Raw genomic sequence first — 71,023 nt, 5'->3', positions numbered from 1 at the left:
CCTCCCGCTCGACGGCGCTGCCGTCATAACAGGGGCGTGGTTTCGGGTATAGACCGTTAATGGCAGGTGGAACTGAGCAACATGAGAGCCAAAGAGAACGACATGATGTCTTCTCAAAGTACACTTGTGTCGTCAAATGCAAGTGCTCGTCTGATCAAGGCGTTTCAACGTATTTTCAAGAGGAGGCGTCGACCGTTGTACCTGCAAGCGAGTGAAGCCAAAGAGTTTCTGAACTGACCGTTCCAGGGATTTCCAAAGGACAACGAGGTCTTTTTCTTTCACACGTTTAGCGAGACCATCGCGTCCTTTGTAGAACGGTTTAACCGTATCTTGAAAGCACGCATGGACAAGTATTTCTCCGCTCACAACACTTGGTGGTACCTGGACTCCATATCGTCGCTGGTCTGCGGCTACAATCGAGCGTATCACAGGGGTATACGGCATGTCCACCGCGCAGAACCAGAATGAAGTGTGTCAAGCCTTGTATGGGCCGCCCACGTTTAAACGATCGGTGTACCGTTCTGTATCGGTGGCGATCTGAGGCGTATAAGTGAAGTGAAAGAGAAATGCTATCTCCCGAACTGAAGCACGGAAATGTTGCGCATCGCCCACACCCACCGTCGTCAGCCCGTCTTTTACACGCTGGAGGAATTGAACGGGGAACGCTTGCAGGGGACGTTGTGCCAAACTGCAACCGGTGACGGCCGGTCACCGAGGAAAACTATACTGTTGAAGTGAGTTGGCTTTACATCTAGCTTCAATTCTTGGGTGTCTTGGGCGTCTGTCACCCCCTCCCCCCTCCCCCCATCGGCCTACATAATGAGATGCATCAGTGCGTACAAGGCTTGCGCGAGAATAAGGCACCGTGGCAGCCGTGCTCGGAGTTCTCCTGTACATCGGAGTCTTAGTAGGTGGCTTGGCCGCGGAACTCAGCGTGTAACTCCTCCTAGACTTGTCGGCCATTCTTTATCCGTTGGCCCTCGGAGCCTTCTCCCCACCATCACCGCCGCCGTGGCCGAGTGCCATCGCAAGTCGACTTGACAGCACTGTCCCGGGCGATGACCTGACATCCCCGCTACCCACGGCGTTTACCGACGAGTGGGACGCGTTCACGGGCCTACCCGCCACTTCCCGTTCGAATTTTGCGGGAACTCACTCCAAACCAACCCGTCCACCAAGACCGACACCGACCACCGCTCCCTAATACCTCCTCAGCACAGATCACCGTTTCCTCATCAGCCTATTCTCCACCCAACACGGCGCGGAGCTGCAGCAGCAGCAGCAGCCCATCTACCTTGCCATATCCGGCGGCGGCGGTGACGGCGGCGGCAAAAGTAGCCTCCCACACCGCACCTCACCATCACAAGTATGATCAGAAGGACTAACCCAGCTGGATACTGGATGGGAGCATCCGTTTACCTGCATTGTCAGCTGACTGACAGGGTGTGGAAAGTCCGTGTTTATATATTTATTTGATTGGTGTTTTACGCCGTACTCAAGAATATTTCAATTATGTGACTGGCTTAGTTAGTTAAAATATCCGCGAGACACGTCTCAGATTACCACGATTGCTACACACATAAAGGACGCAGTACGTGCGCGAGGCGTTTGAGGATGCACCGCCGAACCTCACGTATACTTGCTGGTGGATTTAAACTCCACACCCGATCTGCTTCACTTCACACCCACCTCTTTCTCGGAGAGGCCTACATGCCCAAGTCATTAAACCTCGTACACACGGTCTGCCGAATAAGTTATTTTAACGTTTGCGCCAGCGATATCAGGCCGGCTCCACCGTTACGTGCCCTTGCTGTCCCTGCTGGCTCGAACCACCCCAGCCGTTCGACGCACCGGTCTGCGCGGCAACGATGCGGCTTTTCTTCGGTGTTTGTGTGAATGTGTTAAATGGGATCGTTCCACTCTCGCAGGCTCAGAAGGTGAGGTTAGAGCGGCACAAGACGGGTCTTCGCACCTCCACGGCAATCCACGGCACACAGGCGACGACACCAGTCCCCGTCAAATGAGAGTCGCTTGGGTACCCCCATTACCTAGCGGTGTAGGACGCAGCAGGTGATGGTGGGGAGATAGAAGCCCGAATACGAGAGTGACCCAACACTGTGTAATGGTTGATGATCCTGTCAGACCTTCCCACATACGGCCGAAGAAGAAGCCAGCATGACCTTTACTTGACCTTTACTTGACTATTGTGCGTTGAGATTGTGCTACTACTAATAATATCTGGGCATAATAATGATGATAATAATAATAACGGAGAATTACACCAGTTTTAGAGCGGTGATGAGTCGTTTTGACCAGAACTGAATGAGGTTGTATACCAGGATAGCGTGCCGTGGACGTTTGTGTCCTGTAGCCACGGCTCGTTGCACTGGTCCTACACTTCTTACATATAAACAACGCGATCAGAGTCTTTCTTGTATATTTTTATTCTTACTGCCAACTCATCTCTATACCAGCACTCTCCATGTACATAAATGAGGATGTGCATAACCAGGGTAGCGGACCGCGAACGTTTGTATCTTATCGTCACGGCTCGTTGCACTGGTCCTATACTTCATACAGATAAACAAAGCTCATACCATCACTCTCTGCATGTACTCGTTGATGCCGCTGAAATTTTTTCTCCGGCAAGCCTACTGACGTATGTATTAAGTGTTAGATTTTAGTATCGTTGCTGTTACATTATGGGGGAATCAATTGTGGATGTTGTGCAATGTAGCCACGAAGCCGCTCGGTACTCCTATACTGTGCTTTTCAATATAAACAACGCTAAGAGTCTTTCATGAAATTTTTCTCTGCTTTTTATTCTTTGCTGGCACATGTTTGTATGTGTTAAGCATGAGGTGTTTCTCTGTATTCATGTTTGTTTGAAACAATGAAAAAAGCCCAGACTTGTCGGCGGTCAAATCTGGTTTATTTTCCTGTCATAAAGAAAACGTATGGTCAGTTGGAGGTGAGGTGTGGAGTTGTGGGATGGGCTGACGCCCCCGGAAGCAATGTCGGCGTCCGTAGGCTCGTCGATAAAGTTATTGACTTTTGTCTAACGTGTCAATGGCCCACTTTGCCGGATATATGTGTAGCTGTGGACTATGTTGGTGTGGTGAGGCAAGAAGCATGAGGCGGTGAATGTCAGACTTAGGGGCTGTGCGTGAAGGGTGATGCCCTGGGACATGTTGAAAATACGGCGAGACCGTCCGTTGGGGCGCACCGGTGAAGTTTGTGATAGTGGATTACGGGTCAGGCGGCCACTTTGCAGGATCTGCCTATGGTTGGGGACAATTATGTTAGTGTGGCGAGGCAAGAAATATGGGGCGGGGAGTGCCCCGGATTTTTATCTAACGGGCCAGGCGAGCATTTTGCCAGATATGTATATACCTGGGGACAATTATGTTGGTGTGGCGAGGCAAGAAATATGGGGCGGGGAGTGCCCCGGATTTTTATCTAACGGGCCAGGCGAGCATTTTGCCAGATAAGTATATACCTGGGGACAATTATGTTGGTGTGGCGAGGCAAAAAATATGGGGCGGGGAGTGCCCCGGATTTTTATCTAACGGGCCAGGCGAGCATTTTGCCAGATATGTATATACCTGGGGACAATTATGTTAGTGTGGCGAGGCAAGAAATATGGGGCGGGGAGTGCCCCGGATTTTTATCTAACGGGCCAGGCGAGCATTTTGCCAGATATGTATATACCTGCGGACAATTATGTTGGTGTGGCGAGGCAAAAAATATGGGGCGGGGAGTGCCCCGGATTTTTATCTAACGGGCCAGGCGAGCATTTTGTCAGATAAGTATATACCTGGGGACAATTATGTTGGTGTGGCGTGGCGAAAAACATGGGCCGGAGAATCCTAGGCTGTGTTGAAAACCCCTGGCTGTGTTGTGGGAGCACTGACCGTCCAACGGTATCGTCGACGTTTAATGTGTTTGGCGTGAGATCCCCCATGGTGTGTCTGGGGTCTGACAGAGAGAGAGCCACGGAGAACCCGTGCTTTCCTGGCAGAAGTTTAGGCTGTTGCCAGGGCAGAAGGTGGTACCTCACGCAAGTCTGGAAGACGTTTCAATGCCCGGTCGACTCATGGCAAAGGTTTTGCCGTTGGGAGTTCGAATTTTCACATCTGTTGTGAAAGGCGCACGCCTTACGAAAGACCTGACCGAGGCAGTGAAGCGTTGAAGGGGGCACAAGGTATTCCCGACACATGACTAACGCATTGCCGGCAATTGTTGGGAATTTCACATCTGCTATGAAAGGCACACCCTCCGGAGCGGGAGACTCGATGCGGAGGGTTGTTGCCGTCAGTGAACATGGCGTGGTCATAGTGGCTGCGACGTGTGCCAAAAGCGCACCAAGAAACACGCTTTGTCCCGGCGGAAGAAGTACGGGGGTTGTCGTCCTGTCCAGCATGAAGTGTCTACCACCCTGGATTTAGGTGCACCAGACGGGGTCATCGCCGCGTAGAATTTGGGAGATTTCATCTACTGCCCAAGATGCGCCCCTACGCAATTTTGCCCCGGCGGATCTACGGGTTGTTGTCCTGTCCTGCATCTACTGCCCGAGAGACGCCCCATATATATGCGGCTAGTGTTGATATTTGGGTACACCAAGCTAGTCGGCGGCCCATAAAATGGAAAAACATTAAGAATCGGTCCTTTAGGCGATGCATCCGCACAAGACGGGGGCATCGCCGCGTAGTTGAGTGGTGAAAAAGCGCCGCGGTGTCTGACCCAGTGCTCCAACCCTTCGGCTTTTGCCACAATTCCGTGTTCAACACGTCGATGCGCTCGGCTATACCACAAAGGGTAAAACGTCTTAGGGTGTGGCTTCGCATGTGTAAACCCGCTCTTTCTTTTTCCCGAGCATCTGCTAGTGCACATGTGGGGCACGTGAATCTCTTCCCCCCTGTGTCCAGCTGCCCCTTCTGTAAAATTTCCGGGCACACATTGGGTAAACGAACTCACCCCTCTCCGAAGATTCTCCTCCTCCTATGTTAGACGCTCCGTGTTTTTGCCGTTGATGTCGCACTAAATTATCTCATCGGCTAAATTCGTGTTGGCATTGTGGACATGAGGGTCATAATTTGTTTTGACAAGAGATGTAGTCCGCCAATACTTTTCACGCCGTTTTGTACACCCTGCTCAACGCCCTAAAATCAATGAAACAAGCGCCTGGACCGATCCACTACTGTGATTGCGGTGCTCCCTTCCTTCTGTCGTCAGCGGACGGGTAAATTGTAGAAAATCCCAAAGCTTTAGCTATAGCGGCACGACCAACGCGGACGTCAACGAAATTGGCGCACCATACGTTTGTTGATGTGTTCGTCGCACCCGTCGCTCATTGGTCCGTGTGCCACGCCTACCATTGGAGGATGCAGCCCGAACGTCAACGAAATCCGAGCGGTGATCGTGGTGATGTTCTGTCCTTAATGCCTGTTAAACATAAATTGCCAAATTCATTACTTTGTCACCATTGTATCTTATTTATTTGATTTTGATGTCCTACTCAAAGATTATTTACTTATGTGAGGCCTTCCTAACACAAGTCATTGCTAGGGTTATTAAAACCAACTTAATCAAAAAAATATGGTGGGATGGTAGGGGATTTTTTTCTTTTATTCTGGACAATGAGAAAGATATGTATTTTAAAGTTAACATTGGGGGAAAAATGAAAAAAAATTACGTCAAAAACCTCATAATTAATGTTGAGTAGGATCTTATTTTTTTGAAAGGGCAGGTTGGGTGATCCCCTACAAACATAATTTTGCTGATGGCCTGATGGTGGTCAGTTTTGAGGTGAAAATCGGAGTGCATGGTGTGAACCAACAAAACTTGGCAACATGCAGACAAACTGTCCCACACATGACGTCCAGATATGCACACCATACTGGTCTCGAAAGAACTTCACACTTCTCTAATGGCAACACGAGCGCTGTCAACCAATTGTTGTCTCACAAGCAGTGGGAATGGGCATAATCTACAAATGCCCTCTCTATGGTTAGATTCGAACCCACACCCCATGTATCCTAGCCATACAAAGACGGGAATTTTTTTTTATTCCCACAATCTAACTCGTCATAGGACCGTGTTGACAGTAAGAGGTTGACAATGATGGTGTATCGCATCGCGCAGTTGTTGAAAGCCCCTTGTCTTCCACCAATACTGGTGTGCATATCTGTACGTCACACAATGCATAAACTTAACACTGTGTTGTGGTTTAGCAGTACTGATGTGTATATCTGTACGTCACACAATGCAAAAAGTTACCACCGTGCTGTGGTTTACCAGTACTGGCGTACATATCTGTACGTCACACAATGCACAAACTCACCCCAGTGCTGTGGTTTACCAGTACAGGTGTGCATATCTGTACATCACACAATGCACAAACTTACCAAAGTGCTGTGGTTCACCAGTACTGATGTGCATATCTGTACATCACACAATTCACAAACTTACCACAGTGCTGTGGTTTACCAGTACAGGTGTGCATATCTGTACATCACACAATGCTCAATTTTATCACAGTGCTGTGGTTTACCAGTACTGGTGTGCATATCTGTACATCACACAATGCACAAACTCACCCTAGTGCTTTGGTTTACCAGTACTGGTGTGCATATCTGTACATCACACGATGCACAAACTTATCACAGTGCTGTGGTTTACCAGTACTGGTGTGCATATCGTTTACCAGTTTCATTAATTCATAAAACTGGTACAGTTGAAAAATTCTTCATTGTGGAATAAACAACCATGAAAGAAATATGTCTGCAGTTTACTATATTGCCTTTTTTTTTCAGGGGCGCTCCGTGGCTCAGTTGGTTAGCGCGCTAGTGCAGCGTGACGACCCAAGAGCCTCTCACCAATGCGGTAGCTGTGAGTTCAAGTTCAGGTCTGTTAGCAAACCTGCAGATGGTAGTGGGTTTCTGCCGGGATCTGCCCGGTTTCCTTTTGCCGTCGTATAAGTGAAATATTCTTGAGTACAGCATAAAACACCAATCAAATAAATAAATAAATAAATAAATAGATATATTTTCAGAAAAGAATTCCTACATTTACCCTATATTTTTTTTTATTAAAAACATCCTATATTTGTTTAGAGGGACTCTGAGGGCAGAGTAGGGTTTTGTCCTACTTTTGACTTCCACACGACGATTATTTGTTCTATGTGTGTATGCCCGGGGTTTAACGTCATATTTAACAAGGTTTCAATCATATAACGACTTGGAGTCATTTGGTGTATGTATATGCACTGTCTACTCGTGACAGGGCCATGCCGGCAAAGTGCTGCCGCCACTAAAATATCATGTCGGAGACACCAGACATGACACCCCACCCGGTCACATTATTCTAACACTGGGCAAACCAGTTAATCTTTCTTGCTCTAACCTCATCGTGCTGAGCGCCAAGCGAGGCAGCAGCAAGTTACATCTTTAAAGTCTTTGGGTATGATCCGAGCCCAGTTTGATCCCGGATACTCTTGCCCTCGAGGGGGCACTCTAAGCCATCAAAGAAGTTATCCTCGATGTTGAATGCATGATTATGACTTAACGCCATTTCGGCAATATTTCAGGCATATTCTGGCTATCATCAAAAGGGAAAAGACATCTCTTTGACATTATGTTGAATTGAGATAACCAAAGGACCACGCTAAAATCATTCCTTTTGCAAGCAAATATCAACCTCACTCCGTAATGTTGGTTATCAACCATGCATGTATGCCAAAAAAGTATATGTGTATTACTTTTGTACGTGTAAATTGAGAGTCTTACCTATGTAATGTTGATATGAGATATACGACGGATCATGCAGAAATCATTTCTTTTGCAATCAAAAATCGACCTCACTCTGTAAACTACTTGCTATCAACCATGTATGTATGCCAAAAAAGTATATGTATATAATTTTTGTACGTGTAAATTGAGAGCCTTACCTATGTTGGTATGAGATATCCGACGGACCACGCAAGCAGTAAACGACACCAATCCTGTGAAATGTTTATTATAAACCGTGAATGTTACAAAGTAAAAGTGTTACTAGATTTTTCCAATGGTTCGTGTAAGTTAACCTTACCTATGTGTGTGGGGTTGCGAACAGAAACGCCTTTCACTTGATACTTTCCACTGATTGTATTCTGAGTTGAGAGATCATCAAAATGAAAAAAATCAGTTCATTTTGATGAATTTGTGCACATATAAATTAGTTGCGAGAAATATGGTCGTTTCGCGCCGAGGAGCCACAGTTTTACATAGTTCGGCGTAAATGTAAACACACATTAAAGATAAGGTACACAAGTTGGGTGAATTATCGCCCTTCTTTACTTGTGTTCCGATCGATCGTCGCGGATAAAACGGCCACCGTACATAAGTTGTTCATTTACATAGAGGTTAGGAGTCCGTGAGATCGTGTTTCATCTCAATGTACAGAATTATGTGAGAAATCTAAGAGCGAAGCATTTTATTGGGAATGTGGCCATCCAGTGTGGAAAATAAGAACGTTTGTTTATATTATGGCTGTAAACTATTTCAAGATACATATTTCGTCCCTATTATCCGAAAACATTCATCCATTTGAAGCAAAGTCCTTATTTTTATATACATATTTCTTCATCTCTAATAAAGTTACTGGGTGATAAAAAAAATTCCATAGAGAAATAATCACAAACACACGGCTGTAGAATGTAATGTGGCGTTCAATTAGGATTTATGCAATTCATGGTACTTGCTCTTTGTGTAGAAGTGGGCACCCTCTCTGAGATAAATCCTTATGTCAAAACCAGCCTATACACAAAGTGTATGGTGCTTTATTTTAACTCAATCCGAATCACGACCAGCAGCCACCGAGCTACAACGTTAGTTGTTTAACTTGTAACAATACAGGCATTTTTCAGTGGAAATATTTGAATATACATGTAGGTGTTCAAATGTCTCGTGTAGGCCTGTAGCTGTAATATACACTGGGTAATCTGCCTCACGTTTCAGTAATATGGCTCTGCCTCGAAATGATGGAAAATGAGGAAAAAGTATTTACTAAGTGAAGGAAAATATGAATGTGTCCTAAAGTTTAATGCATATCGCTTGAGACCTGAGTTCGCACGAGACGAAGTTATGCGTGTGCGGTATATCCGTCACTGTGAAGAGTTTAATAGGTCACCCCTATCACCGAGGGTCTAGAGGAGCTTACTTAAAACATTATAGGAGTGTTCGGTGTGGATCGGCGAGACTTTATTTCCGTGTCTTTGTTCTTTAATCAAGCCCTTTTTCGAGACATAGTATTTATTTATCTAATAAACATTGGAAGGGAAAATAATCCTGTTTCTAAATTGCCTCTGACAGTGTTGAATAGACATGTACGTGCATATTTGCAGGTCTACACACTAAAACTAACACAGCAATTCTGAGCAGCCAAAGAATATTTCACAAATAAATATTTATCTTCTATCTACAATTAATGATGTTATTTCTGAAATTTTAAAGTGTTCTTACTTATACGCATTTCTGGTCAGTTGGCTGACACACAGTGACATGGCAATATGTGGCCAACTTATGTGGCTTTGGAATGGGCATGTGATCGCCTCACGTCCTCGAGGTAAACCCTATCTCGGTTAGGTAGCCCCCAGCTATGACGTCACCTGCTGAACCGCACGGGCCAGTGCGGTCGGCTGGAGACCAGCTAGGGTAGTAAATCAGCTGTTTTTGGCCTATTTAAAGTCATTATTACGTTTCTCAGAAATCCTTTCGGTAATATACTGTTTTACAAGGTTATGATCTTCATAATAAGGACCCAAAGTAAAATTTGAACACTTAATCCTTTCAGTAAAAAATTATTCCTGCTAATACAGTTTATACATGCATTCTACTCGTACATTTATTTATTTCTTTGATTGGTGTTTTACGCCCCTCTCAATAATATTTCACTTATACGACGGCGGCCAGCATTATGATAGGTCCACTCTTATCATCTTCATTTAATGAAGGTAGTGATGTCCGACATCATGTAGCTTGATTTACTGAGCCATAACAACGCTTCAAAGCCCTGAACTTTCCTTCATAAATACGCATGATTCATGGTCCAGTCAGATTCCACCATAGTTACTGACACTGACAAGAGTTCAAAACAACATGGGATGTGGCTATAGCTAGAAGTATGCCGTGTATAGAAAATTATTATTTCACACTAAGAGCAGAAGTGCTAGCGAAAAAAAAAATCCTCCCTGCACATCTACGTTTTTAGGGTTATTTTAAGGAACATAGGATAGATAGAAATTAGTGGCAAAACAAAAACAACACAGGCTACATCCATCGGCCGTTCGGCCTCTTTCGCAATCACCGGTATTACCTTATGGTATGGTGACTTTCCGCTGCCTGTTCGTTTCAAAAAGCACATCTATCACCGTCCATGGCACCACTTGTTGCTGTTGTATAATGTGTCAAGGAACAAATCGAATCAGAACGCGCATGCATTTACATACGCGCTTATTAGGGACGACCAATGATTGACTGAAAATGCCACTTGCTGTCGAAAACGTAGGATTTTCAACATTTTTATATGTACAGTAAAGCAAGCGTAATAACGAAGCCTATAACAAGTATCACTTGTTGACAGGAAGAGAACTTATATACCGTAGCCGTAAAAGCTCGGCAGCATTCGGTCCATAGTTGATTGATTAAACTGGTCAACAACTATTTTCCTACAACTTATATTTTTACTTTTTAAAAGAAATTAGTCTAACATATATGTATATGTGTTTGTAACAATGTGTGAATTTTATAATCGTTATAAATATTATAGCAACCTGGAAATGGCAGACGAAAGATGTTCAGGTTCTAGGATCATGAAGTTGACTTAGACATAAGTTATACTTAAGTGTTAACTTATTATTTCTGAACTTACTACTTAATTTTAACGCTAATTTTTTAACATTGTAATGAAAGTCTACGATTTCTCTAAATATTGAAATAAAACTTTCTAAGCTAACTCACACTGTTGGCACAGTAAACACTATTAAAGCTAAGTCTATGTCTGACTGAAGTCTGAGGCAACATTATGATACTGAGGCCTGTTACAAAGACTCCGAGTTTGATATTGCCCGTGTATACTTATCTATTTGATTGCTGTTTTAGTCTGTATTCCAGAATAATTCTGAAGTCGAGAGATCCGGGATCAAATCCCGGGTCGGGTCATGGGCCTACCAAAGACTTTAAAAAGGGTACGTGTTGCTTCCTCGCTTGGCGCTGAGGACAGAGAGGCTAGAGCAAGGAAAAATGACCGATTGGCCCGGTGTAAGTATAATGTAACTGGGTAGGGTGTCATGTCTGGTGTCTCCGACATGATACCTTACTGGCGGCAGCGTTTTGGCGGCATTGACTCGCCTTATAGAGGACACAGCGTATGTACATACACCCAATGACTCCTCGTCACCATTTGACTGAAAAATTCTTAAGTACGACGTAAAAACCCAAACATTCAGTTATTCATTCAAGAATATTTCACCTATGTGACGGCGACAAGGATTATAGTGATAGGAAACCGGGCAGGACTAAAGTTGATTGTAAATCACCAAAATGATGATAGTAGTGTTCGATCGACACCCTCTTACACGAAGAGATTGTAGGCTATGATAGTTGTAGCTTACAATCAGAAATTACAGTCGGGTCGATCTTGTAAGTATTTACAATCCCCCTTAAACTAACTTTCCGCGCTCGCTTTACATCACTGCCACAACTAGATAAGCTTGACCTTTGGAGCCCGTTCGAGGCATATAGGCTTGTTTAGGCTTAGCCTCACCGCTCGTGTTCCTTCGGGAAACAATTTCATCAGCAACTAGGAATAAATCTGTTTCAGGTGATTCAATCACTAGAGTCATTTTGTGCTTGTTTTAGGTAAACAAAGGTTTTATGAGAAACATTCAGACAAATTGTTTGTGTTTCTGAAATTACTTCCTCTTTCATCAGGGTGACCCAGGTGACCTCGGCGTTGTTCAAGATTTCTGTACAAACTTTGCTAGTAGTGGTAGTGATGCAAATCGAACGTAGGGACTCGAAGAGGCTCTCGCGCTGTATGGGGTATGAACAAATATATGCCTTATGTAGATTGTTAACTAGTAATTTTAATCTCGGTTTGCGAGGATGCACAATTTAATTGTCTCAAAAAGATGGTGACCTGGACTTGAACTTAGCAATCACATTGGTGAGTGGCTTCTGGTTCATCTCCTGGTCCCCTTGTATTAGTTTAGTGTTATTGTATATTAAATATGATGACAACACAGGAGTGTGAGTAATTCTAGGCCAATGCCTTCTAATGTATAAATTGCTTTTGACGTCACTTTCACCTAATTCTTCCCAAGCTGAGGTGCTAATGGGCATGTAGTTTGTCACTATTTTTGCATTTAGATGAACCATAAGGCTAAAACTCTCAAGAGAAGAGGCCGTATTTCACCGGTTACATGTAACGATTTACCAATTATGGTACTGTCGTCGCTGCTCTGGGTTTACTCTCTATTCTATAAGTCTTTATTATATTTAACTGAATTAACACATTCTAATCCAATTTTGCGAAGTAAGACTAAAGGCTTATGTCTACGGATTATTGATGACTTGGAAGTTTCGAATAAGACAAGAACATATTATCCATCTACCGACTGTTGTTTCATTTTATCATACTTTTCGAAAATACTTATTTCTTTTATTTACTCTGATCATAAATCAAGCAACAGAGCACCAGTTCAACAGAAATACCGCTACTGTAGCCGTGTGAGAATCAATTTCTTCATTATCTAATGCCTCAGGTTCGAGTTAATTCCCTTGGAAATAATGTATTTTAATTTAATTATTAAATTCGTCATATTTTTTGTCTTTATGCGAAAATGCGATGAATATAAACAGTTTAAACAAGCGTTGGATACCTGAACAAGAATTAGTTGAAATCAAGCCATCATTATAGAGATCACTTATTGTGAACACATACTGATAATAAATTATGAAGCGGAAAAAATTCTCACTACACAATCTCACCATCGAGTGTATCTTCTTTTGTAGACAACCATCCAGCTATCTATAATATAGTTTATCCTAAAGCCCAGTTCTTGTTCGTTGATACCATATTCACTTTGATGCATTGGGATAGATAGTAACGGAAATATCACCTAGTAAATGACATCGTCATTTCAACATATTCCAAATTTTTATCTATACTGATATTTAAGAAGGATATGTCAACTGAAGGCATTTAAATGTATATTTTATTACGTTACAGCTGTAACTTTACACAGTGTTATGAACCACAGTTCGTCAGTTTTGTGCCTTCGTCATGCGTAGACTTTTGACACAAAGATTGAAACAGTGAAACGTTTTAATGAACGCTTTGAGACACCTTTTGACAGATAAAATACATGATTTTGGGTGATGGATGAGAAGGTGATACAAATATTTTACATCCTGCTTGCAGTCGCACAGTTTGTGTACGTCTTCTAAATTTAACCCTGTCTACTTGTACCATATTAACCGCATAAATAAATAGTTCCTGCTCCACTGAGTTAACAGATAACCGAGGGTCAGTGATCACAAAGACATGTTCACAAAGACAGATCTTACACACTGGCAGGAGATTCAAACATGAGTATGCATTACAGAGTATCTGAGCATGTTTAGGCATGTTTTAAACACAAACATGTACAAACATGCCTAACTTTTTAGTGTGATTGTGGAAAATTTATGGAATAGTGTACCAGGATTTTCCCAAATGGGGTAAGCAGTTTTAACATTTTCTTCCTTATGGTGTAAGCTTGTATGACAACTTGCATATTGTACGTGTTGGGAACGTTTTGTGAATTTTAGGGGTTATTTAAAATGAAAACTGGACAATACTTCGCCCTGACGACCTAAATCCATAACAGCTATACAACATGTGATCAAATTTGACAACTCATGTGGGACTGATAGCGACCGTGTAAAAGAATATTTGCAAGTTTTAGATCTGTAAGCTACGGATATATTCTAATGGTCTGCATGGGTCTGTCTGAAGAGGTTAGACGAGGCAGTTATGTAAGTGTCCAATTAGTCAAGGTAGATTTGTATTGGTGTAATTGGGCTATATACATGCCCACAGCCTTACACAGAATGCTTATAGTTATACAAAGGAGTTAATTGTATCTAGCGCCTTTTACGGGGTGAATATGGTCGTTAAAAGTGACTGCACGCTGAATACAGTTGGATGGTAAACCAGATTTAATTGTCCATGTACTCCATCGCTTTGAATTCATTGCAAACATGTAGCTAGGTGTTATTTTTTTTTATTTTGCATGACGAGATGCTTTATTCATTCCGCATCGTGGTACTCAGATGTAAGTTTTCTCTCTTATTTGGCGCGTCCACATACTGTGAATGGCTTTCACAAGCAGGATGGTTACTTTAACCAGCCAGTGTCAAATTAGGCCTGTAACATATGGAAACCTCTTAACTTCTGAACTGACAGTAATTTACCCACTTTGATTAAGGAGATATATATGTGACGTCCAAAACCATGGTTATGAAACATTAGGCACAGTGCATATATTACGTAGCGTGAACATATAGATTAATTTATAGCATGGATCCTTGTCCCGCATGATAAGTCCGTACACGTGACATGGACATAAACGTTAGTAACATTGCTGTTTGACTCCCGGAATAACTGAATACGGGACACGAAACACCATGTGCCTCGTTTCCTCCCGTCATAATGCTGTCCACCGACGTATAAGTGAAATATTCTTGAGTACAGCGTACAGCACAAATCAAATAAATAAATAAATACGCGTACTTGGCTGTAAATAACGATGGATAATATATATGCAATTTTGTGAACAGCTGGCTTACATGAATATGCCGGGTCAAGTCATACCAAGACTTGGTACTTGCTGCTGCCTCGCGTGGCGCTCAGCACTGAGAAGTCGGAGCAAGGGATATGACTGGTTGGCCCAATGTCAGTATAACGTGACCGGGTGGGGTGTCCTGTCAGTGACGCCTCGTCGTCGTATGACTGACAAACTATTAGGCACGACGTACATATACATACATGTACGTGCATGAATATGAAATTTAGGTCATATATTGTGTCTACTGTTACGCAGACTTCTTCTAGCTCTTGGGTGTACATGTAAGTGAGTTTAATATCATGCACGAACATGTAATCAGAAGCCACACTGTCTTTACCCTCCGAACATCGCAGTGTAATAACAAACAGGGTATTTTTACAGATAAAGCCGTGCATTTTCCGTGGAATAAACAATTGTCTGTCACCTCTAAATTTCCACCCACTCGGCCACGCTGTTGTAAAAAGTACAACATCATGTTATGTTTTTCACGAACTTGCTGTAAAGGTGTAATAAAATACACCGCAAGATGATGTTAAGTTACGACTAAAATGAGTGTACGTAAAATTGATAGTAATTATTGGTCAATTCTGTAAACCTGCAACAGATGCTTGTATTAGCACCGTATTATTGTGGATCTTCTCCATTTTTCTAGGTAAGGATTTTACAGTTCTTTTCTCTGTCGTAAATTACGGCTAGATAGGCCTATTGAGTGTATATACAGAAACTGTATACCGTTCTTCAAAAACAAAGAAAAAAACTTTCGAAATAGAGTGTATGATTTCTTTCACAGAAAATGTAATTTACAAGGTTCGGAACTCAACCCAGATTCTAAAACTCAAATGAGCATGACGGAAACAAGAAAAAATGTGCATTACGTGTACATGCATCTAATCATGCTAATGTAGCAGTCCCTCATACATGCGTTAAGGCATAATTTTATGGCGACGTCAACTAACTCTCGGCGCGTGCATTGTCACGTTCTTGTGTCTTTGTGTGTAATCTATGTCATGATCATGCGCGGTTTAAGGGCGATGTACCCTAGGCGTGCTTTTGGTGAATTGTTATCAACATTTTGTAAACACGTTACAACTCGTACTGACACAAAAGTCCAAAGTATCAAATTGCACAGCGGGCATAATTTTTTGACTATTCGAGTTCCGCCTCCAAATAAAAAAGCTGTCATAACAGATTGAATGAAAAGCTGGTATGTCATTAGTGCCTTGTATAAATAACCCCTCTTACTAAAGAGATCACGGGAGTCTCCGCGGCCGAGGATGTTAGCACGCTAGGGCGGCGTATTGACGTGAGAGTCTCTCACCAATGCAGTCGCTGTGTGTTCACGTTCAGCTCATGCTGGCTTCCTCTCTGGCCCTAAGAGGGAATGTTTGCCACGTTGTCATGCTGGCATCTGTTGTTTATATATTCACGGGTTTGAACCTACAGTTGCGTGTGGTGCAAAATATAAATAAATAAATACCTAATTTTATATAATAAAATTGATAATTAAAAAAGCGTACAAATAAATAAATAATGTAATAAATGTAATAACTAGCTAATTAACTAAGTAAGTAAATAAATTGCTCCCATTTTTTTGTCAAACCACACCCAAGCTGTGCATGTAAACCATTATTGCGCAGTCTTGTGTTTTGTGGCTGTAGTGCTCAATTTACAACGTATATAATGACACGGTAAGTGTAAGAACCACCTCCATCCCGTTCTTTAGCATCCCCCACAACTTGTTAAACACACATTTTCACTTCACTTTTCTCTCTGTTTTCTTTCACGCATTGACATTATTTCTTAGTGGCTAGTACATCTTTATGTCAACAGATTTCACCATAGGCATGATATGTCATAGTCTCTGGAAAATATCTATGTAGCTGTATACTAAAGGCTGAATGTCTATGACGCAAATCTAACCTGCACATCAGAGCCAGCATTCAAATGAAATAAGCAAAAGCCTGGATGAATAACCAGTTGTATGCGCCGTAGCAAAACACATGTATGTGATGAAAACAGAACCGAAAAATGCCTGTGTGTGGTGAAAAGACCTGGTGGCACGGTGTATGAGTTCTAGCATACCCGACACTTCACAGGCATTGACAGTGGTAAGCAGATGACGAGGCCGACGATGCCGTAATAACATTCGACGATATTCCAGAATAATACGTATGATAATAACTGGAAATATAGTATGTTAAAAACAGAAAAACCTAAGCAGCATAGGTAAATTGTGAACGTCAGCAAATACTGGTCTTTGGACTTATTAAGCCTAGTTTTGTAATACACGGAATCCCTGTGTTAATACTAATAATACATATGTTAATCTGAACAGAAAGTCTGTTGTCTGAGTGATGCTAGAATGTATTCTGCTATTGCAGCAGATTGTTCAGTTAAACATGATACACACGTTGTGCTAGTTCAGCATAAAGGTTGTATTGGACTGACAGCATTTTATGTTAAATATGACACAATATTGTGTTATAATAACAGAATACATTCCAGCATCACTCAGACAACATACTTTTTGTTAAAAATAGCATGTTTGTTTTTTGGGTGTAGACAGTATGTTTACCCCATTTATACGTGAGTAAAACGAGTAAGTGAGAGTAAAACGCCAAGTGACCGTACGCCTCATATACCCGCACATACAGAGAGCAAAAACTCAGTTACTAGCCAAGGGTTTGACAATACTATCATCGTTTAATTCTATAGGTCTATTCAGAGCAATCCACAAACCGCGAAGAAGAGAACACACAGTGCCTTCAGCTGTGTGGCTATGTCTTTATCATGTACTTGATAACTGATACTTGGACTGGAGTAATTTGACCGCTCGAGAATGCATCAAGTACGTACCTGAGGGGTTTTTCTCACACGGTCTAAAGTACACAAATTATTTTTGTCAGTCTCGTGTGTTTAAACCAGGCATAATTTGAGCAGTCGTGGCAACATTTAAAAAAAAAACTGAACACTCAAAAGTATCTTTAAACTTGTACATACACTGGCCTTTTCACACTTGCATGTGGAATGCGTTAGTTATGGACAGTAAATGATTGGGCTAAAATAATCACGATACATAACTAAATACATACATCAATGACCATGATACATAGCTGAATACATGTCTGCAAGCATAATCACAATACATAGCTAAATACATACATCAATAGGTACGATACATAGCTGAATACGTGCATGAATACATAACAACTGCACATAACTAAATACATACATCAATAGGTACGATACACATCTGGATATGTGTGTGGATACATAACAACGCACATAACTGAATACATACATCAATAGCTACGATGCATTGCTAAATACGTGCATAAATACATAACAATGATACATAACTGAATACATACTCCAATAGCCACGACCCATAGCTGAATGCATGCATGAATACATAACAACAATTCATACCTAAATAGGTGCGCCAAAAGCCACGATGCATAGCTGAGTACGTGCATGGATATATAACAACGATACATAACTGAATACACACACCAATAGCCGCGATGCATAACTGAGTACGTGCATAAATACATAACGGCACATAACTGAATACATACACCAATAGCTACAATATATAGGTGAATACTTGCATGAATACACAACAAAGATACCTATGTGAATACATACATCAATAGCCGCGATGCATAGCTGAATGCATGCATGAATACATAACAACAATTCATAACTAAATAGGCGCGTCAAAAGCTACGATGCATAGTTGAGTACGGGCATGAATGCATAACGACGATACCTAACTAAATACATATGTCAATAGCCACGATACATAGCTGAATACGTGCATGAGTACATAACAACGATACATAACTAAATACATACTTCGGTAGCCACGACATATAGATGAATACGTGCATGAATACATAACAACGACGCATAACTGGATACTTACATCAAAAGCAGCAATGCATAGCTGAATACGTGCATGGATACATAACAACGGCACATAAGTAAATGCATACATCAATAGCTACGATACACAACTGAATACTTGCATGAATACATAACAACGGCATATAACTGAATACATACAGCAAAAGCCACGATGCATAAATGAATACGTGCATAAATACATAACGGCACATAACTGAATACATACACCAATAGCTACAATATATAGGTGAATACTTGCATGAATACACAACAACGATACCTAAGTGAATACATACATCAATAGCCGCGATGCATAACTGAATGCATGCATGAATACATAACAACAATTCATAACTAAATAGGCGCGTCAAAAGCTACGATGCATAGCTGAGTACGTGCATAAATGCATAACGACGATACCTAACTAAATACATATGTCAATAGCCAGGATACATAGCTGAATACGTGCATGAGTACATAACAACGCCAGATAACTGAATACATACATCAATAACATAGCTGAATACGTGCATGAGTACAAAACAACGATACATAACTAAATATATACTTCGGTAACCACGACATATAGATGAATACGTGCATGAGTACATAACAACGACGCATAACTGGATACTTACATCAAAAGCAGCAATGCATAGCTGAATACGTGCATGGATACATAACAACGGCACATAACTAAATGCATACATCAATAGCCGCGATGCATGGCTGAAAACGTGCATGAATACATAACAACGGTTCATAACTGAATACATCAATAGCCACGATGCATACCAGAATACGTGCATAAATACATAACAACGGTACATAACTAAATACATACATCAATAGCCACGATACATAGCCTAATATATTCTAGTACATGAATGTATAACCACGATACATAACTGAATGCTAACCGCAGTGCATGGCTGAATACATTCATAAATGAAATAACCGAAGGTTGAGAGATAATTGTAGTGGTTTGTGACATTACTCCTTGTGACCTCACTCCAGTGACTACAGCGTTGTTCAAAATTTCAGTACAAAATTTGCTAGTGGTGGCAGTGATGTAAAGCGAATGTCGAGAGCGACACATTTGATTGCTTTTTAACGCCACATTCAGCGCAGGATATACATTGTAGTTAAATACATGCGTGAATGCTTCTACATCGAAGGCCCACATAACTAAATACACGCGTGAATGCTTCTACATCGTATGCCCACGTAACTAAATACATGCGTGGATACTTCAACATCGTAGGCCCACGCAACTAAATACATGCGTGAATACTTCAACATCGTAGGCCTACATATTTAAATACATCCATGAATAGTTGTAGCCCTATATGTACCTACCTGATTACATACATGAGTACTTTGGCATCGTAGGCCAATATAATTAAATACAAGCATGAATACTTCATCGTCGTAGGCCGCTATGTACGTAACTGAATACATGGTGAATGCTACGGAGCAGACCTATATGAATGTATGGCCACACAACCGCAAGATACACTGAATACATGCATAAATATATTATTGCGATGGATGGGCTGGTGAATACATGTATAAATATTTTATATCTGCGAGACTTTGCTGAACAGGTACATTTATTTATTTGATTGGTGTTTTACGCCGTACTCAAGAATATTTCACTTATACGACGGCGACCAGCATTATGGTGGGAGGAAACCGGGCAGAGCCCGGGGGAAACCCACGACTCTGAACACGTACATGTGCATACAGATAACCGTGATAAATAATATCATTAGTTACATGGTTACTCAGTGACAGGATACAGAAACATACTGTGTCAGTAGCGGTCATATTGGGTGAAGCGTCATACGGCAAATTATGTACCAAATCAGCGCAGAGGGCTAACGCATCGACAAAATAAGTCAGCGGCGTAAGTTTTTTCAGTGTTGATCCAAGGGAGATAACCTAGTGAACACTCATATGTAATACGAGTATAAGGCTACAATCCACATTTAATGCTTCCAAGTCGAGAAGTCGAATCTTATCCCATGCTATTTTTAGATACACTTCCTTTGCTCCTTTGGGCTGCTTTTTCATTTTTCGTGTGGCTTGTTAGGTGATATCATTTTGTATCGCAGCCTTCACAGTGTCGTTCTAGGTATAAATTTGCGTGGATTTCAACAACTTAGCCCAGGTATTCGAACGTGTATTAGCTTATACTGGCATTATCATATTTTAAATATAAAACTTTAGCCAAATTCAGCAGCGAATGTAGCTCCAAAAGGTCAAAGTACAAAAGCAACAGTTTTAATTCTTATTTTTTCGGCTAAGTACAAAATTAAAGACTTGGCTTTGATCTGGGCTCTCAGATGTAGGGCTGTGATGCCAAAACTTAAGTTAGTACCGATATAGGTAAATGGGAAATAAATTTTATGGAATGTGGCCATAAGTACATACTCCCCATGTGACCGTTGTTGTCCAATGGGAATGGTTTTTTTTTTGTTTAATGCGGGACAAAGTTGGACATGCGTATGACTACCTTACCATAGATGAATACAATGGAGATGTATTAAAGTGGGCGCCACAAAGGACGTTATGAGGGCGTATACTCCCTATAGCGCATGTGCCGCTCTCTACACTCGCTTTGCATCACTGTCATCACTAGACAAGCTTGATTTTTGGAGCGTGTGTGACGCACGTAGGCTCATTTACATTTAACCTCACCACCGCTGTCCCGGCGAGGAACTACTTATCAAAATTCATAAATAAAATTATTTTAGGTATTGGTAACATACATATTCTGCATATTTTAGATAATGAGAATGAAAGTGTATACAGCATTACTGAAAACAAAGGTTGAAACAAAGGTTTGCGTTTTCTGACATCGCTTCCTTCTTCATCACTGTGACCCCAGTCCCCTCGGCGTAATTCAAGATTTCTGTTCAAATTTTGGAAGCGGTGGCAGTGATGTAAAGCAAGAGTAGAGAGCAGCTCATGCGTTGCAAAGATGATGATGACGGGGTGAGGGAAAAAGTCGGCGGGGGGGGGGGTAATGTATGTAGTGTCTACCCTATGTGTATATATGTACGCCAGGGGTTTAACGTTGTACTTAATCTTATATATATATTGTGTCTTCTTGTGGCAGAGCGAGTCTGTGTCGTAGCTTACAAAGTGGTGTTACCAGTGAAGACACCAGATATGACACCCCAACCAGTCACATTATGTTGACACCCGGATAACGAGTCCCATTTCTTTGTTCTAACCGCTCAGTGCTGAGCACACAGCGATGCAGCAACAAGTACCATTTTAAAAGTCTTTCATAAGGTATGATACCCGGTCTGCCGACCACCCAGTACAAAATTCTAGAGTATGACCTTAAGTAAATATCAAATAAATAAACAAACTCCATCTGTTTGTAGACCTATATAACGTATACGTCAGTGGAACATTACAAATGCGATAAATCTGCACATAGCTCGGTTGGTCATCATACATTCTCCTGTGTTATTTAAAGCAAGGGGGAACGGAGCATTAAACCTGCAAATAGATTCCCTTCACGTTTTTAATTAATGGTAACGATTAATTTCCCCCAAAGCAGTTATTTTGTTAGCTGGATATTTACCATATTTCCAAAGGGTCAGCACATTGTTGTGAGGGTGTGGTCGTGGTCAGTTTAAGTCCAGTTCATGCTAGCTTCCTCTCCGGCCGTACGTGGGAAGGCCTGCGGCAACCTGCGAATAGTCGTGGGTTTCCCCTGGGCTCTGCTCGGTTTCCTCCCTCCATAATGCTGCCCTCCGTCGGATAAGTGAAATATTCGGCGTACGGCGTAAAACACCAATCAAATAAATAAATAAATATCCCGAGGGCCTAAAGATCCAGGGAAAGTTATCAGCCGCACCGATATCCGTCACCACTTTCATGATCAATTAACCCCCCCCCCCCCTCCCCCAACCGCCACCACCACCTCCACCTCCACCTCCACCACATACTCCCTCGCTCCAAAGTATTAGCGCTATCGATGATCTAATACTATACAAGGGTTAGTTAGTTCCGTGACAAAGTCACGAAGCCTAGCATTCTGACATGTAGTGCCTTTTATGAGTAAAATTTCTGGGAAGGTCCTTCAGCAACCTGCGGATGGTCGTGGGTTTCCCCCGGGCACTGCCCGGTTTCCTCCCATCATAATGCTGGCCACCGTCGTATAAGTGAAATATTCTTGAGTACGGCGTAAAACACCAATCAAATAAATAAATAAATAAATAAATCTAGACCAACAACGTCTAATAAATCGCAGTTAACATCCCCGCATTCGTTTTACCTAATTTCATGGTGATAGAGGGGTGTAATATGCTATTATTTAAACGTTTACATGAACAGTTAGAATAAAGCCCTAACTGAAGTGAACTGGCACAATAGGCCGTACTTCACCGATAGCGTGTGACCCGTTGCCTATCATCACACTGTCACCGCTACTCTGGTTTTAGATCCGTCTGTTGTAATTGTTTTGTTATATTTGTGATATTATTTCGGATGTACATAAATCAAAATTTTAGGCTAGTAATCAGTTCAGCACAAATTCCGGGCTTGTCGTAAGACGGTTTCGTCATTCCCTGATTCCGTGTTTTATGCGAGGAGAAGTGAAATCTTGTATCCTTGATCACATGGTTGTGATGCATGGAAATGTCATATAATCGGGATAATGATTTATGATAATTTATTTAATTTAAACCCACATGTAAACAATTTGTAAGCTGCATGTCTATTCCATCTAGTTTATCTCGTATCTCACGTAAGTTTGATTTTCAATCAGTTTTTCGACCGCTTTTTGTCTTTACGACCCAACAAACAGGGACTGTCCCTGTTCAAGGTGGGATTTGAACCTGCACTTCGTCTGAACTAGCGATTGAAAAGCAAGTATCTTAAAAATTGTCCTCAGACGATCCTGTTTTAAATTAAATTATCCTCACTTAACCCAACTTTCCAAATTTGAAATGAAATGTTACGTTATGAGTGTGATCAAAAGAAAGCGTTTCATTAGGAAAACCCTAATATAAATAAATGGGAATGTTGTAAAGTGCAACAAAAAATCCGACATACATAATCTGAAAACCTTTGCCGAATGGTAAATGTACATGTATTATTAGGTATTTCATCCCAGTTACCAGACACCTGCGGATGGTCGTGGGTTCCCCCGAGGCCACTGTCGTATAAGTGACATATACTTGAGTGCAGCGTAAAACACCAATAAAATAAATAAATAAATGAATAAATAAATCTCAATAACCCTCACTTTCACATAGACAATAAAAAGCTAACAAAACCGGTGTTTAGAGAAATGGGTTTCTATCAAGTTAACTTTGTCTTAACGGAAGGACCAATGAACGGGCGGACGGACAGAAGGACAACTTTGTTAACGTATTCATATTTGCTCGTTATACTAATGTAGTAAGATGTCTCTTCAAAAGACATCGGCGCTGCCCAGTCTATTTATGATACATAAAATATCAAAGGTAATCACAGCTTTAGTCGCTAGTCTCTCGAAAAACGGTAATTTAAAATGTGTTCTTTGACCTCTTTAAATACATCCATGAATACTGAAGATGTTTAATAAAACAGATGTATATAGAAAGAGAGATGAAGCGCTTCTCTTTTTGGAAGTTGTGATATTAGTCTCCTTGTCTAAATTAATCAGTTGACGTTTTAATTAGGTATGACATTAGTCTGCTCGTACTACTTTCTTACTTAATTACTTATTCACTTACTTACTTAATTTATTTTCTTATTTAATTATTTTTACTTATACGATGTCGGTAAATGAAGAGTTATTCCTATATTGATAGCGAATGTATGGTCATCCGTTGGGATGCATTTAACTCTTTTAAAATCTGGAAAAAAGGTGAATCTACTTTTAAGCACAGTTTTCAGTTGTCGATCAAATGAACTTGATTTTATCTCGCAACCTAAAAACAACTGACAAAAACTTTTCTGATTTCTTGCTTATATTTCCTTAATTGCATGTCACTCATGTGTTACCAAAATGTATGACTTTTCTTTAGAAGTAATAGAAAATAAACGCACAGTGCCCCTTTTACTTATCATTAAAAACAGCGCACTGAGCCAAGTTGAGGTTGTAAGGCTTGCTATGAGAGACTTGCAGGATTAGGGGGAATAACTCTTGCAACCATATTACCCGCACACGCCATGGTCGCTGTGTACAGCTTTGCTGCAGTGAGAACTACATCATTAAATTATAAACGAAAGCTAACCATAAACCCTGCATGAGGCGTACTATATATGAGAAGGGTACAGCTTGCAGTTAAGCGAACACTGAACTCATCTAACACAGAAATGATTGTAAAACACACAGCTTAGGTCCGAATGTTTATCACGTTTCATGCCTCCGATTTGGGGAAATTTAGAAACCTAAAGCATGTACCATCGAGCTTCACAGATGTTGTAGCAATGGCTGTACTAAGTAGATATTCTTCCCCGTAAAAGTGTTGATCGCGATCTTTCTACTGGGGAAAGGTTGTACTGTTTTCTCCAGCAGAGTGTCCGCTCTATAGGCCTCATGTGATCAGTTAATTTTAGAAAGGTTATTAGACTTTACCTCTGGATGTTAACTATAAAAACTCTTACAGTCAAACAGATTTTCTGTATAAAAAGAACGGTGTTATGATATCGTCATGTGGCTACAATACATTACAGTTTTTCAAATTAACACATCATATTTGGGTCAGACCAATTATTTAATTAAGCGTCTCACCAATGCGTTCGTTGTGAGTTCAAGTTCATATAATGCTGACATCCTCTCCGGTCGTACGTGGGAAGGTCTGACAGCAACCTGGGGAAGGTCATGGGTTTTTTCACCCACTATAATGCTAGTCGCTTTCGAATAAGTGAAATATTTTTGAGTAGGGCCGAAAACATCAATGAAACAAATGTATAAATTGAATTAAGCTCTGTGGTCTAAACACAGCCCCGGAGTGACTGTACAATGCTTGTCAACGTGTAGTATCAAGGGCGGTAACTTCAGAGGGCAAATTGAGAGTGAAGGGTTGGTGCTGTGTGCAACGTAATGAGTATATCTGGCGTGGCTGTCGCGGGTGGGTTGTGGTAAAGAAATGGTTGCTGTAATTCTTGGTCAGCAGCCTGCTTCTCAGTTGTTAATTGTGAAAAGCAGATTCTTTCATGAAATGACATTCTTCCACCACATGGCAACACATGTCCCCGGGTTTGTGACATGGTGCTGTATGACTCACAGCATAGCCTGGCGCGTTCGACTTCTGCGTAGGTCGAGTGGGCGGAGCAATTGCACCGTTATAGTGCGTCTTGCGATGGCGTACACACTATTTGATTGGTGAAAGATCAGGTGTTTGGATAATTACGGCTCATGACTAATAGCGTCACCATGGTAATGTAGCCACGTCACTGGATTGGCCTGGTTTTTGTTGTTTCTCTCAAACCAGACTGTCGATGTACATGTACACGCATCACCATCGCTATATAAATCTTACATCATCCTGTGGATATATATTTACCAATTTGGAAATTCCCTTTTATTATACGGTAAGTCCCTTGATTCTTGATTTGGCATGCAGCTTACTGGTAGATCGTCACTGTGATGATCTGAAACAGACATACGTCTTCAAGAGACAAACCTCTATCGATTTTTGAGGGGGCCAGAGGGGGTGAAGTTTGCAGCCCAGCCGAGCAGCCATATTGATCTAATCTAGAGTTCGGCAATGAAGTGCAAGCTAGTTGTCTTGACCTATATTTATCCGAAGCAACTAAAAGTCGGCATACAAGAGTGCGTAAGACGCTACTACCCTTACCTGGTCGTTCGAATTTAGCTTCATTTTCATATGACGTTGAAATCAACCAACATACACAAGTCATAACGACTGAAGTACATAATCTGACCAGACCCACACTCCTGTTTATGATAACTATTACTACGTACATGTATAACACGGCTGATTTCCACGTACAAAGATTTGACCAAATCTGTATCATGATACATACATGATGTAAATGAGTTTTAGAAATTTACTGTTTCTGATTTCACACATCACTTTGAATTATTAATCATCCATTGATGTTTTTTGTATAGAAATCAGGCTGTTTCCGACTGGAGGTAATCGAGTGATTGGTAAAGTTACGTTACATTATAGTGACGTATATTCACTAAGGAATGTGCTTTTCGCAATGAACATCTGAGTAGCGGGTGACCTACCAACAAATGCATCAACCTAGCTTTTACGACATCCATAATCGGTATTCTTGAAACAAACTAGCCTCAAACGACATGTTTCTGACAAACCTGCTGATTTAACCCACAGCCTAATTAGCAAGAGCAGGATTCGAACTCAATTACGCCGGTTCAGATTGAAGAAGAATACGAAAAATCTATCACTCCACTGATCATAGAGCAAGTAGTGGACAAATAAACTATCAATCTGTCAGTCAGTCAATCAAATCAACTAATGAGTGAAAGATTTTAAGGAGCTCATTATTTTCGGACTGAGAAATCTGGGCCTGTATTTATCAAGTAACTTAAGATATAAGTCATAAATTACAAGTCCTTAAAAATTCAAACTCAGAACAGGAAAGAACGGAAATTGTGGTTAGTACATTGTTCTGCAATAAAGAATGGGTGTGTGAATTTTAAACCTTTTCGGGCAAAACATTTTATTTTTAACTGTGTTTGTATATTTGACTTAAGTCTTAAGTCATTTGATAAATACGGACCCTGTTTCTACTAACGCTTTGATGAAACGCCTTTTCATGTAGTTTCCTATAACTGACATGGTGTAACGAGCATTGGTCATTGGATAAAGTCCACAGAATAACTGAATTTATCTGAAAAGAATAAATAAAATTGGAAATCACAAGGGCAAGAATATTCAACTAATTTATTTGTGAATGAAATGTTGTTATTCCAATTCTTCATGGAATAGAAAGGCAATAAATATAAAACATATATCCATTGAAAGATGCGAATATAGATTTGACTACTCATCACAATAAGTAGAGGCTTTGCCTTTATTATATATATGTTTAGATAGCAGGAAAATAAAAAGTACACGATACATATGAACCATTAAAAGCAATTAAAAAAAATACAAACAACACATAAATCTTGACAATAATAATCTATAAGCAAATAATCACAACATGAATGATACTTATTTACATTAGAATTAGGCATTTAGAGATTCTGATTACAGCCACAGGCTGACTGAATCGTTGCGAAATCAATTTGAACTTATCAAAGAAAAACAAGTCATTGCAGGCCTATATACTTTCTTTCTTCTTCTCATCTTGATTTTTTCTGTTTTGCCACTTCAACAGTATATTAATCCGGTTTCTCGTCCACATCCACGAACGTGGATGGCAGCCTCTGTCACTTCAAAACGAAACAAACAAGCGAGGAATTAATGGCGAGAAAACAATGAAACGGAAACACCTCAAATATAAACGACATGGGATTTAATGTTCATTGAGAAACTTTCCCGCATAAAATAATTTGAGCCGATTTTGTGTTGTCTGCTGTTTAGTTTTGCCTTTTCTATGATGTTTATGAGAAAACTGGCAACGGCTAGCTCATGTAGTGCGAAGGAGAAATGGTGAGCTAGGTTTGCAACCGAACCGCCATTGCTCGGCAAGCGTTATCGCATGATAATTTCATTCAGCGGACCCAATCAATAAAACAGTAATTTTGAGATTGTTGAATTGCCTTGCATAGGGCAGAATCAACGATTCGACAAACAAACAGAACCAAATTTGGTATCTTTTGTGTAATTACTGGCAGTGAGCACTATTTGACTGTGAGCAACATTGAAAATTCTGATCTAGAAAGTATTTGAGAAAAATGAGTTTCCTTGAATGAGGGCTTGTGTGTGAGGTGCTGCTTAGCATTGTATGGTTGTTGTAGTTTAGAGCTGTTGTGTTGTAGTTTAGAGCTGTTGTGTTCTGGTTTAGAGCTATTCTTAACACGATTTAGATGGGTGGTTTTCTATTTCAAAAGTGGTTCACTTGAAACTGATTTGAGTCAAATTCCCACAAAGCTATACAGTTTACTGTCATATTTAATGGAATACAATCGGGTATATCTGAGTAAATTGTTGGTTCCATATTTATTTGTATTTATATTTGTTGATGTTGTTAAAATCATACTGGTTCGTGGTTGGTTTTTAATTTTGAGAGAAACATGTATATTTCAATCGATATGGGTAACACCAATATAGAAAGGATTTAGTTTAAATTTTTGTTTCTGAGCAGATATGTCCAATATTATTTTGTAAAAAGGTGCACCGAGAAAACTTACAACTGTGTGTATCAAGGAATCGTAAGTTTCACTGTTCCAGAAACTGTAAGTAATCCTAAGTGAACAAAATGTGACTTACCTTAGCATTTAACCGCCGTACCCAGCATGGGGACGCACTGTGTTGGTTCTCTGCTGTGTAGATTGACCACGCCAATTGTTAGGCGTGGTGCAAACGCATCGGCGAATCCAAAGAAAAGTTCCAGGCAGCACTTCGCACTTGCATTGTGTGCTAAAATGAATGTCATATCCATAAGCAGGGTTTGCATACAACACCGCTTGGGATGGAGCAGATTCTATTGAATTTTTGCTGAAACTGCTCCTGTCGATGAATTTTCCGCACTTGCACACCCTGTAGAAGTGCCTCTGAATCTGTCCGCCGACAGTTCGATTTTCGTGTTCCTTCCATCTACATCTCTCGTCTAAATGCTGCTCCTCTGACACAGGGTACCTGTATGACGGCTCCGCGTCCAGTTCGTCATTAGGCGGCGCCGGGTTTATCCTCGACATCTTCAGGACTTTCTTTTCTCTTTCTTGATATTTGACAAATCTCGATCCGCAACGCGAAACTCTCGAATAGTTTTGGCTGAGCTTGCAAAAGATTACCCTTTTGGTTTTCGATCTGATGACGGAAAGAAACGGGTTGTACTGTATATTTCAAACACTACAGAATACGACCGTCCGTTATAATTGGTCTGAAGAAAGAAATTCTTCACGCGTTTTACCGCCAGATGTATTGCTTATATACGTGTGATCGAGATGTTTCATGTTTCCACCAATGAAAAGGTGATACGATAGTCCATCGTCCCACGTGATCATATGTTAATGAGGGGAATTCCATGATGTGATTTCTTTGGAGTTTTTGCTTGAAGTAAAATGATTAAATTAGATGGGGGAAGAGAAAATAAAATAGTTAAAAGACGGCTGGTTGCATTTGCAAATTGTTGGCGGGCTATTGTTTGCTCATAGAATCATCTTAGCAACTCTCTGTCTATTTCCATGCTCCAAAATACGTTTTGTCTGCACAATCTCTGCCATTGACATCAGTGACCAGTACGACAAAAAGCCCACAGGTTTTACCGAACTGTAGACCATAGATGTTGTGCGCATGCCTAAATAGTTATAGGTTTGTCCAGATAAACCAGCGCGTGGCGCTGTTATATAGCAGGTATACCGACCCCATACAGCCTGTCCTGTGGTATTGAGACACAGGTGTTGTAAGAGAGCAGTAACATACCATTTTGTCCAATTACACGCGTTCCGTTGGGCGTTAGGATTGACAAGATTTAAGATTAAAATTCTCAAATGCGAGTATTCGCAAATAATGTTAGAATCACGAACTGATCTAAAAATATAGAAACGATCGTTATTTCAAAACACAGCCAGTCTATTGTAAAAACGTAAATATAAATGTGTATTTAAATGTAATAATGATTTCAGTTTAACGCCACTTTGCCAGTCCTCTGCCATACCATGGAGACTCGTGTTTTTAAGTCACACAAGCTGAGTAAGCAAATCCGACATATCCAACCTACAGCAGTTGACTTGCTTTTAGCGATGCTATATTTTGTAGAACAACGTTTGTGGACCACTACACCGCTTTACTTTCCGCTTTGTCTTAGGCAATAAATAATATCTTTCATATTCCAGTGTGATTACATTTTTTGTACTTTTATACGTCAGAGGAGTTTCAGATCGACGTTTACCAGGGTGTCCAGTATTGTTTGTTTAACTGCTGAGAATGAACCATGGCTTCTATTATTCCAGTTTTGTCACGATTTTAACACGATGGTATTTTCTTGTAGCTAATTGATTATATAACAAGAAGGTTAGATATCGCTATCTTTTCCATGACTTTCTTTCCATAGATCAGTTTAGCATTGATTACATCAACCAGTCATCTGTGAATTCATCAGGCAATATCGTTAAATTAATGTCTCACTCAGTCATCAGTGAATCACTCAATCAACAATCAATCCGCCATTCATCAATGGGTTCATCCGCCCAGTCAATAATGAACCATCTATCAATTAGCGGCTCATCCTTGAACGAATCATGGATAAATAATCAATCAGTCATTTGTAAACCCATGAATCAATGAAAGACGAATATTGGGAGTCAAACCATGGAGGGTCAGAACTGTTCCTCCAGTCATGTTTGGGCGAGCAATTTCCTTTTCGCCGAACTCTGGATCTTGTCCGCATTGTGCACGCGACACCTTGTTGTACCCGAGTGACCTAGAAGCGCTCAGTCGTCTCTTGACGTAAAATGATTGACAGTTTTCACATACAGTAGGCTTGCATGATATTGCAGCCCTTAGTAGACCGCTGTGTGGATTAGTGTGTGCGACCGTCTTCTATGTTCTTCTATGTTTATGTCATCGTTCAAAACCCTGTTTTCATACATTTTTTAAGAACCACATTCAGAAGGACACCAAAAACTGAACGATGAAAGTTTAGAAGTTATATCCAGGGATCTTAGATACATGTACACACACCCAGTTGCCTTGCCCTGTCCTTCTACAGCAAAGAACAGACAATGTCTGCCTCATTTCGCAGAGGGCTCAACCTTATAAACTCCCTTTAGCAGACCGAAGGTTTTGTTATATTTTACTGAATACACATGTATTTTGAACAACGCAAACGAAAATTATCATACTTCAGAAAATTTTATTAGTTGCTCGTAAGATGGTATAAGTGCAATTACTATGGGATTAGCGCTTCTTGACTCTCAAACTGACCAGATCGTACTTCCACAGGTAGCTTAATACATTCGGTGTCCAGAAGGTTTTAACAGCGAAACCATGATGGTTTCCTTTTGTTCACTAAGAATTGTTTCGTTGTTCAAGAATGATCCATTCTGGAGGTTGTATACATCATACAACATTCCACAATCTGCATTATCCTGAATAAAACAGGAAATTAAAGCCTTCGTGATTGACAAAGAACATAATTGTTAAATTGTTCGACTCCTCGATTAATATGTTTCGTTTTATTTTGTTTCAACGTAAAACAATGAATTAACTTTCAACGTTTAACATGTCATTTTCTGGGGCTGAATAATTTGTTGTTTGCATCTCTGGCCTATATTTAATTGTGCTAGTAGAGCACACGCATCGGGGATCTAATTCAATTCATACCTATCTGATATAAAATTGTAACACGGCAAAACTTTGATAACAACAACATGATAATAGAATAAACACAAACCGCTTGGGGACATTTTATTTACAACATTTACAATTTAGGAAACATGTAGGGAAATATTATTTAGGACAATGGTTTTTTCGTGGCCAAAAGAAATACAAAAAACGCACAAATCTTTTCATATCCTCTGAACATATCTGTGATCTGTAGAAACAACGATTGGAATTGTTCGCTGTAACTCTGTACACATGTCGATATCCCAACACAGGTAAGGACTGATCACTGAAAGTTAGTTTGTCCTTGTAGAAATACAAAATCACTCCTTTGAAGATGGTTTAAAGGGCTGTCAGCATGTCCGAAATGTCTTGTTCTTTTCACTCTATCGCAGAATTAATCTGAATATCCCATCGAGCCCGACTGCAGAAGGAGCATCTGACGTGGACCAAACACAGAAACTGTAAAGCAGGGAAAACAGATTTTTTTCCTTCAAAAGACAGCAGTGAGGATTGTTGCTGGAGAAAAACCCCAATAAAGGCCCTCTCTTTCATGAGATAACTGATATGTCACAAGATATAGCAACACGATATAAGCAATGCCATATAGACAGGTTTTTTTGTGGTAGCTTATTTTCATGTTTTATGGAGTCATGAGAACAGCATGGCGGTATATGATGTCTGTATTGGTGTCCAGTTTTAGTTGCTCTGCCTTCGGTAAGTTGAGTTTAACCATCGGCATTGTCGCCCGTAAGGATTGTCAGATCTTACATGAAATCATGTTTGACGTGAGAATGGCATGGCGGCATATGGTGTCACTTTTGGTGTCAAGTCAAAATTGCCCTGCATTTGGTCAAGGTATCTTTGTGACCATCTGTGTTACCAAGCTTGCCTGATAAATTTGTGTCACAAGCATCACGGCAAAGGGACTCATATGACTTTAGACCTCAAGTATTTTAAAATTTGTGGACTTTTAATCATTTCCTTTCTTCAAGTTGAAGATCATATCGACTCTGAATATCGGATATCTGTGGATATAAAGATTTCAAGTGAAGTGAAAGATAAATTGCGTATTGTGTAACCATATAACCCGATTAAAGGTAATAAAATAAAAAAAATGATATTCATTTCCTGTTTTGATAGTTTTAAGTAATTTCCGCTTACCCGGCTTTTTATCCGCCGTATCCTGCATGCTGGCGGGCATACTGCGCCCTCTTTTGGGTACTTCTGGACCGGCTTTCGTTTGTTCTTCCTGCATCTCTGCTCCCGGCACCCAAAACTTCATTTGTCTGCTGATTGCTGGTTTGTCCAGGTGTTGCTAGTTGTTTTGTGAGCAGACATTTTGCGGAATGTTTGTGGCTGTTTCCCTCGCAGCTGAATTCCTCTATGATCTTATAACCATAATTCGGATTATTGTGAAGTACCTTTTTCGATGGAGCGCTGGAAAGGGGTTTGCTCAAAAACTCACTCCTGTCAGGATATTGTTTGGATTTGCACTTGCATTTCCTAACAAGGTGTACTGGAAGGGTTAGTTCTCCCTCTTTATAACAATCAGAGTGTATGACATAGCCGCAGTCCTCATGGTGGTGTCTCTCGTTTTCATCCAGGAAAACACCATTGACAATGGGGACTTCGTCCAGCTCGTCTTCACAGTTAACCTGGTTGGTATCGGTCATTTTCGTTACTTAGTGTTGTTAAGCGTTGATCATAGATTAAGAGCCCGGGCATATACGGCGAAATTGTAGAGAAAAATTAACCAGTAAACTTATTTGTAGAGAAATTAACCAATAAAATCATTTGCCTAAAATTAGACATAACTGTCACGCATGAAAAGGGTGGGGTTTCCCTACTGGCACCTGATCAACTGTCAGTCATATTTGTGACCATTTACGCTTAGATAACTCACCATTGCTTTCAGGGCCCAGTACATGAAGCTCTTTTTTTGTTGGCGGCGATAGGTCCTCCTAAAATGGGCGTGTTTATCGAGTGTCAGTTGTGGCATTCAAGTCGTGTTACAGTAGCACTGATACTATCCTGGGGTTAGAGTCCCAATAGTGCTCTGAGTCTGAGTTACTTCAGAAATATAATTCCTATCAAAGCTGAGAAAACAAATCGTTGATGCGTAATTATAATACATAGAAAACTACGGCATGTAAAGTGAAAACAGAGCATTGGTGACAGTGTGGTAGTTGGCAGGTAACCGGTGAAATACGGTCGTCTATTAATTTACCCCAGCCAGAGTATTACTCTGTCTCTTCATGTAATTGCTTACAAAGTAGCCACATAAACGTCTCCTAGCACCATGTGGCTTTAGAAGAGGCGATATAAGACCTCGTTGAACAAACCAAGCAGGCTGCTATACTTCATTTAGTCTGTTAGATTTTGACCAGGAAGGTCACGTGCTCGAATCCTTCTCCCACCACGATGTTGGCCTGGTAACATTTTTTTCTTTCACTTTCTCCTCGGTGAACTTAGCCAGTACACATGCTTACCACAATACTAATTGTAAATTCTGAACTCGTAGCGTTGAATACTATGTCTGGCCGAAAATGTAATGTTGATGGATAAGAAATGAACAAGTATCAATTAATTTACCATCCACCTTTCACCAGTTTATTTGTGCAAGGTGCCGTCATATCAAAACTGGCGTGGCCTGCTTGTGTATATGTGGTGGTCCCCTACAGCTAGCACACACAACATACACGGTGTGTTTATGTAATGTATGCGACGCCATTCTTATACACGTATACCGAGCACACTATCTAGGTCGCCATAGCCGTTACTAACGAATAGGGACTGATTGGAAAACTAGTAAGCCTAAAGTGGAATGTGTGGTGCACGATTTTGATACTTATTCAGTTTATTCACTGAAAACATTCCAGATGCATTTTCACCACCGTGGAAAACTGTTAACTATTGTCCTTTTCTTAATTTGTATATTACCTTACATATATCTTTTTGGAGATTTGTATTACACCTTATTCTAGAAATTTGGTCTTCCGATCTCTGACGCGAAACCTTCTTTTAAACACCCATTTAAGGCGTATTTACTTTGACCCTTTTGTTTGGTAACCGTAGATCAGTAACGACCCATATACCAAAGAAAACTACAAAGTTTTGCAAACTTGTGACTTTGTCCCTCTGTTCTCAGTCACAGGTAGTAGAGCAATCCCCACGTGTGTGTATTTTCAGATTGGGTTAAAGTTGTTCCCCGTTGAAAACCTTTCATGTATATCACAGTATACACTACACATGAGCTTCATCTTGAGAGAATCATTACGCGGTACCAAAAAAACCAAGGCTAATATTAATCTGGGAATTCTCGTTTCTTGAGAGAACCATTCCGCTGTACCAGAAACCAAGGCTAATATTACTCTGGGAATTTTCTTTCCTTGAGAGAACCATTACGCCAATAAAATCGTCTAAATATGTCATTACAGAAGGCGACATATGGCAGACAGAAAACAAACACGAGTATCTGATGTTGAATATTTTACTTTATTTTCTGACCTTGACATTTGACCTAGGATCATGAAGCCGTGTCAACTTTCTAATGTTATTCCTCAACATAACTAATTTTCGATTTTGCTCTTAACAGTTAAGGCAGCTGTAACTAAAAGGCAATTATGACAATCTCCACGAATACAAATGAAACAAAAAATGCTTGGAGGCTGTAAGATAGTGTATTTCAAAAGCTGTTTGAACCTTTCTTACAATGGACAAAAAGTAGACTAAGGAGCACCTTGACTGTAAGAAAGGTTTCCAAAAGCGACAGGAAAGTACGCATTGTAACACAAATTTGACAAATTCAAAAATAATATTGTCTCTGTAGGCTTTAATGGATTTTTATCAAATAATTAATTGAATAAATTAATTGGTGGTATATTCTGCATTACCATATTTTCTATTTTTCTACAAGTACAGTGAATATATTATTTTCATACCATACGCTAATTAGCTAAGAAATACATGTAGCATAAGCTCAATGAGCTCTTATGTCTGACATTGCCTTTGTGCTGCAGCATCATATTGCTTTGTCGATGCATATATATTGCTGACAAAATCGTCGGTGTTACAATGTTGGCCCAAGTACCCTAGAAAAAAAAGTTGTAAAATTCAATAAATGTATGGATAGTGACCGTCCAGAACAGTTGATCGAGTGAGTAAGTTTGTGTGATTGGCATTAATTAAAGTTTGCCTTTTATATGAGATTTTACTTATATTTTATTACAGAAATTAACACACCACACTGCAGTGAAGCTTTTCCCACAAGTAGAACACTGTTGGCTGACCATATACTTTAACACACTATACGCTATTTTTTCAGGAAATATCCAGTTCTTCTAGGCATCGTCCAGTTCTTCTAGGCAATGTCCAGGTCTTCTAGGCAATGTCCAGGTCTTCTAGGCAATGTCCAGTTATTTCTGACAAGGTCCAACTTTTCTAGGCAATGTCGACATCAATGTCTCGGAAACACACGACCTTGTTAGTATGGAAATCACAGCAAGAAACCTTTTTCACAAACATTCAAGTCCGAGAGAATAGAAGTAACATCAGTCTGAAAGATAATCAAAGAGAATATATGATATTAGTTACGTTACAAGATAACTTGAGTCTCTTTTTATCGTATTCCACTCACACCGGGGCTGGCTTGGATGCATAGAAAGAAATGGAATCAAAGCGCAACTGAGAGACATATTTTGATTGTCAACCATTGATAAAGGGACATAATCCACACGGTTTTACTCCCAGATTCATTCGTCTAGAACATTCTAGGTGTCTTGCCAAAAATCATTGAAAACTGCTTCTTTTTGCACGAATACGTTCTGATGTGTTACTTTATGTATGTTCCTTGTTCTGTATAGGTTTGTGTTCAAGATTGTTGTGGAAATCACTAGCCCGGAATGCCCAGTGCGGTTGACCGCTGGTATACGGATGTTTGTTTCGACGAACATATTCTTTCATTTTAGTGTCTTAACGTCTTGTAAACCTCGCCAACGTCAAACAATTTTATTAGGATATCCACATGAACTTCTAGGGTCATACTCAGCACACAAGTCGTTCAATGCACAAGTCGGAAGTTTACTCACCTTGTTGTAGATGTTTATTTATAACTCGTTTTAGTGCTGTCTAGGGCTGCAAGCACACCTGCGCTTCAAATACCAGAGCCACCCAAAAAAGCTTAACCACCAGTATCCATCATCAAAATTGCATGCTCTGCTATAGTGTATTTCCATGATGTCATCATCGTACTTTCCACAACAACAAACTCTGCGAAATCCGCCTTGTAGTTTCCACGGGATCTGTCGACTTCCACCTTTTTCCACCCGCATTGGTCATTCTTGTGATTTTCCTCGATTATGGGAGTGTTATTGAACGAATAATCTACAACGTCCTCCCATCTTGGCTGGTTAGTGTATTGCGACATGTTTGTGTCGTTCGCTCTAAATCATTTCAAAACTCAGCTTTTAGCATTTTCTTCAAGACTTTATAACGCTTTGCTTGATTTGAATATTTAATTTGTGTACACGTCATGATCTGTGAACCAATAGAAAGCCATGCACTTTGTCATGGTATCGGGATAATATTCGTATTTATATCTCCGAGGGAGGTGTGGCTTTGAGCCGGGAATTCCAGCAAATCAAACGTAGCGCACAGTTCGGTGAATCACAGCTCTCGCGATAGACAGAGGGAAAATAATCAGCCTAAAGTTACGTGTGCTTCACCAATACACAGTACTATGTTTCCAGATTCATTCGTTTTACAGAAGACACAATGTAGAATTAACACAAAACTTACATATGTAACCAGGTGTAGAAAGGATTCCTCATACATGCATAAGTACAAATGAGACCTATATAAATGTCCCTCTACAGACATAGAATTAACCTAATACGGTCTTCGCTACTTAAAGTTACCATTTAGCCAGCTGTGACGCCATGGCTGTAGCTGAGGATGGCTGGTCAGTGCTCTATCGCACGTGAGTGCAAGTGATACTTAGTAGTAAGCTGCAAGCCATAGTCAGTATAGGAAAATGACATTCCTGCTAGAAGTATATGTAGGAGAGGTAAATGCATCAGATTTATAAGGAAAGGAAAAAAATGAGACAACGGGCTCTAAATGGGACATACCCTTGAATATTGCTTGTACCAAATTGTTTGCTCTTCATTTTTTACAACACGGAGGACACTGACATTTCACCGACAAAATGATCTTTCCTTTCACTGTCTTTCGTCTTTTTTCACATGTAACGCCATGTATCTCTTCCCTGCTTGTTTTTTTTTTACATTTACAAATGACAACGATTTTTTTTTTTCAGGTCCTCACGCTTGCATTGTATACGCTCTTCCATCAAGTGGCAGTTTTCACTGAAATGATCTTCTTTGAACGAATTGTCGAATAGATCGTCGTCTGTATCATCTTCACACATAAATAGAAAATTCCCCATTTTATACAGACAACGTAAAGGCTCAAAAAGAATTATGTATCTCACTGAGAAAAAATATCCATTATAAACAACCGTTTTATATAAATTAGTGTTGCCGTGACCAATGAAGTGACGACGTTAAAGTCTTACAGGTATGTAATGTATTGTTGGACGGAGCGTCACTTAGCTCCTCCTACCTGTCCTGAATACTATTTTTGCTGACAATATATCGCTTTAAAATGAAATTCAGTACATGTACAAACAAGAGGAGGCTTTACCTAGTAATGTTTAAGAGACGGCAGCTACAGTTGGTGATTTGCCGCGGACTGATCCTCTGGACTTAGTGTATGTGAAGAACTTATAGTTAGCCTAGTTCTTCTTCACAGACTGCCGTGCAAGGGTGGTGTGTGTGTGTGTGTGTGGGGGGGGGGGGGGGGGCGGCAGTTAGGTGAAGCTCTAACCTCAGTTTTTTATTACTAGACAACACAAATTCTTCAGTTTGTGGCAAATATACACGACTTTTAGGAAACTGGAAACACACACACTCCATGTTCTCATCTAGTAAAATTGCAGGGAACATCACTGCATTTCTTTTATCTAACTCTGCTTATGCGATGGCGCCAGATGACGTGTAACTTACTACTAATTAAGCATTTACATTAACAGAACAAAACCCTGTCTGAGGTAAATTCACAAGAGGCCGTATTTCATAGGTTACCTGTGACCATTTGCCAAGCAATCATACTGTCGTCGCTGCTGTGCTTTTACTGTCTATGTTGTACGTCTTTCATTCCTTGCAATTAACAGCTTATGGGACTTAGTGTAAACCCTGTAATGAACTGTGTTGTGGAATACTGAGCAGCTACTTGTATATGAAGAAAACTACAGTTAACCACACCAAGTCAAAAACAGCAAGCAATAATCATTTTTTTATTTTTGTGAAAAGGGGCAACAGAGAAGATCGGAATGTGGATTACACTTGAACAGGAACTTGTTCTACATATAACTCATGGAATTATCGTCTGACAATAATGTCCTACCACATGTTCACTCGTCTATCCTTCTAGGCATGTTTGTTGTGATTCTCTGAACAAAAACAACATGAAAACATAATGTTGGTAGGAATATGCACAGCTATGCAGTAGAGTTCAAGGAATCTTCACAATAAAACCAATCGTGTGAAGTACCGAAACATTTCCGTATGAAAGCTTGAATCTTAACCTTTTTTCTTTTATTATTGGGAGAGTTGATTTCCAAGTACTGTGTTCTTTTTCTGTTTGCCTGCTTGCGTGCAATGGTGCTCATCTACCATATCCGGATTCTTGGTATTTTTTCAAGGGATTGGTGCCACAGTGGGGTTGTAATTTCCATAAAGTCTGCAACAATGACAAAAATTTAGGTCAACGTCGTACATGGAATGACCTTGAAACAAGGCATGCTTTAAATATTTTCAAAAATGTGGCTCTTGTCAGGACTCTGGTCATTTTTGACGTTGTTTCTCACCGTAAGGAAAACCACAACTTGAATAAGTAATACTTACGGAGATAAACTTATTACGTGTAGGCATCCGTTCTAATGAGCCTGTTTTCCTTATACAATAATTGAACGATATCAATCATTAAAATGGGATGGGCGTTTCAACGTGGATTTTCGAAAAAGGAGCTGACATTCAAGAAATGATAGAAAAAGCTCTTTTGCAGACGAAACAAATGTGTGATCGTAGTGAATCGCTAAATAATTTCACAATACAGTCGCTTCATGAGAACTGTGTACAGAAATCAGTTAATAAAACACATATTTTTTAGAACTGTATCCTCATATGATATAGGCCTACGGTGAAATTTCGTTTCACTCATCTAATAGATAAAGCTGGTAGATTTAAGTCAGAACCTTATACTTCTGGTATACTTACAATTTAAGTTTTGACTCCATGTTAATAAGCTGTCACGTATTCACATTTTAATCTTTAGGACAACACACATTGGTATACTTACAGTTAAAGTTTTGACATTATGACAATAAGCTGTCATGTATTCACATTTTAGTCTCTAGGATAACACACGCATCGACGCTTAAGAATCCAAATGCGTTTCCCTCTAGCTTTAAATTCCCACCATTCACAGGCATGGCTGAAATGTATCTCCTCCATGTTGTCGAAGTTTTTTCGACAACAGCAAACTAGAACGAGACGTATTCGAAAGTTTTTTCGTGATTTGTTTATTGTCTTCCACTCCCAGTGACAGTCTTCGCTGTAATGCTTTTCCTTAAACGGGTCATAAGTATACTCCACGTCTGAATCATCTTCACCCATATACAACGAATTGGACACTTGTTCGCTCATGGCGACAGGGGTAGACAGCGACCAGCTGCGTGAAAGTAAATTCTCTACAGCAGATTACATGTATCCGTATTCATATGAAGTCTCTAGCAGAGAAATTAACCAATAAATGGCCGAGAACAGTTTTGATTGACGTAAAATATTTATTAACGTCAGACATGTAGGACCCTTACTTTGTGTGTTAGGGGCGGAGCCTCAAAGGTCACTGGAGACTGTTTATAATGGTACACAACCGTCTGTTTGCACCATTATCTATCTCCTTTTTTCGGGTGAATCTGATTTGTCATTAATGAGTTTCTATGCGATTAAATTGCCGAATTTAGATCCAACGTACAAATCGAGGCGTATAACACGAACGTGCAGTTTTATAGACATGCTTTGCTAAAGAAATTTTGTGAAATACATGTGAAAGCTATCAGAATATTTCATATGACTGAACACTTAACTTGTATAATATTGACAGAAGGGCAGAAGGGAAGCTGAAATACTTTATATGCCTTGATTTTTTCAGTAATATGAAAAAAATTCATTACATTTCTCGGACTGTGTTTATAGATTTTGTTGTTGTTGGTTGATTCTGCTTGCGTCGTTGTATGTGTACTAAATTTTATGTCCTGTCCATGTATCCCCTGGCAAGCGCAATACCATATGCGATGTCAATTCACCCTCTCACGCATGCCTGTAATATCATGCAGTACCATATGCGCAGTCAAATTCACCCTCTCACGCACATCTGTAATATCATGCAGAACTAGTTCACCCTCTCATGCATGCCTGTAGTATCATGCAATACCATATGCGATGTCAATTTACCCTCTCACGCATGCTTGTAATATCATGCAGTACTAGTTCACCCTCTCATACACATAACATCTGTAATGTTATGCAGTACCATATGCGCTTTCAAGTTCACCCTCTCACACATGTCTGTAATATCATACAGTATCATATGCGCTTTCAAGTTCACCCTCTCGCGCATATCTGTAGTGTCATACAGTATCACATGCGCTGTCAAGTTCAACCTCTTACGCACATCTGTAATGTCATGCAGTACTAGTTCACCCTCTCATGCACATAACATCTTTAATGTTATTCACTATCATATGTGCTGTCAAGTTCACCCTCTCACGCATATCTGTAATATCATACAGTATCACATGCGCTGTCAAGTTCACCGTCTCACGCATATCTGTAATATCATACAGTATCAGATGCGCTGTCAAGTTCAACCTCTCACGCACATCTGTAATGTCATGCAATATTATGTGCGCTGTCATTTCCCCCCTTTCACGCATGTCTATAATATCATGCAGTGCCATATGCGCTGTCAAGTTCACGTTCTCACACATATGTATAATATCATGCAGTACCGCTTACATCTTTGTAAACACTTTATCTCTTGAACATGTTTAACGATTTTTAGCAAACGTATACCACATGAACGCTTTGACATTGGGAAAAACAAGTCATTTTCGGCGACCGTTGCGAATTTTCTTCCGGTTATATTTATATAAGTTATATTTTTGTGACAGGCTAATAAAGACAGTATGTCTTGAAGTCTTGAAGTAGAACATGCCTATGGCTTTTCAATAAATGACCTTGACATATTTCTTCAAGGTCATTGTGCCATTGAAATGGTATTTCGTAACAGGTTTGTAAGCAGGGTATCTCATGCAATCTTAAAGCAATTTTCAACTTGTATCACAGACACACGTTAAATCAGATATCAGTTAAAAAACTGCATTGTTTTTCAGTGACCTTGACCTTTTTTCAAGGTTATTAACCCTGTACCTCCATTAAGTCGCAAACGCTCTGAACGCTTGTAGCAGTGCTTGTAAGCATCAGCTGAATACTATATGTTGCATGGTTGTCAAATTTTTGGTTGTCAGAATAATTCAGCAATAAAGCTCATATGGCATTATACAAATTCCCTTTGTGACAGCGGCACGACTGGTTTGGGACATCTTACATGGTTACAGAGCTTTTTATTGACCCTTCAAGAATGAAGGATATCCCGTTTTGTCACCAACATACTTGCATGATTAAATATGCATGATGCGTACTTTTTTGGTGGTGTTGTGTCCTGTAAGTCACCATGTATTATTGACAGAAAGTTAACTGGTAAGATTTTAGAGGCTGGAACAATCAACTATTCAGCCTATTTTCAAGATCCTAATTTTGCGGGTGTGCTTTAAAAATAACGAAATCGCTTTTCTGCCCCCACCTTTGCATTTTATTATTATACATGTCTGGCGACAAACATACATGCTATTGTAAAATGCCTTCTTGCACAAAATTTATGTCTATTTACAAATGTTGGGATCTCTGATTGCAGTGGATTACCGGATTTCTACCATGATCCCCTGGCTATGGGCCAAGGCATGTAGTATACGATGAACCCTTACCCTGGTGTTTTTGCAGTTTTTCTTTTGGATTAAACCCAGCAATAAAGAACATGACCAATGTTATCATATATGGGTTCAGGACAAAATGTCATTCCAGAGAATATACAGGGTTAGCTCCAGACATGGCAGGTGAGGAACGGGTTGGACGATTCTCTATCGTAACATAGAAGCAGCGGCATTAAGCACTGCTGTGTTAAAGACAATGGTGTTAAGTTTCGGCATTGACATCGGCATGCAACAAAATAATACCGCCTTATTATTAATGGAGGTACAGGGTTAATAACCTTGAAAAAAGGTCAAGGTCACTGAAAAACAATGCAGTTTTTTAACTGATTCACACACCTGAATTCACCTGAATCGTTGACTTTGAATCTGTTTTTGTTCAAAGTGAAACTTTGACGTGAACCTTTAACTAAAGACTTGACTTGTATCTTTGACTGGAATCTTTGGCGTTGAATCCCTCTTTTTGGATACTTTTATTTCAACCTTTGAGTTGAAGCTTGACTTGAGATCTTTGAATTAAATCTTTGAGAGCTCATTTGATTTTGATTTTTGACATCTATGATCTTCGATTTGAGACCTTTCAGTATATTTTGTTTTGGAAACTTTGACGTGAGTTTTTGACGAGCCTTGACTTGGATCTTTGATTTGCATCTTCAACTTTGGATTATTATTTTGTTTGGAAAATTTAACAGAAATCTTTGACTTGAGACTTGACTTAGGATCTTTGACTTAAATGTTTGACTTGCAACTTGACTTCCATCTTTGGCTGGAACCTTTAACCTGAGACTTGGGGTGAACCTTTAACTTAAATCTTTGACTTGGGCCATGAAATGGATCTTTGACTTTAAACCTGCCTTCGATCTTTGATTTGAAACTTGGACTTGAAACTTGACTCGAGTCTTTGGCTTTCAGAGCTGACAAGAATGCACCGTTCAGCACTAGGAGCACTTTGAAGGAGACCCTTGATAGCCCTGTAGGTGATCACTCAACATTTGCTAAATCACCTGTATACATACCAGTAGCTCAGTGCTACGGGAAAATGACGCATGTCACCTCAAACAATGAATGGCACACTTGGTTGTTATTATGCTGAAGATTTATTTTGTAGTCTAGCACCAGAACTGCAGAAATAAACAGAACTTAAACAAGCAAAACACACTTGCAATGGGCTTTAGATTTTGGTCAATTTTTGGGTTGCCATTGAGGTCGTTTCAGAAAAGCTTTGTAATTGGATTATACACATCGCCACTTATCTTGCAGCATTAATCATCGCAGAGGGGCTTATTTTTGTGGAAAGCATGACACGTACTTTTTAAGAGTAAAACTATTTAAATTTTAGACACAAATCTGTCTTTAGATGCAATTTTTTTCCAATGGTAGTTACAAGAGTGACATAATCGTCTTATGTCCAGTTGTTGCCGGCAAGGAATTTTTTTTCTCATAAAGGAAAGTTGTGGATCATTTTTAAAGCGATAATGCAAGGCACGAAGAGCTAGACACCATATGTCTTCATATAAACCAGCTCAAGGCTTATGTAATCTCTTCTCCCCTGGGACATGTTACATGTAATTTTTTGTTGTAGTTTTTGTTACCAGTACATATAGTGTATATTGTTAAGAACATCGTATTCCTTCAAAAATCAGAATTCTTCTGGTGGACTAATCATCCCTGAGGCCTGATCCCTTTGCAACATTTTGAGTAATTCTAGACAGTGACGTGTAATAAATTGCAATAAACTTCACTGCATGTTTTAATCGTTAACTTCTTCTGCTTAAGACATGGTGCTAGGGAGCGTGTAATTTGACACCGTTTGTTCATCTGCGTGAACCGTTAGAATAAAATCATGACTGAGGTAAATTGACAAGAGGCTGTATTTTACCGGTTACATTTGACCATTTACCAGCTATCACACTGTCGTTGCAACTCTGTTTTTTTTTTAAAATCTATGCCCTAAGTCTTAATTGTATTCACTGGGCATACATATTTGGATGTTTTCTATGCTATAAAAGTGCAAAAAAGTTTCTCAGCTTTCTTTTTGGGTGCATAAATGACTTTCAACCTCTTTAGAGCCCGCGACAGATTTAAAAAGCATTCCAGTAATATTCTTTTTGCAGCTTACGATGATAGATTTCAAAACAACTTTGAAGGGAAGAGTCTGAACTGGGGCGCGAACTTGAGCCATGCACCCACTTAATTCGTGGATCATGTCATTTCCAAAAATTCTCAACCACAGGCGAATGAGACACATAAAATAGACGGCTTATTAAGAGTTATGGGGCTTACAGTATGACTCAAACATGAAAAAAAATCTTTGCGCATATCCTTTAACATCGGTCAATGTCTGACACAACTAAAATTACCTATTAAGCCAATATCAGAGCAGCCGATTTGAATATATTTCAATTAGATGTTATAGGAATCAAAAGTTCACTTGTTTCCCTGTTAGTGATTTACGTGGAATAAGTTCCTTTTAAAACTAAGTATTATCTGTTCCTATTAATAGCTCTCCTTGCACAAGTCGCTGCGCTTCTGCTTGTCTACGCTCACAGGTGCATTTAACTGGACTTGGAATGTACGGGCTCATCCAGAAACATGTGGTGTATAGTCAAGCCACAGACGTAGGCCAACCCGCTAAACATGTACAAACATGTTTTAATCGATACATGGTTCATATTATCTCTTTTCAAGTTAAATCTACCTGCTCAAAGAGACTTTGTTCCCCCTTGACGACAGAGTTGTTGCTATGCTGACGTGGGTGGCTTATACCAGTAGTGTCAAAGTAAAGCTTAGATACACAAGAGCATCACGCGACCATGACTGGATAGCTATTTTTAGAGGAGCATTCACTGAAAAACACGTGTCTCCCAGTTTTCAGTACTAACGGTGTAAAAGTTAAGCACCTTGTACTTCTGGGAAATAAATTCGATAAAGACTCCATGAAATTTAGGAACAGTGTACATTTTCACGAATTTAATATGTGTCACAAATTCTAAACTGTATACTTTGTGGTTATTATTCTCAGTGTTTAAGTTCCGGATTGGCGGTAAACAAACCTAACTATAGTATAAGAAAATTACTATCTGTCTGATACACTGTACAGAAAAAGTATGTTGCAACATTTACTGCAGGGAAACGTACCAAGCATTAAAATGAAATTTCAGCAAATTAATGGGTATGAACTTGTGTAGTTACAGCATAGGATTTTGAGAAAGCCCTGGTCGATGTTACTGGGCCATCTGAACCTTCATAGCAGCAACAGGAAACAGAATTCAACGTTTCCACTACTGATGTCAAAAATCATTCCAAAATCCTTATTCTGTAGCAAAACGTTCCTTATGCATCATGCTGTACCGCTGTTTTCCCAAAGCATTATTCTGTTACCATGCTTTCCAGAAATATTTTAATGTAACCTTGCCAAAAGAATTTATTATTGTACTTCAAAGATTCACAATAAAGCCTGCTAGCCAATCTTACCAATAGCATTGTTCTCTCAGCAAGTTTGCTAGATTCTGTTTTCAATTATCAACCTTAACAAAAGCATTATTCTATCCCCAAGATTTGCAAAAGTTTCCCTGAAGCATTATTCTGCAAACATGTTATTCTGAAGCATTATTCTGCCAACATGTTATTCTGAAGCATTATTCTGCCATCATGTTCTTCTGAAGCATTATTCTGCCAACATGTTATTCTGAAGCATTATTCTGCCGACATGCTCTTCTGACGCATTATTCTACAAACATGTTCTTCTGAAGCATTATGCTGCCAACATGTTATTCTGAAGCATTGTTCTGTCAACATGTTATTTTGAAGCATTATTCTGCCAACATGTTGTTCTAAAGCATTATTCTGCTACCAAATTTTTATAAGTATTGTGCTGTATATAAATAATGTCTTGTTACTAAGCTTACCAAAACATTATCTTATTCTGTTACCAAAATTCTAAGAGGACTCATTACTTCATCAAGTTTGCAAAAAATCATATTTGACATCGAAGCTGTCGAGATGCATTTGTCTGCCAGCAGGTATGCTCACTTTGTTCATGAGGAATTTCTCGGTTGCAAATTTCACAAGCCCTCTATCGCGTAAAAATGTCATGTAAACAGAAACTCGATTTTTGTCAATAATTCCTACACTTTTAGAATTTCTTTGCGCGAAATATGCTATCTGATTCAGATCTTGACGTCCTATAAACCGGAAGTGGGTATTTCTCTTAACAAATGAACTTAAAGACAAAGTTTTCAGGCCTAGTATCATTCCAAGCCAAGGAAACAAATGTTACATAAGTGGAGGTGACGTCAGCCAAAAGGAAGTAGGACAACCCAAAAATAAAATCGCTATATTTGCTTTCTTAAATACTGAAATGTCTCTGTAGCTAAAAAGACACGGCAGAAATGCCGGAAACTTAGGTATGTAGTAAGCCTGCAAATAAACCTTTTCAAGTGGAAATTTTGTCTGTGGCTAACATCGTTAAACTGTGTCAGTAAATACAGGACTTACTATATTTGCAGGGGCCTCCGTGGCTCAGTCGGTTAGCGCGCTAGCGCAGCGTAATGACCCAGGCGCCTCTCACCAATGCGGTCGCTGTGAGTTCAAGTCCAGCTCATGCTGGCTTCCTCTCCGGCCGTAAGTGGGAAGGTCTGCCAGCAACCTGCGGATGGTCGTGGGTTTCCCCCGGGCTCTGCCCGGTTTCCACCCACCATAATGCTGGCCGCCGTCGTATAAGTGAAATAATCTTGAGTACGGCGTAAAACACCAATCAAATAAATAAATAAATAAATACTATATTTGCATATTTGCAAGTACATCCTATATAATATATCTACATGTCTGTTGATGGCTTTGAAGAATGTACGCTTTCTAATTAGGTTGTTTATATCACCTTTGCAAAAAGACATCATATAATTAACCGGAAGTGACGCCTGCTAGGCTGGAAACACCAGCTTGAACCCCTGCATCGCTGCTTTAGCATCTATGTTGTTGTCAGATTTCATTTGTCGAAGCCAAACAAAGATATTTTTTGTTATGCTGATGTAAACCATATGTTCTCCAAATACTCACGATCTGCCTTTCGGATCTATACGATTTTCTTCCTTGGTGAATTGGCATAGGATTGATTATGAATGCTAGAGAAGGGCGTAGTGGTTTCTACGGAAACTTTGTTACTCCTTAGTCATTGGGCGTGTGCGTTGGATCCTGCAGTCGTGAAGTTTTCTATTGTGCTCTGTTCGATTTGTCTTTCCTTTTTTGCGGTATTTCTTTGCGGCCATGTTGGACTTTGTGCAAAACAAAAGCAATTTTCTTCTCGACAACGGCTTATGCTAATGAGCTGAAATTTACGTTGCAGTTGCACAAAGCCTACTCAGTTTGTTTATATGGACCCTTCGGTCCATGGTTGGTACAGGGTAAAAATGTCATGTGACCAAAAACTCGTTTATTGTCAATAATTTTTACACTGTTGAAAATGTTACTGTAGGAATTAATCGTACCTGATGAAGTTTTGACGCTGTTTCCAAATATACATTGTTGAAATAAATCTTTTGCTCCGATCACTTTCTGTTATATAAAATTAGTCTCTTCCTTAAACAAAACCAGGGACACAGTCTAAAGTCGTTATATCATCCTATGGCAAGGAGACAAATTTTACATAACCGGAAGTGACGGGATTGACGGGCAGACTTGTTTCGTTGATGGATTATTAAAAGAGGAGTGATAAAGTTTCTACAGAAAGTTAATCACCCAGTTGTCCATTGAGGTCGTGTATTTTAATCCTACTCAATCGTTCGCCTGACGGTTTCTATCGTGTCCTGATCGATTTGTTCTTGCATCTGCGCAAAACTGTTATAGTATTTAAAAAAAAATTGTGTAAAGTATGAAACTAAAACAGACTCATACAAAGTGAAGCAGTCTTCAATGATCTTGGAATGGCGCGTTTTTAGTTATTATTCCAAATGTGTATCTTAGTTGCATTTTGATTGCAACTGCTCATATATCCGAAGTGGCGATTTAATTGAACACCCCAACTATACGGCCCCTTCCCTCCGGCTTACACTGATATGAAGCAAAAAGCCAGATATTAGAGTCACTCTGTCCATGTTTACTTATAAGAGAATTATACTCATTGTAAAACTGAAGACTGTAGCCAAGCACCATTTTGAACTAGTTAATATGAGTGCGTTTTATGTATACGTGAAGCATTGCTTTTTGTGCATTGCCGGCCCTCGTCATGTTTAAACCACGTGCTTTCAAAACACATCCATGTAATATTTTATTTGTCAAGACCACGTCAACTGGAACTTTTTGTATGGAATATAAGATAGGTAAGCGTCATTTCTTCTAAATTTCCCCATAGAGCTGTCCTTGAATGAACTGAGTTGTATTCACTGTGTACATAAGCACATGCACATGTAATGTGAGAGAAATAACCGGTTTGATAAATAGGGCGCAAAAGACTGTGTGTATTATGCGAGCAGGTCATATTTTTAAGGCGGTATGTAAACCTGATGCATGTTGTGCCAAAGCCAAATGGTTCAGTCATAACCACATCACGTGATCATTACAAGGATTCTATTTTTAACGCCATTGTATGTGGGCTTATCTTTCAAGACAAACAAACAAAAATGTTCTGCTCATGTTATATTTTGAATGCTTATTATTTTTCTCAGAAATATGTCCGATGGACGGATTATCCAAACCAGAATACGACTTCAGTTTTGTGTTGTATACTTAGCCTATTGATTTGAACATATTGATCATTAATATTACAACTTTCATTTCTTTAAATTCTCTCCTGGGGTCAGCTGATAGGGATAATTTGTTGTTGCACGCAACTTATCCACCCCCACTTTCACTCCTAACAACTTGTCTTGTCTGTTTAAGAGATGCCAACACGTTATCGAAAAATGTTGACTTCTGCTCGGACTTTCCAAAGCTATTATTCTGGTTTAAAACTCGCCACAAAGGTTTGACAGATGGTTAGCTTGTTCAGTCAGTCAACTCTGATTTTGTCGCTGTCATGCAACGCAAACGAAAAACTGGATTTATTTCTAGTGGGAACAAAACTAACCAAGGCATACTTTTGTAACAAATTATTGTAGGACGCAGTAGTGTTGTGTAGGGCATATTTGCCTTACGCTAATTATGTGTATTTCATTAGTCTTATTGCTTATTAAACAAAAATAAATGTAAGGAAATAATAGAAATGCATGTAGATTATTTCTTTGTGAAAATGAAACAATGGAGAACTAAGGGCTTCGTCAGTGCATATTGAAATACCTGGACGTGACTGTTTGGAATTTCCGTTGCGAGTTGCTTTCTGTTTCACAACGCCGTTTTGGGGTAAAGTCCAAAGCTAGTTTTCTTTAGAAAAATGTTTTGATGCTAAAACTTGGCTGAAATTGTACTCCTACTGCACAGAATAAACGGTCGAGGTGTAGGTTTGATTGCACCTTTGTCTTAAAAATGGCTTTGAGACACAGTACCACCCCCCCCCCCCCCCCCCTCACCCCACTCTCTTCTCCTCTTATGTTTCCAGCTTTCAGTCTGGTAAAAAGGCCTCCTATATGCTTATCTGAACTGGAAATCCCCCATTCCCCGGAAGGAAACCCCCCAGGTTATGGAAAGCCCGTTGTCTATTTTTGGCTACACCCAAAGTCATCGATAATGGCGGGCCTGGCTCAGTGTAACAGATGTGCAACATAGACTATTGTCCCGTGAAAAGGGACTTCCCAGATTACGGTCAGTTCTCAAAATTGATATTAACTAATGCATCTGTCGTCTTTCTTCGACGCGGGGTTTCACAACGGAAAAACCCCAATGACCTGTTACATCAGTTTCTAAAACTGTTCGATGTACTTTTTCATTTTGGAAAAAAACAAGCATAAGCCATTTGTTAAACAATCTTTTTAGTAATGTTGAAATTTATCTTCACATTAAGACCATGTCTTTCCATTCGGACCCATGAGCTGTGTATGTTTGTAGGTCCAAATGATCAAGCTGGTCTCTCCTGTGCAATTTCCCCACGCTATATGTCAGACGTTTGCACCGAAAAAGTGTGTTTTTCGGTATGTTTAAGCACTCCTTTTATTTTTTTAATATTTGGTTTATATATCTATGTTGCCATTATATGCCTTAAGCCATTACGGGCCTCTTTATTTGTTACGCGGCATAACATGGGTATTTACTAGCTTGCACAGTAACTTGATCAACGACCATCATGATGCATAAAAGCCAACAACCACCTTCAAACTTGTAGTAAACGTATTTAAACCACCAACGTACAATCGACCTTCTCTCTTGCTTAACATAACGGCTTGCTAGTATAGACAAGCCATTAGAAGTAAAGAAAATTGGCTGTTCGCCAAAAATTTTAACGGAGACCCGGAAAAGGTCAAAACTCGAGCAACACAGAATCCCCGTGGGACTTCCAAGCCTCGCAAGTATTTAGAGCATTATGGGGGTGATGTTTCTGAATGAACACAAAATATAAGAGGACTAGAAACTTCTAAGGAAGTGAGTCAGCTTTTTGACTATTAAGAATTCACCGGAAATTTTCCAACAAATTTTTACGAAATGCTAAATTTAAGCTGGGAGGGGGATAAGGGTAAGGGAGGGTGGTGAAAGAGGCAAAAAGTACTCTGCGAACCCTTCCCCCACCTTCCCATGTATCAGTGATTGTCTCAGTGTAATGTGATTGCAGAATCTTTTGTGAAGTTTCAAGAAGAATTTCTGTGCCTGGGTGGGGATTTCCAACGGTTTTATTTCTGAAGAAAACAAAGCGCAAACGACGCTATGTTGTGCAATCCTTGACCTACATTGGACGCGTACATGCAATTTATGGTCCCCTTATTCTGACAGGTCGACTAACTCAAATTATGTCACACATTTGTCTTTCACCTTTTCTAACCTTTGCATGTGATGAATCTGGTGTTCTAATATTTACCTTCATGAAACTAACTGTGTTAGCAAGATCGTACGACAAAATGTAGGCGTTTTTATTTCTGATGTAGTACAGAACGTTCTGTGCGCTTGTTTCTCGATGTGCCTGGACTTGCTGAAGCCACATGTTCCTTTGTCACTGTATCTAGGTCACTTTCAATTTACGGGAAATACATGGAATTTCTACGCATATCATTCTGGAAAGATCTTTGCTGACATGTATGCTATTTTCGCCCAAGAGCTACATAAATATAGTCTAGAAAAGCCCAGAAATCCCCCATGTGATAGTGTAATATTTGTACCGGTACTTCTTTGGGCATAAATGCATGTCCAGACCTGTTGGATGTTTACGAAACGTTTGTCTGCCGAACTCTATACAGGTGTAACCCTAGTGCTTTGTCATGTTAAAGCAGGTAGACCTACGCATGGAGCGTCAGGTACGCGGGTTACCTGTAATTTACAGATAAATATGCAAGTATAATTCGCTACATACACGTCACATTTCATTTTACTACTGCCAAAACCGGTTGGAAGCAGCTTCTCTCAGACAGTCGCCATTTCCAAGTAATGACCTGGTTTCAGGCACGACCTTCATCCATATCAATGGCCTTTTTAATCCATATTAATGTCCACGTTCTGAAACTGGATTGCACCACAGGGTGTAAGAAATGGACTGCTCGCCCACACATCAAAACCACCATCTATTTTAAAATGACCTCGTATCGCATTTTGTCTGATCTCAGAAGCATGTCCAGACTCGTCTCAGTAGTGAAGTGCCTGTTGAGGTGAAACTACTTTCGTTTTGAGCAGTTCGAGTTAATTAAAATATGTTTGACTTACAGCAGATAACTGTGTAAATTTACAAAGACTTGGTACATTCAGAACAGACTTTCATTCTTTATCTGGTTTTGATTTTATATGAGTGGACCAATTAAGAACATCCCTTATATATTTAATTAGTGCTTAGAAACTTTCGTTGTTTTGTTCTCATTTTCCTCTTTAACTTGAAACTAAAGGAACCTGCCGATCATCCAGTCCTACGTTTAGCTGTGTATTTTCGAACACGAAAGATAAACGGTAGTACAGATGAATACATTTGAATGTGTTTTGAATTAATGCTGGTGCTTCCGGTGTGTTCTTAATTTATCACAGGCGTTTCAACTTTTTTTAATTTTTATTTTGGAATATTAAAGGCACTCACAGCGAAATTCAGTAAAGAAAAGCCAATATGGCGACTGCTAATTTAACTAGGTAATTAATTAATCGGCGATATGGTGGCTTCTGATTAAATTTCAATTTGGTTGTGTCTCGCTATTAAAAATGACCTAACTAAAATGACCTTGGTAATTAACTGTAGGGTTGCTTTACTTGTCGCCTAGCTGAGCCCTTTTTAAAACCATATCTCCAGTTTAATTTATCTCCAAGTTCGATGTGAAAACGCAATGCTTAAACATATTCGTCAAAACATAGCATGCTCTCTACTTCAATTGGAATGCTGAGCACTCTGTCAATAATCACGACGGGGTCGAGTCGTGCAAGGCATGTGTGGGCAAATATTGGACTTTTTGTTACATCCACTTTCACTTCCAATTGTGGGGCATGTTACCACCTGTTCGTACATAATACATACGGTACACCTCTCCCATTCAAGTTTATTACACCTTTTCTACTCACAGCCACTCATCTGTTTATAACTTTAAAAGCCTGTTGTTAACTACATTGTATTTTATTAGGAAATTATACTGCCCTGAGTTTACTCTTTACATATTTATGTTGCAGAATATATTATTATTATTAAGTACAATATAAACTTATTGAGTCTGTGTAACTCGATTGACACACACATGAAAGAAAGTCAGGGTTAAGTATCACATGGGTCTTATTTCATAGTGTGCAGCTATGTCCTCTTTAAGTGTGGCTAACATTTAAAATTATCTAATATTATATGTAATCCACGATACCAAGGCAAACCGTCCTTCAAAGGTTTATTTTAATCAAATGAAATCTTTCTACCGGATATGTGTTTTCAAAAAGACACAAGACTCTAACTGTTCTGACGCATGGCTGGTTTTCTCCTCAATCATCGCGATACTTAATTTTTGGATGAAATTGCATTTTTGCAGTTAGTTCATTTTTAGGATCTCCAGTGTATACTGTTTAAGATTCGTCCGTCACTGTTTACTGTTTAACCCCAACAAACTATAACTACATGTAGTAGTCTAGTTTGTGCACGTGTAAGCGTTAAAATGTTTTTCATTTCAACGAAGACTTAATACAGACAGTATTCTGTATATTAATCCCATGGTGTTACACAGCTGGTCATATTTCTCGTAAATGAAGGGCCTTGCAATAGCTGAATATAGCATCATTAGGAATCTATAAAATACGGCTAATGTGTGACTGCAATGCGAGGCATAGTCTTGGCCATAAGCCAAGATGAGTAACCTCCAGTCCCAGCGCTACAGCTAAATAGGTCACCCACGCGAACATGCGCAGTGGACATGTGTGTCTCTGTTCCGCCTAAGCGCAGAGTGATCTATCCATTCTACACTGGTATTAGGTTGTAAGCAGATGTCCTGCTGTATACACTGGTATAACATGGTCACAGATCACAAGACTTCAGGCACTGGGTGAGTTACCACAGTTCGGCAAAATTGCCACCCTTTCTACATTCTGACAGTTAAACATTTTTTTGTTTTCCTTAGATTTCTAGAATTTGTCTATTTTTCTTCTTTGTGTGTATTTTTTTAATGTGATTTAGTTAAACGTTTGTGTTATCCTTCGTTTCTTTAAATGGCAGGGCTTATTTATCTACGTCCATTCACCAACCTTCAAGCGCTCAGTCAGCTTTTCGTCTATTTATAAACGGCGTAATGTTATCACATAAAACGTGTAACTTTGCGCCAGCGGGAGAAATTTACGTGCATCTCTTCTGAAAAGTTGTCCTATAGGTCTACATTGTTAATCCAGTTTTATGAACATAGAATGTTATCAGAAAATGCCTTACTTGCAACCTTTTAAACTAAAACTGGGAAGTATTTGGTAACAGCTAAATCGGCATCTGATCCATTTCTTTTCAAAGTCAAAATGTGGGATGTGTGTGTTGTTTGTTAACTGTCATGTCTTGTCTGGAGGACTTTAATTTCCTGTATCTGGTATAGACTGTACATACATGAACATGTTTTATAATTCCTCTCTCGCCGGGGTTATTATGTACTGAAATAGATGTCATGAATGCATAATTATCGTTTATTACTGTTAGTGATTACAATCACAATTGTCACCTTATATTATGATGATTGGGGCATCCAGATTGAGGTTGGATATAAATGAACATAAAACAGACCGATCTTAAATGCTCGTGGTAACCCAAACCCTCATTTGTATACATTTAGCCCCCCACCCCCACCCCTCACCCCCCTCTCCCACTACAGTTCTTACCAGGCGGAGCAATATATGTATGAAAGACGATAGCACAGGTAGTGATACCAGAGCAGGGAAGTTGGCAAATGGTCAAACGTAACCGCTGAAGTACAGCCTCTTATCATGCAGCCTCAGTTAGGGTTTTGCTCTAATTGTTTATGTAAAGGCTTAAGCAGAATTTGATTTAAAAAAAATTATACTGTGATATTCATTGCAATGTATTAGAGGTCACAGGTCTCTGTTACAACTGGTGACTAAGAATTATTTTGTATAGTTCGATTAGTGAATCAGAGAATATTTTTGACCTGTCTTTTCTCAGACTGAGAAGCATGGCGAATAAACCTAAAGCAGAGCCTGGGTACCCCAGTCATGAGGGAGAAGACCCGATGTGCCCAAACAAGCTCAAGCTCAACATCCTCTCTAGTCAAGAGAGGCCGGAACTGATTGTCCCAGAACCTGACGATGACGATCCAGGTAAGTTTACCGTGATACAGCTTATCTCGTTATATTTGTCAAGCAATACCTAACATGCTGACTTCGTGAAACTGAACGCAGCGCCCGTTACAAATAGCTCATACCTGCCACACGGTGTAAATGGCATAACTCTACATCGTATATAGCTCGTTCTGATCTCTTTAGGAAAAAAGTTTTTCTGACTTACAGCGAATTTTACACGTCTCCACGATGTTTAGTTTTTGGTACATGAAGTTGAAATTTGGATTCATTTCTCTTTAGATAGCATTGATGAGGTGGACAAAATTTTGATTTCTGAACCGAAAAAAGCTATAACATTGTATCTGACGTCAGAAATAACTTTGTGTATTTGGCCCCAGTTCACTGTGCCCTTTAAGAGATAATTATGAAGGATGTACGTTTTGTGTTCAGTGCTGAAACCTGATACAGTTTAATTCATTTGACACCATAACTTTAAGTGATAAGCCCCCTGAATACGAGAAAAAAAAATGTATTGAAATCCGCCCACAATTACGGCGATTGAAGCCACTGCATGAATCTTCTTAGGCATCTCCGAAAGGTGTGTAGCCACTGTTTACACTCAAGAAAATATTCGGTTAAATTTATCAGAAAGTCTATTGTCTGAGTGATACTTGAATGTACACTGTTGTTATGTTGTCATATTCAACATTATATACTGTTAGCCTAATTCAATATTTATTTATTTATTTGATTGGTGTTTCACGCCGTACTCAAGAATATTTCACTAATACGACGGCGGCCAGCATCGTGGTGGGAGGAAACCGGGCAGAGCCCTGGGGAAACCCACGACCATCCGCAGGTAGCTGCAAGACCTTCGCACGTAGAGCCGGAGAGGAAGCCAACATGAGCTGGATTTGAACTCACAGCCACTGCATTGATGAGAGGCTTCTGGGTCATTACGCTGCGTTAGCGTGCTAACCAACTGAGCCACGTAGGCCCCCCAATTCAATATTTAGGTTGCATTCATAGAGCATGTGTACTATATATATCGGAATAATCTGCTGCGATAACAGAATTCATTCTAGCATCACTCAGACAAACAGACTTTCTTTAAATTTTACAGAATATAACGGCAGTGTTATGAAACATGCACCATGGGAAGGTTAGTCGTATATGTCATGTCGAAAATATAAAACGAGAGTGTTTGATACTATCCAAACATATCTGTATTGTATAACAACATAAGAGAATGCCTAAAGATTCGATCAGAAGTTACAGAAGTCATTTTATGCTTGTAAAGCCGTGCTGTTCATGTACAATACTAGTCCAGTACTGAGAATACAAAGTACTTATCACGATATTGTCAGAGAATGTCATCCTTTTTAACTTCCTGAAACTGAATTTCACTTTATTTTTTCCCACAGATTTCGAAGGCCTTGATGATCCAAAATCAAAACCGGGACAAAGAGCGAACACGACATCGCATCCAGCCAAAGCAAAAAAGCCAGAGGCTAAGGACAACACGCAAAAGAAGTGACTCAGAGAAGTTGTTGTTTGGCAGAGTGATGGTAAACAGGGGCTTCATGTCAGCAGCAGTAGAGCGGTGAACAGACTCTCATGAACACACAAATGACCTTGTCTCCTCGTGCAACCACTTCGGAGGTCAAATGGCATACACTGGACACACAATTGCACTTCATGTCCATGGTTTTAATTCATAGTATCATCCAGGGCACGGTATAAATAAAACAATATTTTTTTAACATAAGTTGTTGTCTTAAGTTCTTTAAAATTCCATCAAGGTTAAATGAACGGCCATTCGGGCGTACAGTTTTCTGGCTAATTTATCTGATTAGAATTATGATTTTGGCCAACTTGCCACTTTGTTAATTTAAAAAAAAAAATTGCTAAAATCATTTTTGCAATGGCTTTTTCATTTAATAGTAATGTTGAAGACTTTACATACACGGTGCATAGCATTCGCTATGTTCTTCATGGCTCCGTGCATATAATATATTTTATCTGGGATTTCGAGGAAGAAGTTGTGGCAAATATATTTGGATTGATTGATTGATTGATTGGTGAACTCATATTATTCTGAGTACTGGTGAAAAAATTCACTCTATATCTACTGAGTGGCGAAGTGTGGACACAAGTTGTTCACTCTCTTCTAGATGATATTGAGTGAGATTGTAATTTATTGATTAGTAGACGAAATGAATGAGTTGTTTAACTCGATTTACTGATTAGTGGATGAAATGAATGATTTGTTTAACACGATTTACTGATTGTGGATTTGATTGGTGTTTTACGCCGTACTCAAGAATATTTCACTTATACGACGGCGACCAGCATTATGGTGGGAGGAAACGGGGCATACTGTGATAGGTTTTCTGCTAAAATTATCAGGTTACTGTTTTTTTAGTGTATAATGTACACCACAGGTAATGAAATAATGCTACATTCTAAGCTGAGGTTGTGACGCCCCGTTCCGCAACGTCGGTTCGTCTTTTGTTGGTGGAGCGAGTTGTAGATCAGTGTGTAACATTAGGCGCGAGTTCAATCCTGTCCTTGTAACGGGGAATTTGTTTCCTCGTTCTCGCTCTCCTTATGGATCCCGGTGACTAGACGCGGCCAACGATTCTCGTGTCGCCGTCTGTGCAACCTTAGGTCCATTTGGGGACTAATTGTCTTCCACCAACCGAAAATTCCTGGGTGACTTGTCAAAGCCCCTTGGTTTAGTCCTCGTAGTCCGGTTTCCTCCACTCGTAAAACTGAATGCCCTGTCAATCAATCAATCAACCAAACTTTCTTAAGGAATGTACACATCACCCATACAAGAGAAAACATTACCAACTGCACTCTCCATGCTTTACAAAATCCAAGGCTTAAAGTCTCTTCCGGACCAGTGAAACCTGGAATGAAACACACGATTTTGTTGGTCAAGGATCGATCTGTTGTGGAATAAAGAGCGGCCCTTTAATTAAATTGTCCAGCGCTTGTGAATATTTAAAACTAAAGGGAGAGAAAACATAAAATTAGAGTCAGCATCAGTAAAAAAACCTTTAAAACTGTGTATGAAAGATTAAATTTTTTACATTTTTTGTCACTGAATTAAACGCAGTGATTTATTTGAATTGTAAGGTGGGTTTTCTGTTTAAATCATATTGATAATGTTTATCTAGTATGGCGTCAAGGTGATTTTTCTCTGCCCATAAAACAGGTATTAAATCCATTTATTTGTGTATCAGATTGGTCTCTTAGGCCGTATACTCAAGAATATTTCACTTGTTCGACGGCGGCCACCAGTATGGTGGGGAGAAACCTGGTCGACCGCCCCAGGGAAACCCACGAAAATCGCTTTTTTTGTGCACACAGCCACATTAAATGCACTAGTACGGTTTCTCGAGTCTTTTATTGGCACCTTGAAATAATGTAGTAGAAAAACATTACAGCCCATCACCATACAGTCCACACATTTTCCTTTTTTAATTTACCGGAAAAAATTATTAAAAATGTAAAGATACAGTTTCATAATAATTTGATATTTTTTAACATTACTTTTTTATGATTTCTTTCCTTTGAACAGTAGCCCTTTGGTGAATGGCTGGGCTATAGCGTAGTAAACTCACAATACTCATCTAACTGTATAACGTCGATTCATAAATGAACCTCTTCCTTGAGACCATATATTTAAAAGCTGTTAACTAATATGTGGAAATGTGTTTCTAGGTTACGCACGTATAAAGCAAAATACAAACAGTTGTCTTATAATACCATTGTTATAGGAAAGTTTCAGGTCATGTCAACCAATCTCCTCGTTGGGCCACTTGAGCAGTTTTAACATAATCTCTGCTATGTTTTTTTACTAATGCGATATCATTCCGCCGTGCTAACAGGTTAAGAAACACAATCAAATTAATCTATGTCACGTGGCATATCAACCTTTCGTTTCCCCATACAGGGATTTTTGTCATTTACATAACCGCAGCCAATCAAAACGGCTGCATATTTTCATTGCTTAAATTCGAGTCGTTTGACATCTTTTATTTATGGAAAGGTTTTAACACAGCTAAATTCGGACGAATATTCTCTATCACAGGATTTTGGGAGGCAACTGATGAACTTTCGCATTTGTAACGCACATGTGTTTGCTCACACAGCTTAATACAATTACCGACACCATAATGGCACAAAGCAGATAATGTGTAACGACCATAAAACACCTTAAATGATCTCATTCTCGAGCTCGGTACCGGTAGATCCAGGATCAATCCTTGATCGAGTCACACCTAAGACTTTAAAAGAGGAAGTTGTAACTTCCTCGCTTGGCGTTCAGCATGAAGGGGGTAGTGCAACGACTGGTTGACCCGTATCAGTATAATGGCTCGGGCGGGGCGGCTTACTTGCCTTCGGTTAGTCGTCTCAGTGAAGCAGCATTAAATAAAAGAGCGGTGGAAATCCGTCCTGCAATAAGGAGGCACATTACACGTACATGCACCCCAATGATTCCTTCGTCGTCACATGACTGAAAAATTGTTGAGTACGACGTTAAACCCCAAGCACTCACTCACTCACTCATTCTCGAGCGCCTTGTACCTCTCAGTGCTACAACGCCGCGAAAACAATAGGGGCAGGGAAAACTCCATGTCCAAAACCGAGATGAAATCTTGTGAAAAAAAGGGGTAAAAGGGCAATAATTTGCTGTTGTTGTTGTTTTATCATTCACATCACAGTTTATTTTATATTCATATTAATTTCATTGCATTGCCTCTTAAACGATGAAACAGCTCTGTATGGCTGTGCCCTTCAAAAAATAAAGATTGCATCGAAATACAACTTTTTGGTTCCTCAAACGATTTGGGCCGAGAGGAAAATTGACATACTGACAAGCGATACTTTCCTGCTGTACATGCCTTTCTGGCTTTACTCTCTTTGCTGAAGTATCTTGTATTTACCAGGATATAAAGACACGGGTCAGTGAAACACAAATATGGTTCTTCTACATGGCTTGTCAGGGTCAATGAAACACAAATATGGTTCTTCTACATGGCTTGCCAAGGTCAATGAAACACAAATATGGTTCTTCTACATGGCTTGTCAGGGTCAATGAAACACAAATATGGTTCTTCTACATGGCTTGCCAAGGTCAATGAAACACAAATATGGTTCTTCTACATGGCTTGTCAATGTCAGTGGAAAGCAAACATAGTTCTTCTACATGGCTTGTCAAGGTCAATGAAAGGAAAATATGGTTCTTCTACATGGCTTGTCAATGTCAATGAAAAGCAAATTTGGTTCTTCTACATGGCTTGTCAAGGTCAATGAAACACAAATATGGTTCTTCTACATGGCTTGTCAAGGTCAATGAAAAGGAAATATGGTTCTTCTACATGGCTTGTCAAGGTCAATGAAAAGCAAATTTGGTTCTTCTACATGGCTTGTCAAGGTCAATGAAAAGCAAATTTGGTTCTTCTACATGGCTTGTCAAAATCAATGCAAAGCAAATATGGTTCTTCTACATGGCTTGTCAAGGTCAATGGAAAGCAAATATGGTTCTTCTACATGGCTTGTCAAGGTCAATGAAACACAAATGTGGTTCTTTTCTACATGGCTTGTCAAGGTCAATGAAAAGCAAATTTTGTTCTTCTACATGGCCTGTCAGGGTCAATGAAAAGCAAATTTGGTTCTTCTACATGGCTTGTCAAGGTCAATGAAAAGCAAATTTGGTTCTTCTACATGGCCTGTCAGGGTCAATGAAAGGAAAATATGGTTCTTCTACATGGCTTGTCAAGGTCAATGAAAAGCAAATATGGTTCTTTTCTACATGGCCTGCCAAGGTCAATGAAAGGCAAATTTTGTTCTTCTACATGGCTTGTCAAGGTCAATGAAAAGCAAATTTGGTTCTTCTACATCGCTTGTCAAGGTCAATGGAAAACAAATATGGTTCTTCTACATGGCTTATCAAGGTCAATGGAAAACAAATATGGTTCTTCTACATGGCTTGTCAAGGTCAATGGAAAACAAATTTGGTTCTTCTACATGGCTTGTCAAGGTCAATGGAAAACAAATATGGTTCTTCTACAGGGCTTGTCAAGGTTAATGGAAAATAAATATGGTTCTTCTACATGGCTTGTCAAGGTTAATGGAAAACAAATATGGTTTTTCTACATGGCTTGCACACATGTTTACATGTACACGTTTGTTGATAAACGAGATTTTGTGCTGGCAAACCTCCTACAAAAAATAACTGAAATTAACACAATGAATTTTAATACGTTGACTATGGTGAATTGAACAGTGTTTTTGACAGAAAATCAAGTTCAAACGTTTAAGTTTAGAAAGATACGAACAGTCCAAAGGACGGACGGATGAACGCAGACCAACCGTTGCGACAATCCTCTATGGGTCAAGTTTCGTCGAATCGTATAAAGATTAAAGCCAAAACAAACAAAGAAATTAAATTAGGTCATCGTATATTCATATTGTGTCGTTACTCGTGCCGCAAGCAGTCCCTGAAGCGGGAAGATGGGAAACTACTCGCGTCAAAAGTGTTAATTTTGTAAAATTACCTAAAATACAATGTACTAGACCCGAAAGTTTAGCCCGTGCATTTTAATTATTTCTGTAGCAATTTCTAGGGGTAGAGTGAGTGCTTAGGGTTTAAGTCGTTCTGAACAATTTTTCAGTCATATGACGACGAATCTAGGGGTAGAAAACAGGCCAACAATTATATACTATTTTAGGATATCATGTGTGTTAGGTAAATGACTGGGAAGCTGCATTTCACCGTAAGTACTGTAGTATTTCAACGGACATCATGTAGGCCCATAGCCTTAAATAATGGGATTCTTCAGACAAAGGGAAGCACATCTTGTAACTCAGAAAACAGTTGTGCCCTGTACCTACTTAAACAGCAATACCACTCATTCCATTGCCAACACCTATAAAGATGAATAATCATGGCTGACACTATTAGTCATATAGGTAGGGGGCACTGTTGTTTTATGAGTTACAGGATTTACTTCCCTTGTGAGAGGGCTACTGAATCCTATTCGGGTCCAAGCTGTTTAATCTGTTGTTCATATTTGCACCTTAGCAGTGACGGCCTGTCAGAAAACACATTGGCCTAAGGTACTACGCATCCGTTGTAAGATAGCAACAGTCAGTTCGGCTGGAGCTCGAGTGACCATTGTTCGAGAAAAGATGGCCTATTTATCTATTTATTTGATGGATTATCTCTGGAAAGGTAGCCTAATAGTATGAATGTTAAGGACTGATTAAACGGGTCCTGACCGGTCGATAGCAATTAAGTGATTTAGCGGAAAATAGTGTACATTTTCACCTAATAATGGCCTGCTTTTAGTTGTCGTATTTTGGAAAGCAAAGATGGCTCTTTCTCTCACTTCTTGACACCTTCCAATTAAGTAGGGTCACTGGAGGATAGGAACAGGTGCTATTGCAGATAGGACAACGACAAGTCAGTAAAGGTAGAAAGCGGCTTCTAGATCTTACTGTAATGAGACTGGTGTTACCTCAGATCTAGTTAGCCAGACGTCAGCATAGGGAGAGGCTGCAAGATGTGGCTGTAGTCAGATTGCTGATACCTCAGATGTTGTTAGTGACAAGCCGGTAGGACTACTGGAGCACATTTACTAGCTGACCATTCTCTCATCCCCCCCAATCCAAAAAAGAAAAAAAAACAACAAAAAACAAAAAAACAAAAAACAAACATACTCGTAAACCTAAAAGCCCCAGGATGACCGAAAAGTCTTCACCGAAGTACATTTACCTTAATTCTGATCGATTCACCCATTTTACAGGGCTACTTAGGTCTTTTATGATGTTTGATTAATTTGTGTATCAGAAAAAACTTAAGTCAAAAGTATCATTTTAACGAACTGTATTTCTCAAAAGTGGCCAAACTTTAGGTGAACTACAGTAATCATGATTAATGCTGTAATGTATGTTATGAATAAGAACTAGCTATGCATACATAAACGTACATGTAATTAGGGCACAATTTATACCATAATTATATTTACCAATCATCACTGCCCGGCAGTTTCCCTTTAAAAGGCCCTAGTATGGTCGGCACACGCACGGTGAAAAATATGTCGTGTAAAAACTTTACCTCGAATATCTTTCACAATAGACAAGGACACCCTGGCACGCTAATTAAGTCTCCAACCAGGATTATACCTACTATGTACATGTACTAATATAAAACGAAAAATAGGGTTCATTCTCTACATGTTAGAGACCAACACGGAAAACATGGATTCCTCTCTACATGTTGGGGACCAATACGGAAAATAGGGTTCCTTCTCAACATGCTGGAGACCAATACGGAACAGAGGGTTCCTTGTCTACATGTTGGAGAGCAAAACGGAAAACAGGGTTCCTCCTCTACATGTTGGAGACCAGTACGGAAAAGAGGGTTCCTTCTCTACATGTTGGAGAGCAATACGGAAAACAGAGTTCTTTCTGTACATGTTGGAGACCAACAAGGTAATCAGGGTTCCTTCTCTACATGTTGGAGACCAATACGGAAAACAGAGTTTCTTCTCTACATGCTGGAGGCCAATCTGGAAAACGGGCTTCCTTCTCTACATGCTGGAGACCAATACGGAAAATATGGTTCCTTCTCTACATGTTGGACACCAAAACGGCAAATATGGTTTTTTCTCTACATGTTGGAGACCAATGCTGAAAAGAGAGTTCCTTCTCTACATGCTGGAGACAATACGGAAAAGAGGGTTCCCTCTGTATACGTTGGAGACAAATACGGAAAAGTATTTAAGAAACGCAGGGTTCCGAACGACGTGCAAGACAGACGGAAGTTCTAATTGATTTCATGTCATTAAAGGCAAAGACCTCTTAAAATCTAAGTAGGCATCACTAAATAGACCACTTAAAACTATGTATAAATACACTTTCATTTATTTTTTTAGATTTTTGTGAAAGGCGTTCAAACATTTGAATTCTAAGATGGGCTAGTATGGACAATACTATCAGAGGCTAGGGGGTCTTACGTCATAAGAAGTTTTCCAACTTCAGTCATGACGCTGAATGTTGGAATAACTCTTTTTACCTATGATTAAAGGACTACTGAAATAATGCTCCCAAAAATTCCTTCCTTCAGGTGAACATCACGTAAAAAAGGTGATGTGACGTCAGAGTTCCGAGATACCGTCAATATGGCTCATAAAGTCCGCCATAGTATCCAAATATATGAATGTCTTTTAACACACTTTAAAAAATCTGAAAAAAAGAAATAAAAGTATTTTTACGCAGAGTTTTCAGTTGTCTAAACGCTGGACCATACTTCGTATTTTAGCTTTTTCTTACTTTCTTTTACTTTAAGGTCACAGCCTCAAGCCCAGGCCTCGATGGTGGAGCAGAATGGTCATCCCAGTCAGAAGGTTTGTCAGGTACCTGCCGTGGTTTTGTCCGAGAACCATGTATTTTGCCCCCACACACCCAGCTGCACGGGTGTGCGTGCAAATCAACCAACCAATCAATAGATCAAATTGATAACGTCACACACGTGATGTGTCTGCATGCTTTCGAATAATTTTTAGCTTCATCAGATTTTTCAGCTTCTAACATAATTTAGGGTCTGCAGATATTTGTGGACAGAGGGATGAACCGCTAACTTGAGTATGGCTGAATGTTCATGTGTAATTCTGGTAATAATTGTACGTGTCACTGTCGTACACTTTACTTAATCAATGTCAATTATGTGCCCCTTTTTAACCCTTTGCACTAGCCACAAATTTGACCGCCACCATGTATGTGGTAAATTGTCCAGTACCATGCAAAATTAAACTGAAGTCAAAGAAAAATAAGTAAATGTATCAAAATTTGTAACATTCATTTGGTCTCTAAATCTTTTATTATTTATCATACATTCCATAAACATAAGTTTTACAGAAGTTCGTTAAATAAACCTTCCAAGTCATGATAATGGCAATATCTCACTATCAGAAGAAAAAATCACTCGTTTTACGGGACTCGCGAGTTTTATTCAAACCTTAAAATGACACAGGCTCACGAGTTATCTCCCTGAAATCGCTCTTTCGACTGAGATGACAAGGAACCGTCATCCTGCAAGCTATCTATAATATCTTGTTTAAAAAAATTATGTTAAGATAGAAGGCTAGCCTGTATTGGTTACTCATTGATAAGTATACACTTGCCAGTTTAGGCCTTATCCACGTGGGTAAAGCAAAGCTGAGTGTTTGATAACGGATATGACCGTTCGTAAGTTCAGCAACACTTCGGCCATTTCACGATGATGTCTCCTTTTAGGGTACTACGGACGACGCAAGAAGGCCTGTTTTAGTGTGAGTCTCGCCACTGGTATCCTCGCGTGGAACAATTTAATCAGCATTAAGCAATAAAATTCCTTCACGTGTTGCTTATAATCATGTTGTCCATTCTTTAGACAAGGAGAAAGCATGCGTATATAGTATTTAATAAGAAAAGATTGAGACAGAGTTTTTGTGTTTTCTGATATCACTGCCTGCCCCTATCACCGTGACCACAATGACCGCAGCATTGTTCAATGTTTCTGTACAGACTTTGCTAGTGATGACTAGGATGTAAAGCGAACATAGAGAACGACGCATGCGCTGTAAGAAGTATGAGGCAGAATGAGTTGCTAGTCGACAACTTGATCCTCTCACATGCATCAAGCTGGACTAAATTCAGGTCTGCTTTTCGCGCCTTAGACACCTGTCCTTCCACACACTGTTTCCCTCGTCGAATATTTATGTAATACCTATTCTCTTGTATTCTGTAAGTAAACAATAAATTCTCAAGGACGAACCGAAGACAGAAGAAAAATGTTGCTGAAAATTTTAATCACGATAGCGTGATGAAATACCGTCATTACTTTTCGATATTCCACGAACGAAAGGCGTAAAACACAAATGCAATAAATAAACAAATACTATAAGAGAGGCAAAAATGAGGCGAAAACTCTGAACGGCAAAATATATGATTGCGTAGTTGGTTATGAACCTCACTTCAAATTTTAACACACACTTTTTTTTTACAAAATATTCCACCCTTGAGTATGTTTGTATCACTTTTAATGCAAATTAATATCATAGAGGTTATAATATTTATTATATATATGAAATCGTCTCTAGAGGTTGTAATAAATTAGTAAAACCAATTTAATTAATATAGTACATTGCTTAGTAATCCATTTAACCAAAATGTTTAAATGAACATCCCAATTTTGTCCCATCATATGTGCCAATTATTTGTTATTATCTGCAGGATGTTTTTAAAAAAAGATGGGCACGTTTTCAGATGTCTATATATCTGTGCAACATCGGACCGCCCATGAATGAAAGTTTTATCACTTGAAAGAGTGTGGCATACGGTTTTCAAATGACCACCATAAGATGACTCTCCCTGTGCACAGGTCATAAAACAGAAACACGGCAGTGATGGCTGTAGTGAATAAAGACATCCTGAGAGGTGTTTTTGGACGAATTCAGCTATAATGTTCATGTTGTACCTGCGGCAGATAGGGAGGGCACACTGGGCATTTATAAGCTTGTTACATGCAGTACAACTTGATCAATCATTAAACAATTTGTAAACTTTAGTGTAATTGGCGCATGTCGCCATCATGAAATATACTGCTTTGAAACTGAGTCATTATGTTTGAAGCAGCCTGTATGATTTAAACATGCGCATGTTTGCAGTTAAAATGTAGATGCAAACCTCATTTACATGTATTGTTGACGGTGTATATATCAAAAAGACATATTTATCAACAAGATTTAATATTGTGGAATTTGTTCTCAAAACGGTACAAATGATAATTACCACAGAAATTGGCAAAGGTCGTTTCAGTATTTAGATGAGGTAACCGCATCCGCATATCTGAAGCCAACATTAATATCTTTGCGACTTGCAGCAAAAACCGATCGGTTTGTGGGGCTTGCAAGTTTTTCAAAAGCCGAAAACGACACAGGCTCACGAGTTATCTCCCTGAAAACGCTCTTTTGGCAGAGATGATAAGTAATGCACCTTCTTCCTGGTGTCTGTCAGGCGGGCATTTGTCGTCGTAGGGCATTGATTTTCCCTTGATATTTTGTCTGTGATCACATTTCTGAAGGTTAATATCGTAAAAGCCAATGCTGACGACTTGATTATTTCTATATTTCCATTATTATGAGGACTTCAGGAATGGCCCAAAATGGCACGAAAGCAGACCTCACTTTTGTTGCTGACAGTACCTCTCTTGCCAGTTAGTATGTGACATGGGAACAAGTCTTTCTAACGTTTACTGATGGCGTCAAGTGACACAGGAACCTCTCACCAATGCGGTCATTGTAATGTAAAGACCAGCTCCTTCTTGCTTCCTCTCCAGCCGTAATGAGATGGCCTCGCAGATAGCTGGGGAAAATTTCGTCCGGGGTTTGCCCGGTGTCCTCTCACCATAGTGCTCGCCGCCGCTGTGTGAGTGAAATACTCTTCACTACGGCGTTAAACACCAATCAAGTAAACAAAAAGATAAACAAATAGTTGAAGACTTGCGTCTGTTAAGGTTTTGTCAAACGGTTCTAGTTTAAAAGATTGCAATTAAATTTATTTATCCATGTCTTCAAATGAAAACATGACCTACGAGAAAAATAGTTTTTGAAGCGATACCAAATATTTCGTTTAACGTTTGTTCCATCTTTTTAAAGAAGTAAAGAAAATGTATGTTTTAAAACATAAAATTAATACCTATCACAACAACTAATTATTTTTATTTGTTTTAATGCTGTAAAATGGGCAGGTTACTTTTTGTATTTTTTTCTTTCTGCATGCGGTAAAGTTTGTCTTCCCGTTTTGGTCTTTTTTGCCCAAATTTTGCATTGATCCCGATGAAACAAATATTTTTCAAATATTTTTAGGCTTGTATCTTAAAATTGTACCTTTAATTTGGTATGGGCATTCTAACTACAACATATATGTATCGTAGACACATAAACCTGCCGTGATCAGCTGTTCCAATATCATGTTTTGAAAACGTAAACTCAAAACATTTGCCTTCTTGGTGCTTACTTAATAATTTACCCCTTCTGATCTGCAATATTGCAGATTCAGTTATTTTTTCTCAATTTTAAACTTTCTGACGTGACATGTGAGGTGCTGCTCTAATGGGTTTGAGTTTACGATACAATAACTCAGAAGTCTCTCAGCTGAATTTACAATACAGTCACTCTCTCAACTGAGTTTACAATATAATCACTCAGGAGACTCTTGCCTGAGTTTAAAATACAGCACTCAGGAGTCTCTCACCTGAGTTTAGAATACCCCAGTGAGGAGACTCTCACCTGAGTTTATGATTAATCAGTGAGGAGACTCTCGCCTGAGTTTACAATACATCAGTGAGGAGACTTTCACCTGAGTTTACAATACAGCACTCAGGAGTCTCCCACCTGAGTTTAGAATACCTCAGTGACGAGACTCTCACCTGAGTTTACAATACATCGGTGAGGAGACTCTCACCTGAGTTTACAATACATCAGTGAGGAGACTTTCACCTGAGTTTACAATACAACCACTCAGGAGTCTCACCTGAGTTTACAATTAATCAGTGAGGAGACTCTCACCTGAGTTTACAATACATCAGTGAGGAGACTCTCACCTGAGTTTACAATACAACCACTCAGGACTCTCTCGCCTGAGTTTACAATTAATCAGTGAGGAGACTCTCACCTGTGTTTACCATACATTAGTGAGGAGACTCTCACCTGAGTTTACGATTAATCAGTGAGGAGACTCTCACCTGAGTTTACAATACATCAGTGAGGAGACTTTCACCTGAGTTTACAATACAGTACTCATGAGTCTCTCACCTGAGTTTAGAATACCTCAGTGAGGAGACTCTCACCTGAGTTTACAATACATCAGTGAGGAGACTCTCACCTGAGTTTACAATAAATCTGTGAGGAGACTTTCACTGAGTCTCTCACCTGAGTTTACAATTAATCAGTGAGGAGACTCTCACCTGAGTTTACAATACATCAGTGAGGAGACTTTCACCTGAGTTTACAATACAACCACTCAGGACTCTCTCGCCTGAGTTTACAATTAATCAGTGAGGAGACTCTCACCTGAGGTTACCATACATCAGTGAGGAGACTTTCACCTGAGTTTACAATACAACCACTTAGGACTCTCTCACCTGAGTTTACGATTAATCAGTGAGGAGACTCTCACCTGAGTTTATAATACAATCACTCAGAAGTCTTTCATCCAATGTGGTCACTGTCTTGCTCAACTGGCTTCCTCTCTTGCCGCACATCTGCCATCGAACTGCGGATGGTTGTGGATATCCACAGGGTTTTGCCCTGGTTTCTTCCCACCAAAATGCCAGGGTCAAATATTCTTGAGTACGGCGTAAGACACTAATCAAATAAATGAAGAAAATAAATACAAATCCAGTCAAGCAGCATTGTTTACTTTTATAATTAAGATTGACGGCCACAATGGCAATATTTTAGCCATATCATAGCGTCTGGTAGTTGAACAGCTGTGTACATACGATTACAGACTGCTATTTGATGCTAAAAACCAGCAAGCACTTTCTCTGCCAGTTTTAAAAAAAGAATAGTTTTTGAAACTGAACTTAAATTTCTTGTCCAAATGTATTTCTTTGTTTGCCTGGAAGAAGATTATGGACAGCACCGGACCGGGGATACTGCTGCGTAAGTGAAGCCAATTGCGTCACGGTTGACATCGCATGTGTTGCCTGAGGGATACGTCACTATCAGACCCCAGTTTGGACTGAACTCTTGGACCGTGCACATGTGGTAA

At 39.6% G+C, this 71,023-nt stretch overlaps 1 protein-coding gene and 2 long non-coding RNA genes across 5 annotated transcripts; 1 reads left to right on the top strand and 2 right to left on the bottom strand.

Moving 5' to 3' along the window:
* The first annotated feature begins 13,676 nt into the window (after positions 1-13,676).
* LOC135479186 (uncharacterized) lies at positions 13,677-57,932 on the top strand. Of its 3 annotated transcripts, none has more exons than XM_064758968.1 (3): positions 13,677-13,760; positions 56,073-56,227; positions 57,613-57,932. In XM_064758968.1, the coding sequence occupies exons 1-3, from the start codon at positions 13,756-13,758 to the stop codon at positions 57,723-57,725; spliced, it is 273 nt and encodes a 90-aa protein (XP_064615038.1). In that variant the 5' UTR covers positions 13,677-13,755; the 3' UTR covers positions 57,726-57,932. The 3 variants fall into 3 exon arrangements, with proteins under 3 accessions (XP_064615038.1, XP_064615039.1, XP_064615037.1); XM_064758969.1 differs by lacking the exon at positions 13,677-13,760 and adding an exon at positions 26,203-26,326; XM_064758967.1 differs by lacking the exon at positions 13,677-13,760 and adding an exon at positions 54,812-54,960.
* On the bottom strand, positions 35,703-38,976 carry LOC135479187 (uncharacterized). Its single transcript, XR_010445832.1, has 2 exons — positions 37,314-38,976; positions 35,703-36,781 (listed from the first exon to the last, which is right to left on the bottom strand). It is a non-coding gene; the product is annotated as an uncharacterized LOC135479187 (long non-coding RNA).
* On the bottom strand, positions 39,562-40,794 carry LOC135479559 (uncharacterized). The gene is made up of 2 exons (XR_010445860.1): positions 40,645-40,794; positions 39,562-40,026 (listed from the first exon to the last, which is right to left on the bottom strand). It is a non-coding gene; the product is annotated as an uncharacterized LOC135479559 (long non-coding RNA).
* Positions 57,933-71,023: the final 13,091 nt, after the last annotated feature.

This window comes from Liolophura sinensis, chromosome 12 (genome assembly GCF_032854445.1).
Source record: "Liolophura sinensis isolate JHLJ2023 chromosome 12, CUHK_Ljap_v2, whole genome shotgun sequence".
Classification (NCBI taxonomy): Eukaryota; Metazoa; Mollusca; class Polyplacophora; order Chitonida; family Chitonidae; genus Liolophura; species Liolophura sinensis.
The sequence above is the reverse complement of the archived record's forward strand: the minus strand, read 5'-3'. Positions and strand labels throughout refer to the sequence as shown.

Excerpts from the sequence above, each read along its gene's own strand:
- LOC135479186 (XM_064758967.1), top strand. The coding sequence starts at position 54,902 with ATGTCCTGCTGTATACACTGGTATAACATGGTCACAGATCACAAGACT. Across the intron at positions 54,961-56,072 it reads CACAAGACTTCAGGCACTGG|ACTGAGAAGCATGGCGAATA; the intron begins GTGAGTTACCAC and ends GTCTTTTCTCAG. Across the intron at positions 56,228-57,612 it reads ACCTGACGATGACGATCCAG|ATTTCGAAGGCCTTGATGAT; the intron begins GTAAGTTTACCG and ends TTTTTCCCACAG.